Genomic DNA, 69,853 nt, shown 5'->3' on the forward strand with positions numbered 1-69,853 from the left:
ACTGCTGATCAGGCTCCTTTTCCCATTGTGTGCCTGGTGGAAAGGAAACCCTGGCAATCCTAGAAGTGTTTTGAGAACTGGAGGTGAGAGTGCAGCCACGGAGACTCAATGATGGGCGGGGGCTGCCTGGAGATGGAGAGGAGCCACGTTCTTGTGGGCATTCTTCAAGCGTTTCCCTGTCCCCTCCCCATTTAAAAGTTACTTTATAGTCTAGTTGAACTTTTATCTTTATCACAGGCATACGCAGAAATCCATCCACACAGTTTAAGAAACCACCCTTCCCTTCTCAATCACCAGAGGCACGACTTTTGGCTGATTCCTTGATATTTACCACCATGTATCCAAGGTTACCCTGTTACAGTTTGCTTCTGCGATGGACACCTGGCTTCAATCTGTCCCTCCATCCAACCCCCTTCCTGTGTCCCCATCCCTCCAAGGCAGGCTGGGGGGGAACTGCCTAAACGCAGATAGATCAGTGTCAATGTTTGCATTATTTGTTGTCATTCAGTTGCTCAGTCATATCTGACTCTTTGCAACCCCGTGGACTGCAGCATGCCAGGCTTCCCTGTCCTTCACCATTTTCCGGAGATTGCTCAAACTCATCCACTGAGTTAATGATGCCATCCAACCATCTCGTCCTCCATCGCACCTTCTCCTCCTGCCCTCAATCTTTCCCAGCATCACGGTCTTTTCCAATGAGTCTGCACTTCTCATCAGGTGGCCAAAGTGTCGGAGCTTCAGCTTCAGCATCTGTCCTTCCAGTGAATATTCAGGATTGATTTCCTTTAGGATTGACTGGTTTGATCTCCTTGCTGTCCAAGGGACTCTCAAGAGTCTTCTCCAGAACCACAGTTTGAAAGCACCAGTTCTTCAGTGCTCAGCCTTTATTGCAGTTCTGCAAATGCTGTCTGAACCAAGCCTCCTAGAGCCACAGGATACTTTGCCTTTACTGCTGTTTTCCCAGTATTTAATTATCACCTATTTCCTCTTGACCAGTTTTCTATGTATTTATCCTTCTTCTACCCCCAAACTCTCCCTCGATGCTTCAGATCTTCTCTCAGTAGAGCAAATGCACCCATTATTGCCCCAGCTTCACCTTCCTGAGGATGACTGGTCCTGTCTGTCTGGTGGGAGACCCAGAGTCCAGGATGCTAGGATCTGACTCAAGTGGTCACTGGACCACTCCAGTTGCTGTGCTGGGAACAGACTGAGGGGGTTGGGTGTGCAAGCAGGGAAGCCAGGAGGAGGCTATTTTAGTAAGTGGGGTATAGGACCAGGCTCCCTCCTCCTCTGTGGTTACAGTGCTGGTGGTGGGAAGTGGCTGGACTTTGAAAGATGCTGAAGGAGAAATCAGCAGAACTGCATGTGAGGCGGGAAGGAAGGAGAGGAGAGGAGTGTGCCTGACCCCACGAATGATCGATGCAACAGGATCACTGATTAACATCCTCAAGGCAGGGGCAAGTTCTAGTCCATCCACACTGTTATAACAGATGGCGCAGGCTGGGGGGTGGGGTGGGGAATGGGCATAGTTATCCCAGTTATGGATGCTAGAAGTCCAAGGTCAAGGTGCCAGCAGACTCCGTGTCTGGTGAGAGCCCCTTTCAGGTTCATGGAACGGGTCCTCTCACTGTGCTCTCACCTGGAGAAGAGGTGAGGGAGCCCTGTGGGGTCTCTTTTCTAGGAACCCATTCATGGAACCCCTGCCCTAATGACCTAATCACAGTCCCTGAAGGCCCCCTTCCTGACACCATCACATTGAGGGGTCCGAGCTTCAACACACGAATTTGTTCAGGCACAGACATTCAGGTCATAGCAAGGAAGATGCCAAGTTCAGGTGGGGCCACGTCCACGTGGCTGTCAGGTCAAGTGGGCGGTTAGGATCGTCCCCACTCCCAGGCTCGGAAACAGCCCCGTTGTTCGCCCAAGGGGTGTGGGTCTACTGCCACTCACTCCCACCAGGAGGTTCTGCTGATTTTCTTGAATTTCGTCGGTGACTCCTCCTTTGTCTTGTCTGCGGTCCCTTTCTGAAACTATTACACTTTTCTTACTAGACCGCTCGGAGGCCCGGGGATCTTGTCATTTTTCCTCTCCATCGCAGTCGTTCTGCTGCTTCTGGGAGATTCCCAGCCTCTCTTCCGTCAGGCTCCCGTCTTCAGCCCCCTGGGGATTCACGACCCCGAGGGTGCAGCGGCCCAGCCCTGGATCGGCCAGCCCCGGGCCGCGGGGCCCGGGGAGGAGGGCGGGAAGCACGCTGGCTCTAACCGTGTGTCTGCAGCCCCATAGAGTGCGTGTTTATTGGTTTGTTACTTAGGAGAAGTCTCACGTTTCGGTCAAGTGGACTTCGTGCCCAGCTCCGCCCCACAGGGAGTTAGCACACCTGCGGCACCTGATACCCAGCCCGCTTTGAGTCCGGGAGTGGGCGCCCACCCCCTGAGGGGAACGTTCGCGCCCGGAACCCTCGCCGCCGTGCCCCGTCGCACCGGGGGAATGCGCTTGGGTGCGGGACGCGCGGTGCGCAGGTACCGCGGTTCCTGTTCCGGTTTTGACCCGGCTAGGAGGAGGTGCGCGATCCCGGCCTGCGGAGGTAGAGCCCGCCCCCTCACCCCTCACCCTTCACCCCTCTCACCCCGCCCACCGCGTCCCGTCCCGTCCCACCGCTCCCCCTCCCACGCAAGGGCTGCGTCACGTGGGGACCCTGCCTGGCCTTCTCGGCTCTGAGGCGACGTCCAGGCCCCTAGGATGTGGGAGGGAGTCGACTTCAAGTTCAGCCAGGGTTGGAGGGGAATTTGCTCTGTTGTGACGGAAGTAGATCCATTTCCTTCCTCGTTGGCCGCTGGAATCCTCCTCGAAGCATCCCCATACAGTCTTTTACACTAAAGAGGAGGTGGTAGTGAGGGGTACTCTGAAGGATGATTAGGAGTTTACCGAAAAGGGGAAGGATGACAACGCAGAGGTGGGAAGAGGAATCACGTGTTGGGAAGTCTAGGTTTCCAGCCCGGGGAGCGGCGATGTTTGTCTGGAGGCCTAGGCAGGGACATTTGGGGGTAGGGGCCACCGGTGCTGAGCCCAGGAGCACACAGGTCCACAATGGGCTTCCGAGGGCCCCTGGCGGTTCTGATGTGAAACGTGACAGACCAGCAAGTCTAGCGACCTTTCCTCAGCCCCTGCTGGGGCTGGGCAGCATGCAGAAGATCCACTCTTCAAAGCAGACAAATTAAATCACGGGCTAGGGGTCATAAGCTTCTTCGCTCCAGCTGGCATCTTTAAAATGGTATTTTATGTCCAAATATGGATATTGGTTTAAGCATTTATTTTCTTCCTTTTTTTTTTTTTTAATACAGTGTGAATGTCTGTTACTTAAAAATGTAACTTTGAAAACAGCTCCCAAACCGCAGGTGGCGTGCTGAAACAAGTGTTCCACCCCAGAGGGAGAGTGTGGTCCCCTCTCCTGCCCCACACCTCCACCCAGGCCTCAAGACAGCAGGAAGGAGGATGAGGGGGGGAAGGTGGTGCTGACCCATCAGGTGCCATTTTACTCATTTCGAAACCAGCCGCCTTCATTTGAATGCAAGTATCATTCTTATCGAGTAATTTTTGTCACACGGCTCCATGGTGAGCAAGGTGCTGAGCATGGCTGGTCCACTAGCCTCCCCCCTCTGTGGGTTCTCACAGGAACTGAAGGCTCAGACAGGTGAGGAAAACTCAGAAGAACCAGTGAATGTTTCAGTCTGGGTCTGTTTTGACTAAAATCTGTGCTGTCAACCAGCACCCTGGTTAGGACACGACAGATGTTATCATCTTCCAGGTGTCGGGCTTGTGTCCTGAGAGGGCCATGCACCTCAGTGCTCTCACCCAAGAACCTGATGGTCAGAGCACCGGGTGGCCTCTGTTGCGTCTCTGCTGGGCTCCAGCTGCCTGGCAGAATCTGAACACAGGGTGGCCTTCCCAGGAGCAGGTGTCTGGCTCACCACAGTTCAGGTTTCCGTGCTGTTGGCTGGGATCCTTTCCTGTTGCACACCGTGACGGTGGTCTCGTGATGTCGTTGACTGAGACGGAATATTCCTGGCCATGTTGCACGGCAGCATCACTCCAGTCTGTACCACGGTGGGTGAGGGCAGCCGGTGGGTGAGGGCAGCCCATGGCCAAGCGCACCTGTGGTTAGGAGGCAGGGCTCTTCCTGAGGCAGCTGCTCTGTCTGGACCTGGACCTGCTCAGGACACAGTCCTCTGCCCTGACCTGGTGCTTTTTGCTGCTCCCCATGAGGTTGGACATGTCTGTGACCATGGACGGAAGAGCCTGGCTTGCTATAGTCCATGGGGTCGCAAGAGTCGGGCACGACTTAGCAACTAAACCACCACTATGACCTTGGAGGTTTTAGCTCTATTGAACGACTGGAAGATGAGTGGCTTCAGGAGCACATGAAGCTGTTCTGAAGGGGTGACCCCTGTCCCCACACATTTGGCCGGAGAATAAGTTAGTGCAGCCTCTCTGGAGGCCACTTGGGCCGTATTTACAGTAAAAGTCACTGTTGTTGTGAGGCTCAAGGGTGAGTAGGAGGGGTCCTTCTCAGCCTCTGCTTCACAAACACCCCTGGGTGAGCACAGCTAAACGTTCCCCCAGCTTTCTTCCCTGCAGGCTGATGTGACAGGCTCCCTGTCTCCCCAGCTCCAGCCACCTGCCCCACTGTGCCACAGAACACCCATCTCCGCACGGAGCCAGCTGATCTCGCCACCTCCGAGCCCTGGGACACTGGGGTCAGGTCACTGCTGCTGGATACTGCCTGGCGGTGCTCTGAGCGCCAGTGTAGCAGGTCTTCCAACTGACTTGATAACTGACTTCTTCATTCTCCATGTGAGACTTCTGTGAACTGCTAGCCTTAATTAAGAGAAGGCCGTTGTCTCATTTTTATTTGCTTCTGTCATTTTGAGAAATTAAAAGAGTTATTGACAATTACAAACACCCTGTAGATACACCATCCAGAACACAATTTTAATATTTTCCTGTTTCTTTTATGTATCAAAATGTTTGTGCTGGGGTTGAAATAGCTCCATTTTAAAATATAAGCATCATTTACTAAATTTTTATTTTCTTTGGCTCCAAAATCACTGCAGATGGTGACTGCAGCCATGAAATTAAAAGATGCTTGCTCCTTGGAAGAAAAGCTATGACCAACCTAGACAGTGTATTAAAAAGCAGAGACATTACTTTGCCATCAAAGGTGTGTATAGTCAAAGCTATGGTTTTTCCAGTAGTCACGTATAAATGTGAGAGTTGGACCATAAAGAAGGCTGAGCGCTGAAGAATTGATGCTTTTGAACTGTGGCATTGGAGAAGACTCTTGAGAGTCCCTTGGACAGCAAGGAGATCCAACCAGTCCATCCTAAGGGAAATCAGTCCTGAATATTCACGGGAAGGACTAAAGCTGAAGCTCCAATACTTTGGCCACCTGGTGCGAAGAGCCGAAGCCCCTGATGCTGGGAAAGATTGAAGGCAGGAGGAGAAGGGGGTGACAGAGGACAAGATGGCTGGATGGCATCACCAACTTGATGGACATGAGGTTGAGCAAGCTCCAGGAGATGGTGCAGGACAGAGAAGCCTGGAGTGTTGCAGTTCATGGGGTCACAAAGAGTTGGACACAACTGAGAGACTGACCAACAGGTAGACTTTTAAAATCTGATCACAAAAGTCATACATGCTCATTGCATAAAAACTGCAGAGAGTGGAGAAGCACGAAGAAGAAAACAAAAGCCACCTGCCACCTGGAGGCTCACCTTCCCGTCCCTGGGTGGGATGTCCCTCCCCTGGGCCTCACTGAGGGGGCTTGTGTGGTCAGGCTGTGGCCCAGCCCCACACACACGTGTGTGCCCTGCTCCCCTCAGATCTTCCGGATCACCCAGGTCAGCCCTAGTTTTTCAGTATCAGAAATAATGCTGCAGTGAAGACCCATGGTGAACCTTCACATACATCGCTGATTATTTCCTTAGGACGCATTTGAAAAACAGCCGTAGGAACAGAGGGCTTGCATTTCCTATTTTTGTGTTTCATCTTGAAGGGACTATTGAATGTCCACTGGGATTGCTGAGCCGAGGCCCCAGGCCTCACTAGGCTGGGGGCGCCGGCCAGTTAATGTGGTATCTCTTGGGGCAGCTCGCAGCATGGTCTTGACCTTCCTCGCCCAAGGCCTTTCTCACCACTCACGGTGTCGCAGAGTGGTCAGGGCCTGCGGGCAGCCGGGCCTGGGTCTGGGAGCGGCTTTTTCTGCTCCTCTTTGGCCCTGGGCAGGTGGCTTCACCTCTCTGTCTTCCTTGGAGACAGTGCTCTGGCTGCTGGCTCACTGCATCCGTTTCCGCCTGCCCCATGTGCAGTCAGAGGTCAGCTAGCCCTCCTGCCCTGGCTGGGGTGGGGGGGTGGGCAGGGAAAGTGGGGTTCAGCCCTCTTTTTTCCAGTTCAAGTCCTAGAAGCCCAGCTTTTCGCTGGGGTGGTGCAGCCCGATTCCCCAGAGGGAGCAGGCAGGCGGCTCGCCCCTCGGCCCCTTGTGGTGATAGAGGAAGGCCGCTCCAGTGGTCTCGCTGGCAGCAGTGTGACACTGCCTGTGCCGCCCTGTGGGGCCTGGTAGGTAGATGGGTGGGAGCAGCAACCACTCCTGGCCGCCCATCTGTCTGCTCCTCTGCACCTCAGAAAATGCTGCCGCTTCAGCAGGCATCCCTAAGCATCTCTCTTGCATTGTCACCACCAAAAGTCAGGCCTCGGGCCATAACCCAGAAACAGGCCGTACGTTTTCTGTTTACGGTTTCCCTTTGTTTTCGTTTCTCTGCCCTTAAAGCAAATAGAGAAGGATTTGCTAGAAGTGAGAAGGGGAAGCACTGAACCCCTGCTTTGCTTTTCAGTGGCTCACTTTCTCTCTGAATCTGTCACATCCCACATGTTCGTCACATTTCTTGTTTTCTCTGGTCCAGCCGAGCTGTTTTCTTAGAACTTGTCATGTTTCTTTATGGTAACAAAAATCCAGAGGTGTGAACGGCTATGAGTCCACCTCTGAACCCTGCATAGAGGGTAAGCCATAAGACACTCCGGCTTTTGGTCGCTGCCTCTGAAAGGGGCGTGGGCCACGTGCCCTGGAGGGGCTATGGTGATGGAGGCCTGGAGCCTTCCGGAGCAGCTGCTGGCTGGGCAGGCGTCTCCCCCGTTCCAGGCTTCTGCCTGCTGGGCCTGGAGGCTGGCAGACCTTGTGTCAGGAGCCCCTGCTGTGGGGAGCAGGTGGCCGGCAGGCTGCACAGGGAGGGGCTCAGGCCAGGCCTTTACTGCTGGGGGCTGTGTTTGTTTTGTTAGGTAATTATAAAGTGCTGTGTGTAATCTTGTTTTAAATGAAAAAACAGAGGGCAAAACTGTTTGGTACGTACACCAAACACAACACATTCTCTTTCTCCTGGAGCACGTTAGTGACAGAGACAGTGAGGCTTGTCAGGAACGGGATGCCTGAATCCAGGGCAGGGTGTGGGGGCTGGGGTGGGGGCACGCCACCGAGCCGTGGGTGAGGGGCCACCTGCTCATTTTAGCCTCTGACATTCAGAAGAGCCCTTTGGGGTCCCTGCACCTGTCCTCTGTCCCTCAAACACAGAGAGATGCTTCCCCCCACAGTGCAGCCAGGATCAGGCCATTTCCTTGTGCTCTCATGGACGAGGAGGACATGGGGTGTGGCATGGTGGCTGATGGGGAACGATGGCTGGGGGTGAAAGGCTGTGGCTGGCTCTGGGCTCTGATTTAGGAACAGGCCGACTTGGAATTTTCTCATGGGTGAGATAGGGTTACCAAAGGTTGCCCTATTTCTTGAACAAGGCAGTTGAAGATGAAAACACATCATGATATATAAAGTGTAGTATTGCTGTCAAATAACACTTGTTAAAAATCCTCTAAGAGAACTTCCCTCGTGGTCCTGTGGCTAAGACTCCGCTCCCAGTGTCGGAGGCCTGGGTTCAACCCCTGATCAGGGAATTAGATCCTACATGCTGCAACTAACACCCACTGCAGCCAATTAAATATTTTTTAAAATCCTTTGGGAACAACTCAGAAAGCTGGTCTACCCATCATCTCCTGGTCAGGGATGCTGCTCTGGCCAAGAGCACCGAGGTGGAAGAGGTGGGCCTTGAGACAGGGCAGGCAGTGGTCTGTGGACCTTGCAGGCTGCCCTATTGCTGGGAGGGAACCATCTTCAGTGGTACTGGGTGGCAGGTGGGTTCCTGACTGCTCCAGTTGTGGGGAGGTGTGGAGAGGGTGTGCCCAGGTCCCTGACCACCCAGGGTGGGTGGGGTCCTAGGGCAGGGCACAGAGTCGGGCTAGCCCTCCCCCAGGCTTTGTCCTCTGAAGCAGTCTAAAGAATTCCAGGTGCGTGTGGCGGGTCACAGCCCTCCTCCTGGCTGTGTTGGTCATTGTTTTGTTATCAGGTTGTGGGGGAGAAGGAGGGAGTTCTCTTCTAGCTTAAAGAACAGATGCACAGACTGTTGAGTGTGCTGCCTCTGAGGGTCTGCTCTGCTTTAGACAAGTTCCTGGGTGACCTCAGCGGGGTGAGTGTCCGGAGCAGAAGTGAGCCCTGTGTCTGTATCCGGCTCGCTGGAGCCTCCAGGCCCCTGCTGAGGGCGAGGGAGCACCGTTTGGGGGCTGGGGTGGGGGTTAAGGCACCAACCCCACACAGCTAGAAATCCAAGTAACCTCACAGTCAGCCCTCCTGTGCATCCTCAGTCTCCATGTTCATGTCGTGGAAGGACGTAAGTAGCTCTGTTTCTCCTTGACTTACCTAGTTTAGTTCATTGTTTTAGAATCTTGTATGTTTTTAAAATCCTTAACATAATGAGATTAAATTAAAAGCCATTTAAGTTCCAAAGGCATGCATCGAGAGGGCGTTAGTGTTTCCTGTCTTGGGATGACCCCCGACTGGAGGTGAGGCCGCCTCTCCTGGCCACCATGGGAGTCAGGCCAGGGCAGGCTGTGACCTCAGTGCCCTGTTTTCCCTCCCAGGTACCGCCAGCTGGCGTCTGCTGCCGCGATGCCATTGCCACACGTGGGGATGGCCCTCCGGCGCCTGGCCTGGGCCATGGCTTCCTGCCGGCTGGCCCCCTGGACATGTAGAGCGAGTGGCCTCCTGCACACGGCCCCGGCCGCATGCTCGGACTGCAGTGCCCTGGTCTTCAGCCGCGCCCCAGCCTTCGGGGACAGGCTCGCCCTCGTCGACCAGCACGGCCACCACACGTACAAGGACCTCTATTCACGCAGCCTCCGCCTGTCCCGGGAGATCTGCCAGCTCCGCGCTCGTGCTGATGGGGACCTCCGGGAGGAGCGGGTCTCTCTCCTGTGCTCCAACGATGTCTCCTTCGTGGTGGCGCAGTGGGCCGCGTGGATGAGCGGCGGCGTGGCCGTCCCCCTCTACAAGAAGCACCCCCGGGCCCAGCTGGAGTACTTCATCCAGGACTCGCGCAGCTCCGTGGTCCTTGCCAGCCCGGAGCACGTGGAGCTCCTAAGCCCAGTGGCCCAGAAGCTCGGAGTTCCGCTCCTGCCTCTCCCGCCCACAGTCTACCATGGGGTGGCCGAGGACCCAGAAGAGGGCCTGGTGCCGGAGCGGGACTGGAGAGACCGGGGCGCCATGATCATCTACACCAGTGGGACCACGGGGAGGCCCAAGGGCGTCCTGAGCACCCACGACAACATCAGGGCTGTGGTGAGTGACCGGGCCGCCACCTTGGAGGGGTGAGCTGGGTCCCTGCGGTCAGTCCCTGCAACAGCCATGCCCAGACAAGTGCCTTCCTGGTGGCCTTCTCTTCACAGGCCCGTGACAGCTCTCACCATCACCCCCACCCTGCTGGAAGCACCCAGAGATGTAGGGCCAGGGCCGTGGGACCACCAGCCCCACTGGCCATGTAGGGGCGCTGTGCCAAGGTGCCAGGGTTATGGGCCCCCCAGGCTCCTCCAGCACAAGATGGGCCACTGTACATGGGGGAAGGTTTTCAAAGAAACCAGCTGCGAGTGAGTACCAGGATGTTGCCCTCAGCACCTTGAAGCGTGGCTTCTTTGGGAAGCAAGAGAGCAGGAGGTGCGTGCCACGGCTCAGGTATTACTCTGCATACTTAGTTACTGTCTTTGTAAAGCTCCGCAGCTGCTTTATTCATCTGTAGTTTATACTCTTCTTGCTTCCAAAAAGTATGTGCGTGTACAGCAGGAGTGGGAAATAGAAGCTCAGATCCACCAGAGGGAGGCCAGAGATCTGGCTAATTCAGTCCATAAGTCAGCGTGAACCGAGTTGGGCTGGCTGCAGGCCAAGCGAGATTACAGACTGTCCCTGTCTCCCAGGAGAGGCCATCTCTGGGCCAGTATTTCTGGGGGGTGGCAGTCACCGCAGCATGCACAAGTATGGGCTCGGCAGTGACTCACGAGTTTTTGGTGGAACTAGGGAGAAAGAGGTGCTGGAATCAGCAGGGTCAGACTGGCAGCTGGATTCAAGCCTGGGCTTGAATCTACAGGAAGCACTTGTAGATTATCTGACCGCCTTGGGGGAGAGCTGCCCAGAGTCTGCAGAGGTCTTGGGACTCCAAATCTAAGGTCCTTTTAAACTGGCTGAAACCCCTGACTGCATGCAGCCCTGCTCTCCAACAGAAGGGTTGGTGGCTGGACAGACAGCCCCAGGTCAGACGCCAGGCCATTTCGTTATCAGCTCCCCGGGATGTGCCAAGGGCGGGCCAGCGGGTCTCCCTCTCCCCACCTTGGCTAGGGAGGCCAGCCCTCCTGCCCTGAGGCTGTGCTGTCGTCCTGCAGGTGACGGGGCTGGTCCACAAGTGGGCCTGGACAAAGGACGACGTGATCCTCCACGTCCTCCCGCTGCACCACGTCCATGGCGTGGTCAACAAGCTGCTGTGCCCACTCTGGGTAGGGGCCACCTGTGTGATGCTGCCCGAGTTCAGTGCTCAGTTGGTAAGTTGGGGATGAGCTCTCAGTGTTGCCGGCTGAGCCCCTATGGGCCCAGCACCTCCTGGGTGGGGTGCAGGCACCCAACGGGGAGTTTCCTGTTGCTGCTGGAGCCAGGGATCCCGAGTCAGAGCTTCAGGCAGCACAAGTTATTCTGTCAGTTCTGGAAGTCCAAGTCCAGAAGGGTCTCACAGAGCTGGGGTCCAGGTGTCTCGGGCCTGATTCTGTCTAGAGGCCCCAGCAGGGTCTGCTCCTGCTTCTCCCAGATCGTGGAGGCACCTGCATCACGCTAGCCTCTGCTTCTGTGTCCTCGTGGCCGCCGTCCCTTCTGTGGTCAGAGCTCCCACTGCCTCCCTCCCGTAAGAACCATGTAATTGCATCGGGCCCACCCAGCGTCTGGTCTGGTGGAGTACGTCCCCGTGGTGTCGTCTAGTGTGTCTCGCTGTCCCTTCTACTTCTAGAGATGTGATGCCAAACTGTTTCCCAGAGTGGCGGTAGTGTTCACGTTCTCACCAACAGTGCGTGAGGACTCCAGCTCCCCCCATTCTCACCAGCATTCGTTATCTCACTGTGGTTTAAGTTTGCATTTCCCTGATTACTGAGGATAGTGAGCATTTTTTCATGGTCTTATTGGCATCTGTGTTTCTTTGGTGAACTGTCTATTCAGATGTTTTGTCCATTTTAAAGTCAGGTTGTTTGACTTCTTAAGTTTGTTTATTCTGGATGCTGGTTCCTCATCACATAGATGGTTTTGCAGGTATTTTCTCCCATTTTGGCTTGTCTTCTCATTTTCTTAATGACATCTTTTGCAGCACACATGCTTTTAATTTTTTTGATGAAATCCATTTTATCCATTTTTTTCATTTCTTAGATCATGTTTTTGCTGCCATACCTAAGAAATCTTCGCCTAACCAAAAGTCATGAAGATTTTCTCCTACGTTTTTTCCTTGAAGTTTTATGGTTTTAGCTGATACGTTTAGGTCTCTGACTCACTTTGGGTTAATTCTTAGGTATGGTGAGAAATGGGTCTAGAATTCCTCTTTTTGGATGTGGATATTCAGTTGTCTCTGCACTGTTGGTCGGAAAGATTGTCCTGCTGGAGTGATCTGGTGCCCCTGTCACAGATCAGTTGGCCGTCATCGTATCGATTGTTTCTGGAATCTCGTCTGCTCCAATGGTCTGTGTATCTGACCTTAAACCAGCGTCGCATGCTGTTGAATGTAGCGCTCTGGAGTCAGTTTGGGGGCATTCTTCACTTTCTTCCCTCCTTTCCACATTTGTTTTGACTCCTCCGAGTCCTCTACCTTTCTCTGTAAATTGTAGGGTCAGCCTGTTGATTTCTGCAAATCAGAGTGTGCTGGGGTTTGGGGAGAACTGCTGTCTTAGCAACACTGGGTCTTCCCATCCGTGGACATGGATGCATCTCTACTGACCGAGCACACTGTCTCTCCTGACGTGTCATGCTGTGTCATCTCGTCCTACACATGGTGACACTCTTCTTTTTCCTCTTCTCTCCTGTATGTATTTCTGTTTGGATCATTTCCATTGACTTGTGCCTGACTTCTGTCTTTTCTCTGCTGCGTCTAGTCTGTTAGTGTTTGCAGTGAATTCCTAGTTTCGCATAATGTACTTTCCAGCTTATAATGGTTCTCTTGTATTCCTACTTCTCTGATGCAATCCTTGATCATCCCCCAATTCATTCCTCTTCTCCAAATTTCTTAACCTATTTAATAATTTCTACTCCTTGCCATAATTTCAACATGTGTATTCTGAGGGTCTGCTCATGTTGACTTTTCTTCTTTTCATACAGGCTTTATAAAGGGGTGAGGTTGTCTGTAAAAGAACGATACAGTTCTCTTCCTACAGAGGCACACCTTTCCTGTGGAGTAGCTCGGGTGAGGAGCTAGCTACTAGCGTCTGATTAGGAGCCGGGGTAGGGGCTGCCTGTGGGAGCGGCTGTCTGTGTAGGGTGTGCTGAACCCCTGTCCCACCCTGACCGGGTGCTGGCGCAGTGGCTCCATGGGAATGAGGGTGAGCACACACGAGCACTTTGCCAGTGTGAGCTGAAAAACTTGAAGCATCTCTATATTAAGACAAGAAACATCTGTCAAAGAGAGTAAAATACAAAATTGACGTGACTTCTTCGGATACAACAGTACCACCCTCTGCCCCCATCCTGCGTGGTCTGTGCTGCACTCCAGCCTGCATGGCCCCTTGCCCAGCTGCGTCCACGCTCGTCTGCATGGCTGGAAAAGTCTGAGGTGCCACCTCTTGCCTGATGGTGGATCTGAGGCCAATCCCTGAGCCAGGACCCATCCCCTGCCCACCCCCACCCCCCATCCTCTTCCACCTCAGACCAGATGCCAGGGTCCGCTGCACAGTGACTCCACAAGGGCCAGGAGCTTCTGTCACCCTGTGAAAGTGAGACCCTCTGGCACTTGAGAAAAGGGGGTCCTCTGTTAAGAGCACTATTCCTGGAACTGAAGGCCCACACACCTGTCTGTGCAGGTGTGTCTTCTAGTCTTTTTGCTGTCTGCGTCCTTTTCTCTTCTTAGGTTTGGGAGAAGTTCTTAAGTTCGGAAGCTCCCCGGATTAATGTATTTATGGCAGTGCCTACCATCTACAGCAAGTTGATGGATTATTATGACAAGCATTTTACCCAGCCTCATGTCCAGGATTTCGTGCGTGCAGTTTGTGAAGAAAAAATCAGGTCAGTGAATATAGTCCACCTTCCCATCTGGAAAGTCCTAAAGATCAATAAATGTAACTCACTTTTAGTGAGTCAGTTCTACTAAGTTTTAGGAAGCACTGTGTTCTTTGTACTTTAAAATGTGTCTCTACGTCTCTCTCAACACACCTGTATTCCCAGCACAGCTGCCTGGGTTCTGCATCCGTGTCTTTGTTCTGTCTCTGGGTCCCTCTGTCCGTCTATCTCTGTCTGCCCACCCGTCTTCCAGTGGAGCCTGAAGGATGAGGGTGAGAATGTCCTATCTGAGCCCACATCTGCAGGCTCTCAGCAGCCTCCCAACCCCCCCCACAGATACCCTTCCTAACAGACATGCTAGCTCTTCGGCCCCATCTGTGGCACGTTTGGTCTCCATGTTGCCACCAGTCTGCAGACCACGGCTCCTCTCCGTTTGTAGTTGCTCGGTTCACCTGGGAGTGCAGGTACGGAAGTGACTAGTTTGGCAGGTCTTTACAGGTCTGATGACACGTGCACCGAGAGCCCGGACAGCCGTGAACTTCACACCCTCTGTGTATCTGATTCCTGGTTCTTACAAGGAGCTCAGGAAGGGTTTCCTGGAGAGAGTTCCCGACTGCCCGAGATGAATATCTGATCTGGGCCTTCTGCTCCCATTTAACCGGTCTCTGCTCCTCTTCTGTAAGATGCTTGGTGGAACTGGTGCCCTCTGTGAGGGTGCCACCCTCCCACGAGGCACTGCTTTGGGGCCCCCAGGACAAGGATGGCATGCACTGTGCTGAAGCAGCTGTATGCTCCTGAGAGACTGAGATGCCTGTGGTTGTGCTGGGCAGGTTGATGGTCTCAGGCTCTGCTGCGCTGCCCCTGCCAGTGCTGGAGAAATGGAAGGGCATCACCGGCCACACTCTGCTGGAGAGGTACGGGATGACGGAGATTGGCATGGCCCTGTCCAACCCCCTGACTGCGGCTCGCCTGCCAGGTATGAGCAGCACCCGCCATCTGTGTCCTCCCTCTGCTCTGGGTCCTTGGGTGGACCAGTCTACAGGCGATGGTGCCCTGCTGGGTTAGGGGAGCCTTCCCAGGTGACCCTGGATTCCACGTGGCCCGGAAGCCATGTGCTTGGTAGAGCACCCCCAGGCTGAGTGCTGCGTCCTCCAGACCAGGTCACCTGTGGCCCAGAGCCTCCCATCCAGGTGCCCTGAGCCACACAAGGGCAATGGCAACAGAGGAGATGGTGGGTGTGGGGGGCAAGGGAGGAAGGGCCCCCACCTGTGCTTGGTGACCTGCGTGCCTCTGGATGGCCTGCTGCTCTGGGAGGCCTCCTGCCCTTTGGTCTTCCTGTCCCTCCTTCTCTAGGGCATTCCACACAAACAGCCTTCAGATCTCGGATCCCTGAGAGGGAACCTTAGGGCAGAGTCCGAAGCCTGAGACGTGAGCCTGTTCTGTTCTGGGCTCTTTTCCAGCCCTCGTGGCCTGTCTCCTCCAATTTGTCCAAAACACAGGAGTCTCAGAAATAAATCTAAGGTGATTCTGTGCCTGTACTTCTGTCTGTCCATTCACTTGTCTTACATGGACAGTAAAAGGCACCCTTCTTGGGGGGTGGTCTGTGAGTTCTCAGTATGTCCACCATCACTGTCAGGTAGACGACTCTGAGTCACCTCAAGAGCCTCCCCACTTTGTGGTCAGCACCTCCCCCCTGACCAGCGAGCAGGTCCCTGGTTGCACTCCCTGTAGCTGTGCATCTCCTGGACCGTCACACAGACTCAGCCTCTGGACCTGCCTTTGGGGTCTGTCTTCTCTCACATGGTAGGACGAGTCTGAGACACAGCCTGTGCCAAGCATCATCTATGGTGTTCATGGGCTGCCTTTTGCTAACCTGTCCACCACCGATGGATACTGGATTGTGTCCAGTCTTGGACAGTTACTAGTCAAGCTGTTGTGAAGGTTTGTGTGCAGGCTGCTGTGTGAACATGTCCTTACATCTTATGGGCAGATGCCTCAGAATGCAACTGCTAGGTCACAAGGTGGGTGTGAACTGTGCACAGAACAGTCCCGAAGCAGAGTTGATCTTACCCCCGACAGATGAGGACCCTGAGGCTTGAGCAGGTGTTCATGCTCTGTTGCCACCAAAGACAGCCGGGTCTGGGGTAAGAGAGGGGCCAAGAGGTGGGCAGGGACTCTCCGGTCAAGACCAAGAGCAAGCTCAGGCTGGGAGCTGGGACCAGGGCCAGGATAGGATTCAGCAGCACAGGGCCACTCGGGTGTCTGCAGGAAGGTGTGGGGCACGCTTGGGGTAGAGGCAAAGGCCAGGGACAGAGGGACCTGCGCCAGCACCCTCCTCGGGTGAGGCCCCGGGGGTGACCTGGACGCACTGACGGGAGGCTGCCAGCACTTACTGGGCCCGGCCAAACAGGCACCCCAGGACCCAGTGCAGCACGGCCTCCAGCCCCAGAAGCCAGGAGGGGACATAAGACAAAGTTACCCGGACACAGCTAACACCCATTTTAAAGAGAAGCAGAAGGATGGAGTGACCCTGACCACACCCAGCATGCTCCTTGGTGGACACGACCATGCAGTGTGGGACGGGCTACGTCACAAGGCAAAGAACAGGGCTACGCCTCCATGTTGTGGGAGGGGCTGCATCCCCGCTCTGTGGGAGGGGTGGTCACACCGTGTGGGAGGGGTCACGCCCCTCTCTGTGGGCGGGGCTGTGTCAGGCAGTGCGGGAGAGGTCACGTTCCATGTTGTGGGAGGGGCCGTGTCCAAACAGTGTGGGAGGAGTCACATCCCATAGGATGAGAGGGGTTGTATCACGCACTGTGGGCGGGGCCACGTCCGTGCAGCGTGGGAGGGCTTTGTCACACAGAATGGAAGGGGCTGCGTCACACACTGGGCAGGCCGGTCATGTTCACGGCATGTGGGAGGGGACACATCAACATCGTGTGGGACAGGTTTCTTTCTGGGCTGACAGAAAGTTCTGGAACTAGATAGGGGTGCTGCTTGCACAACGTGGTGAATGTGCTAAGTGCCACTAGTTCTATGCCTTATACTAAATAACTGCATCATATATAGATTTTGCTTCAGTTTTAAAACCTTTGGGAGCAAAAGAGGAGGAGGCCCCTAAAACCTTAAAAGACAGGCGGAAATGAACAAGACGTCACCATCTAGCAAACTGAGACCCGGTCACAGACTCTCCCAAGAGTGTGGATCCCAGAATACTGAGCAGCTCGTGGAGTTTGCCTACTGGGTTTCCTGGGGGTTTTTCAGTTCAGTTCAATCACTCAATCGTGTCCGACTATTTGCGACCCCATGGACTGCAGCACGCCAGGCCTCCCTGTCCATCACCAACTCCTGGAGTCCACCCAAACCCGTGTCCATTGAGTCAGTAATGCCATCCAACCTCATCCTCTATCGTCCCCTTCTCCTCCCGCCTTCAATCTTTCCCAGGATCAGGTCTTGGCATCAGGTGGCCAAAGTATTGGAGTTTCATCTTCAACATCAGTCCTTCCAATGAACACCCAGGACTGATCTCATTTAGGATGGACTGGTTGGATCTCCTTGCAGTCCAAGGGAGTCTCAAGAGTCTTCTCCAACACCACAGTTCAAAAGCATCAGTTCTCCTGCGCTCAGCTTTCTTTATAGTCCAACTCTCACATCCATACATGACCACTGGAAAAACCATAGCCTTGACTAGATGGACCTTTGTTGACAAAGTAATGTCTCTGCTTTTCAATATGCTGTCTAGGTTGGTCATAACTTTCCTTCCAAGGAGTAAGCATCTTTTAATTTCAGGGCTGCAATTACCATCTGCAATGATTTTGGAGCCCAGAAAAATAGTCTGACACTGTTTCCACTGATTCCCCATCTATTTGCCGTGACGTGGGTTTTTATCCTGTGACAAATGTTAAAATAAAGGGCCTGAAACCTTGAAGTGAAGGCTCAGACACCAGGCCTCTGGCCCTGGAGGCTCTGTCCTGCCTCAGTTGTTCATTACAGTGTCGCGGCCACCACCTGCCCTCACTTTTGCAAGTTCAAAAGTTGATTGTAACTATGTGGAGGAATGCACTGAGCAAACTACAGGGATCTAATAAGTGAGCCAGGATGCTAGCTGCATCACTCCTGCTGTGAGGATGCCCACTGCCCCCGCCCCACACCTGTTCCACTCTTGCCCTTCACCAGAGACAAATTACAGTCACCTAGGCCCTGACTACCCAGACAGGTGCTCAGTGAGGCAGACGTGCCCTGCATCCAGCTCTGGGTGCTGGGTGACCACCAAGGTGACCTGAAGACCTCCTGGGGCATTTGGAGCCCCAGCTGCTGCTCTGTGGTTCTACCTAAGGCTCTGCTCTTGGCTGCTGGTGCTTTGCCCCTCGGTGTGCACCTGACCCTAGGTGGGATCCTCCTGTCTGTGCACGAGACGGTCCGCGGGTCTCCCCCCACCCCACCCCAGTGTGCCCGCATGACGTCAGGCAGCTCCCAGCACCTCCGCATGCGGGCACTCTCCAGAATCCTACTGACCACCTCTGTTACTTGTGCCTTCCCGCCCCTTGCAGGCTCTGTGGGGACCCCACTGCCCAGCGTCGAGGTGCGCATTGTGTCAGAAAACCCACAGAAGGACGGCTCCCCCTACATTATCCATGCAGAGGGAAATGAGGAGGACACCAAGGTGAGTCTATTCGCACTGGTGGCACGTGGGCATTGCACGGCCATTACCACCCAGCAGGCCAGTGGCAGAGGCAAAGTCCCTGCTGCGCGGGGCAGCTCCTGGACCACAGCAGTGCTGATGGGCCTTGACTCCGGGCACTGCTGGTGTTTAGGGCGCTGCCCGCCATGCGGACAGTGCAGAGCAGAGTGAAGCCAGGTTTCTCCCCAGCTCCTTCCTCTGAGCCATGTTGAGGGGGGTCAGGAGGACCTCAGCTAGGACAGCCTGAGTTGATGGTGAGACTGGCCCCCCAGCCTAACAGTCACCCCTTTGGAAAAAATTCATTGGAAACGGAGATTCCTGCTTGGGAAGCCACTGTCTGCTGTCTGTGTTGTTCTAAGATCCAGAGGTGAAGGGAAGCAAGGACTGTGGTCTCGTTTCAGTGAGGACTGTCACAGCCACAGGCCTGCTGGTCACCAGTGATCAGGATCACAGAAGAGGTCGGGATTGGTGGGAAGTGGAATTTTTAAGAGATTGTTTTATGTACAGCAGCTCTTTATACTGTGGACTTCTGTTAAAGCTGAAAGTACCAGGGGTTCCTCATTTCAGCATTTTTTTTCTTCCTGCCCGTACTCTAGCGTCACTCCCCGTGCCCCCCACCCCACCCCTCACCTGTGCCTGGAGGGGCCCAGGCATCCCTGCCCTTGTGGACCTCAATCTCATCATGGGAGATGGCAGCATCCAGGAGATGGTTGTTGAATGTCTGAGATCGAGCACGTGGGGGGAACTTGGGTGGTTTTTACTGTGATTTTATGAAAAATGACATCAATGCCGTGGCCTGGGCATGGGTTGGAAAAAAATTTTCAGGCAAGAGGCAAAATGAGAGGAGAATGGAGTTTATTAGGATGGGAGACAGTGAGCTGAGACCTTTCGTGGGCTAGTAGCCAGTTTTTACAACCTCAAGACAAAGGTCCTGCTGGAAGAGTGGCATTAGGTGATTGGTTAGGGTGCTATAAGGTGGGTATTTTTAGCTAATGTGAGGTCAGGGAGCTGCTGGTTTAGATCCTGGGGGCTCATGGCAATGGTTGCTATGGGACTCGGTTGTTCTGGAGCTGACCTTGGTATAGGACTCCACAATCAAGAAGTATGTGTTCCTTTAATGCAAGAACCTCTCACCTGGGTTGCTTTTGCTGGGCTCGTGCCCTCTCGGCCTCTCCTCCCAGGCGTAGTGGGCCTCTAGACCAGCCTTGTTCACGTCCACAGTGTGTGGGCAGCTTTCAGGGTGGCCTAGAGCTCCCCAGCCCTGGTCATCACTCCCTGACCATGCTCTGCCTGGGCTCTAGTGTCAGCCCAGCTGGTTCAGGGCCGACAGCCACACTTACATCCCAGGATCCTTTTCTGGCTCTTGGCCTGTTCCCTGAGGTCCCCTCTGCCTCCTCATGGACTCCTGCCCACACCCAAGTCACCTGCCCCAGCGTCCAGCCCTCCCTGCAGTATCAGGACAGCTTCCCCCCGCACCCTTCTCCCCGCACCCTGCCTTGGACGCTCAGCCCACCCCCCATTTTTGGTGTTTTTCCAGGGACCCCGCACTGGAGGAGGTCTCCCCAGCAGAGGAACTGTGTGGGTAGCTGGGCCCATAGGCACCAGCAGCACAGACAGCATGGGGGCCCTTGCACCACCCTCCTCCAGGTGCCTGAACACCTTCCTGCAAGATATCTCGAGACCTGCTGGAGAGAAGGCGGGGTGGGGAGCAGGTCCCTTCTCAGTCACAGCCAAGCCTAATGACTTTGTCCCTGTGGGGCGAGCAGCCCGCCCCCTCCGCCAGCTCCTGCTCCAGCCTGTAGGGCCCTCCTGACTGAAACATGCTCAGAATAGGAGGCTCCAAAGCGGCAGCCCGGGCCCTGAGCACCTTGACAGTCAGAGAAGGAAGTGAGTGGCCCACAGAGGTGGGGGCTCCAGGGCCCTGGGGACAGCAGAGGTGAGGAAGCTTGGGACTTGGAACTCTAAGTGGCGTGCTCTGGAGCGTTTCCAGTTCAGTCGAAGGGCCCATGGGAATGCAGCTGTCTGGATGGCTCACCAACAGGTCTTTTGCCCCCTCTGCCACGCATCCCCCCCCATGCTTGTGCTCACGAGAGGGGTGGCAGCGCCCCCATTCCGAGGCTGGGTGGGACTTGGGGTACTTCTCACTGCCCTGCCCCTGTAGGGACCCTGTAGAGAGAATAAAGCGAGTCTCCACGCAGGGGCAAAACCTGCATGGAGCCTACGCCCAGCTTCCCACGCTTAGCGGGACAAAGTGGCCAGGGTGAGGCCCAGAGGCATGGCACCCGGGCTCAGGCCTTGCTGGGGGGAGCTGGACGCAGGTACTGTGCACTGCTGATGGCGGTAGAGGAGGACGCGGGCTCCCAGGTGCGCACCTGGTCTGAACACGTTGCTGAAAAGTACTGGTTATGTCCTGACCCGGGACTTGCAGCAAAACCCTCCAGCTCTCATCTGATGGCTGCCCGCACTCCACACAGTCCAGACAGGAGGGACTGTAATGTTCGGAAGTCAGGGGGCCTACTGGTGTTGTGGTTCAGGGGTTTTGTTAATACCTAATTGAAAATCACTTCAAACTTACAGGAAAGTTGCAAAAATACTTGAGTCAGGAAAGCCCGCTGGCCTGTGCCCAGTGCACCTGTCCTTCCCCACGCATGCGGGCTCACCCTCCTGACGGTGGGCCCAGGTGGGCGTCCACTCCTGCCGGTCCTTGGCTCACTGCCTGCAGACCCCACCACCCCACCTCTGTGCAGTGACACCACGTGGCGACTTCCTCCCCTGCAGGCTCATCAGGGGTCTTATTTTTTTCCATATGGAAATCCAGTTGTTCATATGCCATTTGCTGAGAAGACTACTCTTTCTTGTTTGTAAAGTATATACCTGTGGATCACAATAAACTGTGGAAAATTCTGAAAGAGATGGGAATACCAGACCACCTGCCTGCCTCTTGAGAAAACTATATGCAGGTCAGGAAGCAACAGTTAAAACTGGACATGGAACAACAGACTGGTTCCAAATAGGAAAAGGAGTACGTCAAGGCTGTGTATTGTCACCCTGCCTATTTAACTTATATGCAGAGTACATCCTGAGAAATGCTGGGCTGGAAGAAGCACAAGCTGGAATCAAGATTGCCAGGAGAAATATCAATCACCTCAGATATGCAGATGACACCACCCTTATGGCAGAAAGTAAAGAGAAACTAAAAAGCCTCTTGATGAAAGTGAAAGAGGAGAGTGAAAAAGTTGGCTTAGAGCTCAACATTCAGGAAGTGAAGATCATGGCATCTGGTCCCATCACTTCATAGGAAATAGATGGGGAAACACTGGAAACAGTGTTTATTTTGGGGGGGTCCAAAATCACTGCAGCCATGAAATTAAAAGACGCTTACTCCTTGGAAGAAAAGTTATGACCAACCTAGATAGAATATTTAAAAGCAGAGACGTTACTTTGCCAACAAAGGTCCATCTAGTCAAGGCTATCGTTTTTCCTGTGGTCATGTATGGATGTGAGAGTTGGACTGTGAAGAAAGCAGAGCACAGGAGAATTGATGCTTTTGAACTGTGGTGTTGGAGAAGACTCTTGAGAGTCCCTTGGACTGCAAGGAGATCCAACCAGTCCATCCTAAAGGAGATCAGTCCTGGGATTTGTTTGGAGGGAACGATGCTGAAGCTGAAACTCCAGTACTTTGGCCACCTCATGTGAAGAGTTGACTCATTGGAAAAGACCCTGATGCTGGGAGGGATTGGGGGCAGGAGGAGAAGGGGACGAGAGAGGATGAGATGGCTGGATGGCATCACTGACTCGATGGACGCGAGTCTGAATGAACTCCGGGAGTTGGTGATGGACAGGGAGGCCTGGCGTGCTGAGATTCATGGGGTCGCAAAGAGTCAGACACGGCTGAGCGACTGAACTGAACTTATATACCTATTTGAATATATGTGTTGTTGTTTAGTTGCTCAGTTCTGTCTGATTCTTTTGCACCCCAAGGGTAGCCTGCCAGGCTCCTCTGTCCATCTCCTCTGGGATTTCCCAGGCAAGAATACTAGAGTGGGCTGCCATTTCCTTCTCTAGCGGATCTTCAACACCCAGGGACCGAACCCACGACTCCTGCATTGCAGACGAATTCTTTACTGCTGAGACTCCAGATATATTTTCTTCCATTGATATGTGTATCTGTTCTTCTGCAGTACCACAGTCTTGACCACTGTGACTTTATAGTAAATCTCAAAATTGTAGTGTTAATTTAGCAACTTTATTCTTATTCGAAGTTTTTTTGGCTGTTCTAGTTCTTTTGCTTGCCCATACCATTTTAGAAATAGTTTGCCTATATCTACAAAAAATTCTTTTGGGAGCTTGGTGAAAATTGCATTCAACTATATATCAGTTTGGGGAGAGTTGGCATCTCTACTCTAAGGATTCTTTCAATCTGTAAATGTGGTACACTTCCCCATTTACTTAGTTCTGCTTTGGCAGGGGTTGTGTGAGTGAGATCTTCAGCATGCTGCTGCTGTACGTGTTCTGTTAGATTCATACCTGAATATTTCCTCCTTTCTCCATCCCTTACTCCTTTTTCTCTTTTTCAGTGATTGTAAGTGCAGAATTTTTTTGGGTTTTTGTTTCTAATTATTTATCCCTAGTATATAGAAATAGGATTGATTCAAGCTATTCACTTTGTATCTTGGTAAATTCACTTTTTAACTTTCAGTTCAGTTGCTCAGTTGTGTCTGACTCTTTGCGACCCCACGGACTGCATCACGCCAGGCCTCCCTGTCCATCACCAACTCCTGCAATTCACTCAAACTCATGTCCATTGAGTTGGTGATGAAATCCAACCATCTCATCCTCTGTCCTCCCCTTTTCCTCCCACCTTCAATCTTTCCTAGCATCAGGGTCTTTTTCAACTGAGTCAGTTCTTCGCATCAGGTGGCCAAAGTATTGGCGTTTCAGCTTCAGCATCAGTCCTTCCAATGAATATTCAGGACTGGTCTCCTTTAGGATGGACTGGTTGGATCTCCTTGCAGTCCAAGGGAGTCTCAAGAGTCTTCTCCAACACCACAGTTCAAAAGCATCAATTCTTTGGCACTCAGCTTTCTTTATGGTCTAACTCTCACATCCATACATGACCACTGGAAAAACCATAGCTTTGCCTAGACAGTCCTTTGTTGGCAAAGTAATGTCTCTACTTTTTAATATGCTGTCTTGGTTGGTCATAGCTTTTCTTCCAAGGAGCAAGCGTCTTTTAATTTCATGGCTACAGTCACCATCTGCAGTGATTTGGGAGCCCCCAAACAATGTCACTGTTTCCATTGTTTCCCCATCTATTTGCCACGAAGTGATGGAACCAGGTGCCATGATCTTAGTTTTCTGAATGCTGAGCTTTAAGACAACTTTTTCACTCTCTTCTTTCACTTTCATCAAGAGGCTCGTGGGTTCTTCTTCTCTTTCTGCCATAAGGGTGGTGTCATCTGCATATCTGAGGTTATTGATATTTCTCCCGGCAGTCTTGATTCCAGCTTGTGGTTCATCCAATCCAGTATTTCTCATGATGTAGTCTGCATATAGGTTAAATAAGCAGCGTGACAATATACAGCCTTTATGTACTCCTTTCCCGATTAGGAACCAGTCTGTTGCCCCATATCCAGTTCCAACTCTTGCCTCTTGACCTGCATACAGCTTTCTCAGGATACAGGTCAGGTGCTCTGGTATTCCCATCTCTTTAAGAATTTTCCACAATTTGTTGTGATCCACACAAGGCAAAGGCTTTGGCATAGTCAATAAAGCAGAAATAGATGTTTTTCTGGAAATCTCTTGCTTTTTTGATGATCCAACAGATGTTGGCAATTTAATCTCTGGTTCCTCTGCCTTTTCTAAATCCAGCTTGAACATCTGAAAGTTCATGGTTCATGTAGTGCTGAAGCCTGGCTTGGAGAATTTTGAGGACTACTTTCCTAGTTGTGAGATGAGTGCAATTTTGTGGTAGTTTTAGCATTCTTTGGCATTGCCTTTCTTTGGGATTGGAATGAAAATGGACCTTTTCCAGTCCTGTGGCCACTGCTGAGTTTTCCAAATTTGCTGGGATATTGAGTGCAGCACTTTCACAGCATCGTCTTTCAGGATTTGAAATAGCTCCACTGGAATTCTATCACCTCCACTAGCTTTGTTCATAGTGATGCTTTCTAAGGCCCACTTGACTTCACATTCCAGGATGTCTGGCTCTAGGTGAGTGATCACACCATTGTGATTATCTGGGTCACAAAGATCTTTTTTGTATAGTTCTATGTATTCTTACCACCTCTTCTTAATATCTTCTGCTTCTGTTAGGTCCATACCATTTCTGTCCTTTATTGAGCCCATCCCTGCGTGAAATATTCCCTTAGTATCTCTAATTTTCTTGAAGAGATCTCTAGTCTTTCCCATTCTATTGTTTTCCTCTATTTCTTTGATTGATAACTTAGGAAGGCTTTCTTATCTCTCCTTGCTAGTCTTTGGAACTCTGCATTCAATTGGGTATATCTTTTCTTTTCTCCTTTGCCTTTTGCTTCTCTTCTTTTCACAGCTATTTGTAAGGCCTCCTCAGATAGCCATTTTGCCTTTTTACATTTCTTTTTCTGGGGGATAGTCTTGGTCACTGCCTCCTGTACAATGTCATGAACCTCCGTCCATAGTTCATCAGGTACTCTGTCAGTCAGATCTAACCGCCTGAATCTATTTCTCACTTCCACTATATAATTGTAAGGGATTTGATTTAGGTCATACCTGAATGGTCTAGTGATTTTCCCTACTTTCTTCAATTTAAGTCTGAATTTGGCAATAAGGAGTTCATGATCTGAGCCACAGTCAGATTATATTCTTTGGCTGCAAAGAATACAATCAGTCTGATTTTGGTGTTGCGGATCTGGTGATGTCCATGTGAACTCTTCTCTGGTGTTGTTGGAAGAGGGTATTTGCTATGACCACTGCGTTCTCTTGGCAAAACTCTATTAACCTTTGCCCTCCTTCATTCTGTACTCCAAGGCCAAAAATGCTTGTTACTCCAGGTATTTCTTGACTTCCTACTTTTTAGCTTTAGGACTTTTTAAAAATTGTTTTTCCTTGAGATTTTCTACATACACAGTTGCAAATAGAACAATATATTTCTTCTTTTCCAATCTGTATCCCTCAATTCTTTTTCTTGACTTATTGCCCTGACTAGGATTTCCTGTATGATGTCAAATAGGAGTAGTGAGAGTGAATGTCCTTATCCTATTTCTGATCTTATAGGGAAGGTATTTGGTCTTTCACTGGTAAGCATGACAGTAGCTAGACTTTTTGTAGATCCCATTCCGTTTTTGATATGCTGAGAGTTTTTTCTCATGAATGGATATTTTCAAATGTCTTTTCTGTGTTAATTTCTTCTTCCTTATTTGGCCGCTAATATGATGGATTATGGCCTACCCTAGTGGTTCAGACAGTAAAGAATCTGCCTGCAATGCAGAAAACCCGAGTTCAATCCCTGGGTTGGGAAGATCCCCTCGAGAAGCGAATGGCAGCCCATGCCAGTATTCTTGCCTGGAGAATCCCTTGGACAGAGGAACCTGGCAGGCTGCAGTCCATGGGGTCGGACACAACTGAGCAACTAACTCACGTGGTGATTGCACTGAATGATTTTTCTTTTTTTAACATTTACTTATTTATTTGGCTGTGTTGGGTCTTAGTTGTGGCACTCGGAATCTTGGTTGCCTCATGCGACAGTCTCTCACTGTGCTGCGCGGGCTCTCTGGCTACAGCCCCATGAACTGTAGCCCGCACGTGGCACCTTAGTTCCCCAACCAGGGATCAAACCCTTGTCCCTTGCATTGCACAGTGGATTCTTAACCACTGGACTACCAGAGAAGTCCCTGCATGATTTTTCTAATATTGAACCAGCCTTGCATTTCCAGGACACACCCCACTTGGTTATGGTATATCATTCTTTCTATATAGTATTGGATTTCCTTTACTGACATTTGTTGAGGATTTTTGCATCTGTATTCATGAGGGATTTTAGTCTGTAGTTTTCTTGTACTTTTTTCTGTGTTGCATATGAAGGTAATGCTGACATCATAAAATTATTTGGGAGGTGTTCCCTCTTTTATTTTCTAGGGAGGATTGCATATAATTGGTGTTATGTATTTTATAGAATTTCTACCTATCCGTCAGGCCTAGTGGTTTCTATTTTTTATTTTTGGAAGGTTTTAACTATGAATTTAGTTTCTCTAATAGTTATAGACGATTCAGATCATCTCTTACATTTGGGGTGAGTTTTGGTAGATTGTGGTTTTTGAAAAATTGAATACTTTATGCATGAAGTTTTTCACAGTATTCCTTTATTGACCTTTTAATGTCTGCTTAGTATAAAGTGATATCCTTCTCACAACACATATTGATAATTTGTCTCTTCTATTTATTTTTTTCTTTGTTATTCTTGCTAGAATTTTATCCATTTTTAAAATGTTTTTTTTTAAAAATTCACTTCAGGATTCCTTGATTTTTCTCTATTTCTTTTCTCTTTGCAATTTTAATTGGTTTCAGTTTTTATCTATATTGTTTCTTCTGCTTGCTTTTGGCTTACTTTTCTCTTTTTCTGTTTTCTTAAGGTAAAACTTTAGGTTATCGATTTGAGACTCCTTTTTTTCTAATATATGCATTTAATGATACGAACTTCCCTCTAAACATTGCTTTAGCTTTGGTGGTCTAGTTGCTAAGTCGGGTTTCCTTCTCCAAGAGGTCTTCCCAACCCAGGGATCGAACCCATGACTGCTGCATTGCAGTTGAATACCACTGAGCCACCAGGGAAGCCTTACTTCTGAAATTTTGATACATTGTATTTTAATTTTCATTATATTCAAAATATTTTCTAATTTCCCTTAAAACTTTTTCTTTGACTGATGGATAAGTTAGAAGTATGTTGTTTATTTTCCAAGTTTAAAAATTTTTTCTTTTATTGATTTCTAATTTAATTCCCCTGCAGTCAGAAATGGAGAAGGAAATGGCAACCCACTCCAGTACTCTTGCCTGGAAAATCCCATGGACAGAGGAGCCTGGTAGGCTATAGTCCCTGGAGTCATGAAGAGTCGGACACGACTGAGTGACTTCACTTTCACTTTTCACTTTCATGCATTGGAGAAGGAAGTGGCAACCCATTCCAGTGTTCTTGCCTGGAGAATCCCAGGGACGGAGGGGCCTGGTGGGCTGCCGTCTATGGGGTCGCACAGAGTCGGACACGACTGAAGCGACTTAGTGGCACCCACAGCAGCAGTCAGAAAACATACTCGGTATTATTTCAGTTTTTATAAATTTGTTGAGATGTGTTTTATGACTCAGAATGTGGTCTTTCTTGGTGACTGTTCTGGTGCACTTGAACAGTGTGTATTGTGCTGATTTTGGTTGGGGTGTAAATGTCCCTTAGATGAAAATGGTTGATGATGGTGTTCAGGTCTCTCTCATATCTGTGCTGGTGAAGAGGAACTAAAGAGCCTCTTGATGAGGGTGACAGAGGGGAGTAGAAAGGCTGGCTTAAAACTCAACATTCAAAAACTGAGGTCGTGGCATCTGATCCCATCACTTCATGGCAAATATAAGGGGGAAAAGTGGAAGCAGTGACAGATTTTCTTTCCTTGGGCTCCAAAATCACTGCAGATGGTGATTGCAGCCATGAAATTCAAAGACGCTTGCTCCTTGGAAGGAAAGCTGTGACAAACCTAGACAGGGTATTATAAAGCAGAGACATCACTTTGCTGACAAAGGTCCATTTAGTCAAAGCTATGGTTTTTCCAGCAGTCACGTGTGGATGTGAGAGGTGGGCCATAAAGAAGGGTGAGCGCTGAAGAATTGATGCTTTCAAATTGTGGTGCTGGAGAAGACTCTTGAGAGTCCCTTGGACTGTAAGAAGATCAAACCAGTCAATCCTAAGGGAAATCAATCCTGAGGATTCACTGGAAGGACTAATGCTAAAGCTAAAGCTCCAATGCTTTGGCCACATGATGCGAAGAGTCGAATTATTGGAAAAGACCCTGATGCTGGGAAAGATTGAAGGCAAAAGGAGAAGGGGGCAGCAGAAGATGAGATGGTTAGATATTATCACTGACTTAATGGACATGAATTTGAGCAAACTCCCGGAGATAGTGGAGGACAGAGGAGCCTGGCCTTCTACAATCCATGGGGTCGCAAGAGTTGGACACAACTTGGTGACTGAACAACCGTGAAGCTGCTGGTAACATTCTGCTGTTAAATTTATTTTGTTTGTATTAATATAGACGCTTCCTGATCTATGGCTTGGTTTCTTCTGACTGATGTTTGCATGGCATATATTGTTCTATCCCTTTGCTCCTAACGTGCCATGCACCTAACTGTATTTGTTTTTTTTTTTTTTTAGAGGTTGGATTTTCTTTTTTTTTTTTTTTTTTAATTTTTTAATTTTTTTTTTTAAATTTTAAAATCTTTAATTCTTACATAAGTTTCCTATAGATAGCACATGTGTGTGTTAGTCGCTCAGTCATGTCCGACTCTTTGCGACCCCATAGACTGTAACCCGCCAGGCTCCTTTATCCATGGAATTCTCTAGGCAAGAATACTGGAGTGGGTTGCCATGCCCTCTTCCAGGGGATCTTCCCGACCCAGGGACTGAACCAGATTCTCCTGCATTGCTGGCAGACTCTTTACCTTCTGAGCCACCAGGGAAGCCGTGTAGATAGCACATAGTTGGATCGTGTATGTCTTTTAATCTAATTTGAAGTTTGTCTTCTAATTGTTATATTTAGACCACCATGTACATTTAATGTGACTGTTGATATGTTTGAATTTAAGCCTCTCATTTGTTATTTGCTTACTGTTCTGGCCCTCAGTTTCTCATTGCTTGGCTTTCCTCCAACTGCCCTGTTTGGGGTCAATTTTTTTAGTCTTCCATTTTAATTTTCCTGCTGAGTTTTTGAACATACATCTTACAGTTTTTAGTAATTGGTCTAAGGACTACAAAATACATGGTTCACTGCTGAGATCTACTTAGACTCAACACTGTGACACTTCCAGCAGGACACAGAACTCCTACTACTGCCAAAGAAAAGGTAATCATTGCTCGTGTGAAGTGCTGAGGCTGACAAGGACCCAAATGATGGGCATAGGGACCCCTCGTGGGATAGGCAGAAGGCAGAGAGACTGGGCTCAGCCCTGAAAAGAGCATCAGCAAGAGGGGGTGACAGCCAAGGAGCCGTGGGGGTCACTGGATGGAAGTTTACCAAGAGGAAACCTCATGGGTCAGGGGGATCCTGGCTAAACAGGATCCTAACAGGATTTGTACTGAAGGCCAGCTGGATGGGTGGTCAGCCATCACCAGCGAGGTGGCAGGGGATGAGGAACTGGACAGATAGGAGGGTAAGCAGATATCCGAGTGGAGGGGCCTCTCACTAAACTGACTTAGCTGAGTTCTTGCTAAAACTGGCTTTCTTAGGAAGTACACTTTAGCTCAGTTGGTAAAGAATCTGCCTGCAATGCAGGAGACTGCGATTTGATTCCTGGGTCGGGAAGATCTACTGGAAAAGGGTTAGGCTACCCACTCCAGTGTTCTTGGGCTTCCCTTGTGGTTCAGCTAGTAAAGAATCCACCTGCAATGCAGGAGACCTGGGTTTGATCCCTGGATTGGGAAGATCCCCTGGAGAAGGAAAGGCTACCCACTCCAGTATTCTGCCCTGGAGAATTCCATGGACTGTATGGGGTCGCAAAGAGTCGGACACGACTGAGCGGCTTTCACTTTCACACTCATGGGCCTAGGAGAGGTTTAAGAGGCTGACCGCTGTTGAATGGAGCAGAGGGTCTTTGTCATACGCTTGGGTCGCTGTGCCTTCTCCCTTTTAGGTTCTTGTTGTCATCCATAATGGTGCCATGTATGGCAAGCTTCCTTAGTGGTACAATTTTTGCTTTCAGTGGTCAAAAATTCACAAGGAAAAGAGTCAGTTTTATTCACCCAAATATTTACCAATTCTGTTGCTTTTCCTTTACTTCTGATCTTCCAGGTTCATTCTGACTGAGGAATTTTGTAGTAACTTTTTTTAGGTCAGATCTGCTGATGAAAGATTCTTTTATTTCTTTATTCATCTAAGACTTTACTTTATCTTCATTCTTGAAAGTTAGTTTCACTGGATTTGGAATTCTGAGTTGTCAATTATTTCAATGCCCGAAACATGTTATTCTGGTCTTTTTTTTTTTTTTTTTTTTTTTCTGGTCTCCACTGTTTCCGCAGAGAAGTAATTAGTTGTTTGAATGCCTCAAAGTTATGCCCTGATGTCAAGAGTTTTGTCTTTCTTTTTAGTTTTCAGTGACTGGATTATGATATGTCTTGGCTTGTATTTCTTTGGGCTTATTTGGGGCTCATGGAGCTTCTTGAGTCTTGAATCTTGAGCCTCTTGAATACATTTCTGTATTTCACCAAACTTAAGGGATTTTAAGCCAAATTTTATCAAATATCTTTGTGTCCCTAGCTTTTCCTCTTCTGGGAATCCGATATCATGACTGTTAGCCATTGTGATACTGGTCTTGGCTTCTCATTACTGGTTTATTTTTTCCAGTAGTTTTTTCTCCTGTTCAGGTTGAGTAATATCTATTGCTGTTTCTTCAGGTTCTACGATTCTTTCAGTTTTGCTACTGAGCCCATTCAGTGTTAGTGTTAGTCACTTCAGTTCAGTTGCTCAGTCGTGTCCAACTCTTTGCGACCCCATGAATCGCAGCACCCAGGCCTCCCTGTCCATCACCAACTCCCAGAGTTCACTCAAACTCATGTCCATCGAGTCGGTGATGCCATCTATCCAGCCATCTCATCCTCTGTCATCCCCTCCTCCTCCTGCCCCCAATCCCTCCCAGCATCAGGGTCTTTTCCAATGAGTCAACTCTTCATATGAGGTGGCCAAAGTACTGGAGTTTCAGCTTCAGCATCAGTCCTTCCAATGGACACCCAGGACTGATCTCCTTTAGGATGGACTGGTTGGATCTCCTTGCAATCCACGGGAGTCTCAAGAGTCTTCTCCAACACCACAGTTCAAAAGCATCAATTCTTCAGTGCTCAGCTTTTTTCACAGTCCAACTCTCACATCCATACATGACCATTGGAAAAACCATAGCCTTGACTAGATGGACATTTGTTGGCAAAGTAATATCTCTGCTTTTGAATATGCTATCTAGGTTGGTCATAACTTTCCTTCCAAGGAGTAAGCATCTTTTAATTTCGTGGCTACAATCACCATCTGCAGTGATTTTGGAGCCCAAAAACAAAGTCTGATGCTGTTTCCGCTGTTTCCACTGTTTCCCCATCTATTTCCTATGAAGTGATGGGACCAGATGCCATGATCTTCGCTTCCTGAATGTTGAGCTCTAAGCCAACTTTTTCACTCCCCTCTTTCACTTTCATCAAGAGGCTTTTTAGTTCCTCTTCACTTTCTGCCATAAGGGTGGTGTCATCTGCATATCTGAGGTGATTGATATTTCTCCTGGCAATCTTGATTCCAGCTTGTGCTTCTTCCAGCCCAGCGTTTCTCATGATGTACTCTGCATATAAGTTAAATAAACAGGGTGATAATATACAGCCTTGATGTACTCCTTTTCCTACTTGGAACCAGGCTGTTGTTCCATGTCCAGTTCTAACTGTTGCTTCCTGACCTGCATATAGATTTCTCAAGAGGCAGGTCAGGTGGTCTGATATTCCCATCTCCTTCAGAATTTTCCACAGTTTATTGTGATCCACATAGTCAAAGGCTTTGGCATAGTCAATAAAGCAGAAATAGATGTTTTTCTGGAACTCTTGTGCTTTTTCTATGATCCAACAGATGTTGGCAATTTGATCTCTGGTTCCTCTGCCTTTTCTAAAACCAGCTTGAACATCTGAAAGTTCATGGTTCATGTAGTGCTGAAGCCTGGCTTGGAGAATTTTGAGCATTACTTTGCTAGCGTGTGAGATGAGTGCAATTTTGTGGTAGTTTGAGCATTCTTTGTCATTGCCTTTCTTTGGGATTGGAATGAAAACGGACCTTTTCCAGTCCTGTGGCCACTGCTGAGTTTTCCAAATTTGCTGGCATATTGAGTGCAGCACTTTCACAGCATCATCTTTCAGGATTTGAAATAGCTCCACTGGAATTCTATCACCTCCACTAGCTTTGTTTGTAGTAATGCTTTCTAAGGCCCACTTGACTTCACATTCCAGGATGTCTGGCTCTAGGTGAGTGATCACACCATCGTGATTATCTGGGTCATGAAGCTCTTTTTTGTACAGTTCTTCTGTGTATTATTGCCACCTCTTCTTATATCTTCTGCTTCTGTTAGGTCCATACCATTTCTGTCCTTTATCGAGCCAATCTTTGCATGAAATGTTCCCTTAGTATCTCTAATTTTCTTGAAGAGATCTCTAGTCTTTCCCATTCTGTTGTTTTCCTCTATTTCTTTGCATTGATCACTGAGGAAGGCTTTCTTATTTCTCCTTGCTATTCTTTGGAACTCTGCATTCAGATGCTTATATCTTTCCTTTTCTCCTTTGCTTTTTGCTTCTCTTCTTTTCACAGCTATTTGTAAGGCCTCCTCAGACAGCCATTTTGTTTTTTTGCATTTCTTTTCCATGGGGATGGTCTTGATCCCTGTATCCTGTACAGTGTCATGAACCTCTGTCCATAGTTCATCAGGCACTCTGTCTATCAGATCTAGTCCCTTAAATCTGTTTCTCACTTCCACTGTATAATCATAAAGGATTTTATTTAGGTCATACCTGAATGGTCTAATGATTTTCCTCACTTTCTTCAATTTGAGTCTGAATTTGGTAATAAGGAGTTCATGATCTGAGCCACAGTCAGCTCCTGGTCTTGTTTTTGTTGACTGTATAGAGCTTCTCCATCTTTGGCTGCAAAGAATATAATCAATCTGATTTCAGTGTTGACCATCTGGTGATGTCCATGTGTAGAGTCTTCTCTTGTGTTGTTGGAAGAGGGTGTTTGTTATGACCAGTGCGTTCTCTTGGCAAAACTCTATTAGCCTTTGTCCTGCTTCATTCCATACTCCAAGACCAAATTTGCCTGTTACTCCAGGTGTTTCTTTACTTCCTACTTTTGCATTCCAGTCCCCTATAATGAAAAGGACATCTTTTGGGGTGTTAGTTCTAAAAGGTCTTGTAGGTCTTCACAGAACCATTCAACTTCAGCTTCTTCAACGTTACTGGTTGGGGCATAGGTTTGATTACCGTGATATTGAATGGTTTGCCTTGGAAACGAACAGAGATCATTCTGTCGTTTTTGAGACTGCATCCAAGTACTGCATTTCGGACTCTTTTGTTGACCATAATGGCTACTCCATTTCTTCTACGGGATTTCTGCCCACAGTAGTAGATATAATGGTCATCTGAGTTAAATTCACCCATTCCAGTCCATTTTAGTTCGCTGATTCCTAGAATGTTGACGTTCACTGTTGCCATCTCCTGTTTGACCACTTCCAATTTGCCTTGATTCATGGACCTGACATTCCAGGTTCCTGTGCAATGTTGCTCTATACAGCATCGGACGTTGCTTCTATCACCAGTCACATCCACAGCTGGGTATTGTTTTTGCTTTTGCTCCATCCCTTCATTCTTTCTGGAGTTATTTCTCCACTGACCTCCAGTAGCATATTGGGCACCTACCGACATGGGGAGTTCCTCTTTCAGTGTCCTGTCATTTTGCTTTTTCATACTGTTCATGGGGTTCTCAAGGCAAGAATACTAAAGTGGTTTGCCATTCCCTTCTGCAGTGGACCACATTCTGTCAGACCTCTCCACCATGACTCTCCTGTCTTGGGTGGCCCCATACAGCATGGCTTAGTTTCATTGAGTTAGACAAGGCTGTGGTCTGTGTGATCAGATTGGCTAGTTTTCTGTGAGTGTGGTTTCAGTGTGTCTGCCCTGTGATGCCCTGTCGCAACACCTACCATCTTACTTGGGTTTCTCTTACCTTGGATGTGGGGTATCTCTTCATGGCTGCTCCAGCAAAGCGCAGCTGCTGCTCCTTACCTTGGACGAAGGGTACCTCCTCACGGGCGCTCCTCCTGACCTTGGACGTGGAATAGCTCCTCTCAGCCCTCCCGCCTCTCCTTGGATGTGGAGTTGCTCCTCTCAGCCGCCTCCCCTGACCTCGGGCGTGTGGTAGCTCCTCTCGGCCGCCATTAGTCACTTAGTTGTGTCCAACTCTTTGTGACCCCATGACTGTAGCCCACCAGGCTTCTCTGTCCATGGGATTTCCCAGGCAAGAATACTAGAGTGGGTTGCCATTTCCTTCTCCAAGGGATCTTCCCAACCCAGGGATTGAACCCCGGTCTCCGACACTGCAGGCAGCTTCTTTGCATCTGAGCCACCAGGGAGCCCATTCAGCCCATTTCCTTGTTTCTGTTGTTGTAGTTTTAGTTCTAAAATTTCCATTTGGTTCTGCCCTGTGTCTTTTATTTCTCTGCTGAAACTTTGTATTCCCACGTATTTGCAGTGTTTGCCCTTACCTGTTGGAGCATGTTGATAACTTGTACTTTAGCGTCTTTCTTAGGCACACCCAGCACCTCTGCCATCTGGTGCTGTCCCATACTGATGCCCTTTTCTCATAAGAGTTGGTACTTTCTTGGCATTTCACATGCTGAGTTAACTTTGTATTGTGTCCTAGACACTCTGAGTGTTGTGTCATGAGACTCTGGATCTTGTTCACGTCCAATGGAGAGGTCGGTATTTTTCTGTTACTATTTTTAGTTGGTCTAAGTCTGAAACCTGCCATCTCTGAGGTCAGTTTCCATGTCAGTTTCATTTTCACGGCCTCTGCTTTACTGTGCATACCTGCCCTGCAGACATGGCACCCCATGGTCAGGCCGACGTTAGCAGTGCAGCAGATGAAAGATGGCAGTGGGAAAAATGGTGAAATTCAAGTAAAGTCTGTGGTGTAACTGAAAAAACAAACACCTCCTCTGAGCAGACGGGATGGCAGAAGCCCTGCTGGCCCGGAGCATGCAGCCCAGTCCCCCTGGGTGACATCACTCCTGTGTGAGAGCCAGGCGGTGGGGAGGGTCCCCTCGCTGTCCACCCGCTGTGTCGGTCCCAGGGGCATTCAGCTTTCCATCCAGGCCTCAGACAACTCAGACGATTTTACAGCACATTTCCAAGGGTGTCTTTTCTTTAGAATAGGGGGATGTTCTCCCCACCAAAAAGTTCATCCCAGGTGGGAGCTGATGAGCTGAGCAGGGTTTTCTGGGGGCACTTGGTCTCATGGGTCATAGTTACATTGCTGTCAGCTGAGCCATGAGCGCAGAGCCAGCGAGGCTCTACTGAACGTGGTTCCACCTTTTCTCTGTCCTTTTCCGGCATTACAGACCCCGACTCCATGTCTTAGAACACTCAGCCCCTTTCCACCCTCACCCTGCCCACAGCGGGGAGACTCTAGGGTCCCTGCTTATGACCGCCTGGCTCTCCCAGGCACCCAGCTTCTCCCCCTGTAACCCCTATGGGCCCCCTTCCCACCCTGCACAGCTGCCAACCCCAGGCTCTTCCCAGGAGCCATGGCAGATGTGGGCAGCTGCCCACTTCTCCCATGTCTGAGGTCGGTCTCAGAGACACCCTGAAGACAGTTTCATAGGAGTGTGGCCCTCAGAAGTGGACAGACAGGCCAATCATGCTGGGCTGTGAGCTCTGGGACAGGGTGGGCACAGAGGCCTCGGGCAGCGTTTCTGAGGGGGGCATGAAAGCTAGTTGGTGCTTCCCATCAAAGCATCTAATCTCAGGAGAGCGTGTGGGCCTCGGGAGGAGCTGGGGTGGTAGAGACCAGCCTGAAGGGGTGAACTCTGACGCCTACCTTTCTCTCTCACCACAGGTGACCCCAGGGTTCGAGGAGAAGGAGGGTGAACTCCTGGTCAGGGGGCCCTCCGTGTTCCGAGAATACTGGGACAAGCCGGAGGAAACGAAAGCCGCCTTCACCTCAGACGGCTGGTTCAAAACAGGTAGGCGGGTGGGTCCAGAGGGGACGAAGGGGAGTCAGTACCGCTGCAGCAGGACACCCCCAGAATCCTCCCTGGAGAGGGGAAGAGGGCACTTTGCATCTCCTGTCTTTAAAGCTGCACCCCTGACACTGTACCCTAGTCCCCCGCAGCCTCTGGAAAGAAGATCCTGAGACTGTGGGCCTCAGGGGCCAGCTTCCCCCAGCCCTGCAGCCAGACTCTGGCCCTGTCCCTTGCCCGGCCGCCCTGCACGTGGTGATCTGTCTGTCCCTCAAGGTCAGGATTCCCCTCCCGAGGGACCGCTGCTCTCCACATCAGAGACCCTCCCTGCCTTCCCATCCCCACTCCCCCTGCTTCGTAACCCCTTCCCCACCCCCACAGAAGGAGTTTGCTTGCGGTTTGGTTTGGTCCCCTGAAGTCTGCTCCCTGTCACCTGCCTGCACAGCGTGTGTAGCCAGAGCCTGGGGCCCTGTGCAAGGGCAGGCAGGGGTCGCCCGACGTCCGCGCACCCAGAGACTGCTCTGAGGTGCCTCACCCCAGCCGCCATCCTCCATGCCCGTCTCCTTGGTCCCAGTGGTCCCGTTGAGTATGAGGCCGATTCAGCAGATACTGGGAGTGTTTGAGTTTGTAGCTGCATGGGATTCACTGGTGTGTGCTCACACAGGACACTCCCAGCAGTTCCTGACAGCCAGGAGAGGCGTTCCGGGCATTTGTCCTTTGCTTGTTGCCTGTCTGAATTTCTAAAACTTGCATGCTGAGCACGCATTATGTCACAATTATCTTAATAATCTTAAAGCAATATTTTCCGAAAAGAAAGGCCTGCTCCTCTGTCATCGTGAGACAGCCTCCTAATTAGAAACACATCTCTTGGCAGCTCCTCTGTGGGCAGCAGAGCTGAGGAGAGAGTGATACACAGCCGTGAGGGCACACGGGTACGTCTAGGGGTGGGAGAGGCGGTGGGCGTGCCCTTGGCCTGGTGACCCCCTGGGAACCACTCCTGGCTGAGGCACACACGTGAGTCTTCATGGGCTCAGGCAGTGTGGGTTCTCAGGGTAGAATTCACTCTCCAGTCTGCCACCATCATGGGCCTCAGGTCACCGGGTGACAGAGCAGGGCCATGTGCATACCCCCCAGCAGTCCTGGGGTGCTGCGGGCCCATCAGGTGGGGCTCAAGGGGGAGGGGGCAGATGAGAGTTCCCCGGAGCAGAGCAGAGGCCTGCTCCAGGGGCCCTGGCTGGTGCCGGCAGAGGGCTCAGTGGTTGGGCCCCAGGGCCGGGACAGCTGTTCATGCATTCCAGCTTCTCTTTGTAAACGTTGAATTCATACAGGCCAGCCTGGTGGCAACAAGATTACTGCTGCCCTTGAAAGGCAGGGTTTAAGAAATACAACTTTAGGCTCATCCTGCTTTTGTGTGTCCCTCCTGGAGCCCTCTGAGCATCCTGACTTGGAAATCTGACTTCTTTGTGGCCATCTTCCTTTATTTTTAAACTCAGCTAAAGCTGCAGTCTTTTTCTTTAAAAGCACGAGAACCAAAGCCCTGTAGACTTTGCCAATAGCAGGGCTCGCGTACGCCGGGCCGGCAGCGTGCAGTGAGGGGCAGTCAGCATAACACGTCTCAGTCCCTGGTCGTGATGAATATTTCAGTTGAAAGGAATAGCATGCATTAATTATCGTAAAGAGATGTCTTTAGGAGAAAATGATTTTGAAATTCAGTTTAATTTCATTGTAATGCGCAGCAAACAGGAAGGGAGTCTGTGTGTTTAATTGGCTCTCGGGGGTGAGGCCTGGAAGCCGCGTGCCTTTGTCACAGGCCATTAGTGATACAGGCTGCATAATGTGCGCGGCAATCAGCTCACAGCTGCCGCTCCTGCGGGGCAAGTGAGCGGGATATTAAGTAGAAATCAGGATGAATTAAACTTAACCCTTTCCCCGACCAGCCCTCCTGCCACACACATTCTGGCCCAGGCTGCAGGGGGCTGCGTCCGGGACTTCTCAGAGGATGAGGGGAGAGAGGCCGCCCTCCCCAGCCTGCACAGAGCCCAGTTTCTATTGCCTGGAGCTCCCTGCCAGCCCCTGGGGTCCTGGCTGCTGCTCAGGCAGGAAATCAGAGCCCTCCCTCCTGGAGCGCCCCCAGTGATGACCCTAAATGCGTCCCACCTTCCACACGTGCGTGCACACGGGCTCAGTGCTGGCCCCGGGTTGGGAAATGGTGATGCCAGAACTCCCTCCTCAGGGCTTTACACTGACCCCGCTGTCGAAAACGAGGATGTGGGACAGACGAATGTAAGGACACAGGATGAAGCTAAAGAGAGAGATGAGGACACAGACAGCCTGGAACAGATGATGACTGAGACAGAGCCGAGGACACGGGACAGATGTGGGGATGCAGCACGCATGTGGGAACGCAGAACTGACCCAAGCCAGCGCTGCGATCGTCCTGCCCTCTGGACGCAGTAGAGCAACTGGCCACTGAACAAGGAAACAGAAACGTCACCTCTGCCTTATTCTAGAGAAGGTGTCCTGGGGCTTCTCTGGTGGCCCAGGAGTAAAGAATCTGCCTGCCAGCAGAGACACGGGTCCATCCCTGACTCGGGAGGATCCCACGTGCCATGGAGGTGCTGAGCCATGCACCACAACCACTGAGCCCGTGTGCCCGCCCTAGAGCCCAGGCTCTGCAGGAAGAGAGGCCACCACAGTGAGAGGTCTGCTCGCTCGCCACAGCTAGAGAAAAGCCTGCCCACTAGCCAAGACCCAGCACAGCCAAAGTTAAACATATGAAAAAAGAGACAAAGTCTCTACCCTTTAAAGGTCTCCTCACACAGTGTGCTGTTAGTGACATAGGAGATGGAACATCCCTGATGATAAATCCACACATTTGTAGGAGAAGCTCAGGTAGCTGGGGAAGGGTGCATAAGAAGCCCACCAGAATGTAACAGGGTACCTTGGCACTGAATTGATGATCTCTTTTTCTTCTGTTAACGAGCACACAATGATATTACCAGAGAAAAACCTTAAAGGGTATTTATCTAAAAAAGAAGAAGATTCACCAGCAGAAAACAGAAAGGAGCCATTCCGTGGCCCTGCGCATACTTGGCTGAGCGTGGAGTCCGCTGAGAGGTTGGGGAGCCCAGGACATGAGGGCTGACCCAGGCCGAGAGCATGGCCCGCTGCGCCCAGAGCCCAGGAGGAAAATAAGGCCATAGGCAGGTGGAGGGGAAGTGCGGCTGGCCATAAAAATGCAGAAACTGTTTCACTTCCCAGTAGTGAAAGGCAAGTATGGAGACAGACTCCATCCGCCAAACTGGCAGAGACTCTTCTGGAGCTGATGCTCAGTGCTACGAGGTGGGTGCTTGGCTCCCACGGGCAGGATGTGTGTCAGGAGGGCTCCTGGGAATCCATTCACAGATAGAGGTGTAGGCTCCGATGTTTATAGATCCCTCATTTGCTGCTGGGTTCATGGACCCCTTGGGTGCGTCCAACCCGCAGAGGATCGCGAGCCTTCCACATCCACAGCCCAAGTGACCCTGGCCTCAGGGAGCCCTGCTGGCATGTGCCACACACACGTGTCCGCGGGCATGCGCGGCTGTCACAGATGGGTTTGCGCACCATGTGCAGGACACTAACTGCTGTCTCTGCATGATTCCCTCTAGTCCTTTGTTTCTCTCGGCAGAATTTCCTGGGTGAGCTCCACCGCCACACGTGAAGGTGAGATGCTCTCAGTTGTCTGAGACAAAGGCCCCCTGCCTGGCGCTCACCCTGTGCCAGGCTCTCCTGCCCTGTGCTCACCTGCCCAGTGCTCACCCACTGCACACTGAGCTCTGACACATTTTTTCCATGACCTGTGCATCCACTGTGACCAACAGCAGTCAGGAATCAGGCAGCGTATTGAAAAGAGGGGGTTTCTTGTTAGGGTGTGACAGCACGTGTAGCTGGAGGATGTCGAACCCTTCACATCTGCTGACTGTGAATGACTAGCACATGCCCGCCCCCCGGCGGGGCCCTCCAGACCCCCAGGACGTGCGGTGTGGGCAGGCTGCTGACCTACTGGCCCCGCCACCCCGCGGGGCACAGCCTGTGCGGCGGACTGTGGTGCAGCCTGGCGGCCATCCCTTTATGTGGGCTTTACTTTGTGTCTTGCATGAAACCCTTTGTTCCCCAGTGGTTGCCGTGATCTGCTTCTCTGTGTTCTTCTGGCACACCCCACTTTGCTTCTCCTGGCACGGCTCCTGTGCGGACAGTGGGTCTCATCCGGTTTCGCTCCTGCTGGGCCTCTGTGCTGCCCTTTGGCCTCCGTGTCTGCCCAGGCCGGCCTAGGCCTCTGGGCAGAAGGTCCTTGTTTTCATCAAGGTCCCATACGGGCAGCTGGGAGACTCCAGCCATCTGTCAGATTTGGGGAGGAGCCCTCATACCCCAGCTTTGTCCACGCTGGCAGCTGGAGGCCGCCCAGGGACTGCCAGATACTCATGGACACACTGTTCGGGGCTTCCTGAGTTGGGGTGCTGGTCTGTCCAGCCCCCACAAGAGATCCCCCAGTGCTCCCCCTCCGCCACAGCAGCATGCAGCTCCCACCCACCTCCTCCTTCCTCCAGGATCACGTCTGTCCCTGCACCCCTGTGTCATCCTCCTCAACTTGGACCATGTTCCCAGGAGCCTCTGAAGCGGGCAGCAGCAGGTGCGCTCCGGAGAGCTGTGTCCACCAGCATACTCGTCTGGCTGGGCCGGGCCAGGCCAGAGCTTCTGGGGGCGCTGCTGGCTGCAGCCATGTTGCTCCTGGTGCATCGTGACCTTTCCTCTCTCTCGAGTCCCTTTGCCCTGGGAGCCCTTTGGTCGACAAGCCCCCTGTCTCCAGGGCTCTGACTGTCCTTGTCTCACTAGCGCGCTGGATGGCTGAGTTCTCTCCGATGTCCAGCGGGGGTCGGGGGCTGAGAGCAGGAGGCAGGCTGGGGCTGGGCTCCGTGCTGCCGTCCACCCACTCTGTCCCCAGAGCGCAGGCAGCGGCCGTGCACTGAGGGCCAGTGCCCCTGAGCCCTGCTCTCAGCCGCCCTCCACGCCTACCCCAGGGCACCTGCAGCCCGGCTGTAAATGGCCCGCAGAGTCTCTCTCCCTGCCTCCCAGCTGCCTGTCTTCTCCCCAGCATGCCCTCTCCCGTCCCCTCTGCATAGCTTTGGTGCCTTAAAAAAGCCAGTTGCTGTTGACTTTATTCCAAGAGGGAGCGATCTGAGCTGTGTGTTGAGGCCCTGCTCAAGGGAGGTGTCGTGTGTCCACTTTCCTTCTGTTCTCCTTGGCCTCCTGCTGGGCCGCACCGAGGGGCACAGACCCTCCGGCACCTTCTGCCTCCATCCTCATGTTCTGCATCCATCTGTCTCAAATCTCTGTCTTCTTCCCTCTTATGAGGGTGTTGTGACCAATTTGAGGCCACTGGGTAATCGAGGACCTCCATGACTTGTATCCTTACTTCCTGCCTGACGGTGACCCCAGGGAGTAGCAGGGCCTCCTTCACTCAGCACACAGACCCGGGACCTCCCCCAGTCTGGCGTCCCTGTGTCCTTCCACCAGCCCTGCCATCTTGGGGCTGGCTTTGCTCAAAGACCCTAGTCTCACTGCTCTTCATGTGGCTGGAGGAGGTCAGTAAGTGGACCACTGGTGTGCAGGGTCGAGGGGGTGGCAGGCAGCTGGTGAGGCCATGGTAGTGATGTCTGAGCGGAGTGGCGGACAGGTAGAGAAGCAGATACTGCAGGTGGGCAGTGGGCAGTGGGTGTGAGCGCCCCCGGGCGAGGGGCATGGCTGGGGGTCTGCTGGAGGATGTGGGTGCGGCCGTTGGGAGCTCTCGCACTGGGTTTAGTTGATATCAGAGCAAGGAGGGTGCAGGTGTTGTGGCTAGGAGCCCTGAGGCCACCTTAGCCTTGGTGTGGGCATTGGGGGTGTCCCTGGCAGGACCAAGTGTGGGACGCGGAGCCCAGGGCAGGGCAGTGACCCTTACATCCCAGGTCTCTGGCAGGTAGAGGCCAGTGGGAGCCAGGTATGGAAGCCGCAGGAGGGACCACCCTGGGCTGGGGTTGATACTCAGGGATGGAGAAGCTGTCCAGTGTGGAGGGGACACGGCCAGAGCCAGAGCCGCATAGCCAGGGCCCTGGTGGGCCTCGGGGGACGGGGCACCCTGCGTCCTGTCCCTGCAACCTGCCTGTCACTCCTGTCACACGTGTCTTTCCCCGCCATCCATCACCCATCCGGGGACCGTGGTGGCTCCCAGGGCCTCCCCTTCATCCTGCTTCATGTTGGGCAGGAGGGCCCCCAACTCAGGAGCCCAGCTCCCGCAGCGGCCAGCCGGGCACAGCCATCCATCTTGTTTAATAGGCTGGAGCGCCCCGCACGGCTGGGCTTCGGGAGAGCGAGCTGATGGATGGGCCTCCTGCGTTGGACGGCAGTGTATCATGAAATATTGATTTATTCCAGCTAATCACCCGCGTGAAGTGTGTGAGAGCAGACAGTGGTGCCTCAGTGCGGCTCTCAGGGCACAGGCAGGCATTCCCATGTGCCCAGTCTCACACATGCATGCACACTTGTGTGACCACATTCACCCTCAGCCCTGCTCCCCCTGTGCCCATGATGCCCCAGCGGGCATGTGTCCCGCGCCCTTGCTGGGGTGGGAAGCACCCACACTGAGCGTGGCAGGGGGGTCCCTTCCTCCTGCCAGATCCCCCACGTGACACCACGTGTGGCCCACGCCCTGTTGGGAAGGGTCTACCCTGATGCCCATGCCAGGCCCTTCTGTGGCTGGAACCCAGGGAGGCCCCGTGGGTTGTATCTCCTGCCTCTGTGGTCCTGGGAAGCTGTGGGCTATTTCACGATGGTCCTTGTGGGATGTGGCCACAGAGGCGTCTGTGTGGGCATCACACAAGGCCCCCAGCTGTCCACATGGCACTGGCCGGCTTGTTCCAGAGAGATGTAGACACCCCGAGTCACAGGGCCACACCCAACCAGCTGACCCAGGCCTCTCCCCAGGTGACACAGCAGTGTTCAAGGACGGCAGCTACTGGATCCGTGGCCGCACCTCTGTGGATATCATCAAGAGCGGCGGCTACAAGGTCAGCGCCCTGGAGGTGGAGCGGCTCCTGTTGGCCCACCCCAGCATCACCGGTGAGCGGCCCTGTGGCCCTGCCCTTCAGCTGGCGCAGCTGCCCTCGGCTTCCCGGGCCGTCTTGGGACCGGTCCACATGTGGCTTCCTGTGTGTGTCGGGGCACACCTTCAGGTCCTCTGCTCCCCTCCCCCCTCCCTGTCTCGGGTCCAGGCTGGCCAGTGCAGGCCGTGACCCCGTGGTCAGGAGTGGTGGTGTCCCGGGCTGTCCTGACACCCCAGGGTGCCCTGTGCTCCCGTTTCTGGCCACTCAGGCTTCTCTGGGTCCTTCCCGCAGCCTTCGGTGCTCGTCCTCTTGTGTCCTGAGATCCCTCCCTCTGCTTCCTCCACAGACGTGGCTGTGATTGGAGTTCCAGACATGACATGGGGCCAGCGGGTTACCGCAGTGGTGACCCTTCAAGAGGGCCACTCGCTGTCCCACCGGGAGCTCAAGGAGTGGGCCAGGTGAGGGCTGAGCTATGTGGTCCTTATGGGAGCTGCTCCGTGCCCTGCCATACACACAGACACTCACGGTGTGAAGGACCCCAAGACAGCTGTGTAGTGATGGCTAGGGGGCACCGTGGTCCTTACAGGAGCTGCCCCCACATACATAGACATAAGGTGTGAAGCTAGTCCTTAAGGAGCTGCTTCCTCCCCAACAAAGACACATGTGAGGCGTGAAGGACCCCAAGAAGGCTGAGTTGTGATGGCAGGAGCAGATGTAGGACCCTGACCCCTGACTCAGGTCTGAGCTTCCAAGGCAGGTTCTGAGGCAGACGGGGGACCCGTATGCGCCTGTGTCCTCTCCTGGGTGTAGGAGGGACCTCGTCAGGGAAGGTCCATTCGCAGAGCCCAGCTCAGAGGACGCTGGGGCAGGCTGAGCAGGCTGGGGGCACCGCTGAGCTCGGGGCATCGCAGGGGCCTGTGGGTGCTCGCTGCCGGCTGAGCTCAGAAAGAAGCTGTTAGTTCTGTCCCCAGGTTCTTTATCTTAGATGTAGGAGGCTCCTCCCTCTTCCCTCCCCACCCGCCCCTTCTGCTGCCTCCTCGACACCGAAGATACTTGTGGCTCTCCCAGCGGGATCTTGGGAGCAGTCGGAGTCCTTGTTTATCGGGCAGCACAGCTGGACCATTAGATTCCCCTGGATTTGCAGAATCACAGCTGGAACATTATAGTTTCACAAAGGCGTGAGCAGGATTCTAGTTGGCTTTGCTGCTTTGGTTAAACAGTTACTTTGTTAAAAGGCAGAGCTCACCATCCTGTGTTGAGAGCAAGTCTCCCGGCATTAAAGCTGCCCCTTGTCTCCCCAGACTCCCGGCATCCCTCCACGGGGTCTGCTGCCTGCCGAGAGCTTGGGGTCCTGGGAGATGCTCCCCGCAGGGTGGGCCTGGGGCAGCTGGGACCCTGGGCTTTGTGTCCTCACACGAGGCAGCCATGGATAGTGACCCCGCAACTGCCCACCCCGTGGAGGGAGGGCAAAGGTCCTCCTCTCAGAGGGCAGGGCCGGCTCCAGGTTTGTCTACACCCCTGGTGGGGGAGTATGGGGGAGGGGCCTCACTCCAGTCCTTCTTGACACTGACTCAGTGAAGCTGCTGTTTCTATGTCATGTCTGTTGCCATATAAGGGTCTTTTTTAAAGGTTATTTTAGAATAATGTTTTCCCTTCCACTGCTGTTTTTTCATTCCTGAAGATTCTTGCCTCACAGTCTGTCTGCCCCCAGTAAAGGTCCATCCTGCCCCTTCCCCCAGACTGCTGTGCTCCTAGCAGAGTTGGGGGAAGCTGGCAGCCATCCCCTCCCAGCTCAGGCACTGTGACACTAGGGGTGCGCGTGGCTTGGGGCTGGGCAGCAGCGCCACATTACCGGGTCTGGACATGGCCTGCTCATCACACTGTCCAGTCACAGAAGCCCATGTGGGGCTTACACCCTCTGGGCGGGGGCGGGGGGTTAGTTCAGGAATCCTGTGCCCAGATGGAGCTCTGCGGGATCAGGTATTGAGCAGGGACGGTGCTCCCACGGGGCTGAACAGTGGGGATTTCCCCGCAGGGAAGCTCTGGAACAAACAGCTCAGCTCTGCGGGGTTCCCACTCAGGCAGCACTTTGCCCAGACTGCTTCCTCCCACACCACTTGCTGAGCTGATGCTCTCCAGAGGAGAATGGGTCTGTTCTCAGAAATGGCGAGCTCACAGGCTTTTAGACTGCTCCTCTCCATGCCTGCGACTTATGTTCCCGTTTTGGTGACTATGGGTTGGAGTTCAGGCTATGCGTCCTGCCTCTGTTGCCCCCCTGCCCCAGGCAGCACCTGTGCTTCTGCTGATCTCTTACAAAGGGGCCCGAGTGCGGCCAGGGCACAGGGAGCTCTGCTCAGGATAGCCGTGGTGCCTGTAGCCTCGGCGTGGGGTTCAGAGCTGACCGGGGCTGTTCGCAGGAGGATGCCTCATCAACTGGGCCCCTCCCACTCTGTGGGTGTCAGCTCTGGTGTGGGCGGGGCAGTGCTGGCCGGTGTGCATGCATGGTCAGGACACCCAAGGGTGTGCAAGGTGCCAACCACCCCCCTCCAGTAACCTCCCACTGGAGAGAGGTGCCAACCATCCCCACGGCCCCTGCACTCAGGCCCCTTGTCTCTGCAGAGGCGTCCTGGCCCCGTACGCTGTGCCCTCGGAGCTGCTGCTGGTGGAGGAGATTCCGCGGAACCAGATGGGGAAGGTCAACAAGCGAGACCTCGTCCGGCAGCTTTACCCACGTGAGAAGGACACCCCCGAGGCCGGGAACCAGTGAGCCAGCCTCCCACGCGGCCAGAATGAAACCACCGTAAACCCCGCAGTGGCATTGTGGCTGCAGCCACACCCCACAGTCCATGTGCTCTGCACCCCTAACCCCCAGGTCCCTGTATGTCCAGGTGTCTCGGGGAAGCTGGTCTCCCTGGAAACTCATTAAAGGCCTCTCAGAGAAGCCAGTGCCTGTCTGGCAGTCCTGCCTGGGTCTGTGTGGCCCCTGCCCTCGCATGGGGAGGGCGTGGTCTGCACGTGTGTGCACACTGCGGGGCAGGGTGGACGGCGGCCCTGGGAGGGCATTTCCTGCAAGAGTGGGTGGCTGTGGAGTGTCCAGCACCTGTGGCCCTGGCCGAGGCTCACTAGGCCTTCAGGGCCAGGGCCGTGGCTCAGGCGACCAGAGGGCAGGGAGTGCCTGACTCTTGGCCCCAGAGTGGCCACCTAGACCAGGTTGGGCTGGGGGCTAGTATCTGGGGCTCTGGGGCCACTTGTTCCGAGTCGTGGCTGCAGCCTGGATCCCACCATCCTCAGGGTCCAGAGTGCTCAGTCGCCAGAGGTTGGCCACGAATGGCCCCACTACTGCACCCCGACCCTTGACCCTTCCTTCCCCTGTACTGTTCCTCTGCAACACCCTCAGCCCACTCCGGTCTTTGTCTGGATGTCTGTCTCCTTCCCAGACACCCACTGGCCCCTGCTGCCTGGCCCCAGGCCCCCGTGCCCTCCCGAGCCAAAGGCAGAGGTGCCCCGGGAGGCCCAAGGGTCATGGGGAGGCTGAGCGGGAACGAGGACCGAACCGGGGCCCAGATGGGGAGCATGTGGGGCCAGGGCCCCTGCCCCACCCCGAGTGTGCGGCCCGAGACTGCCCGAGGCCAGCCCCGGGCACATCCACCTCAGCACCCTCCTGCGAGAGGCCTGGCCATGCACAGCCACCGCCTATGCAGCAGGCTGGCCTCCCCGGCTGGGCGCCGGCCGGTGGCCAGTCCTCTTGGGCGGCACTGGACCTCTGGCTCCTGCTGTTCTCATGTCGCTGGCTCTTCACCTGATCCCACTGGCTGACTCTGGCTGAGGGGACTGCGGGGTAGGAGCCAGTTGCTCTTTAGTGCTTACTTCTTTTTTGTCCAGGAAAAGCATCGGCAGGTTAGACAAGGCATGGTGTCCACTCAGGAGAGTGTGAATCAGGAGTCAGTTTCGGCTGCCTAGTGATGTCACCCCTATAATTAGGTTCTTGTAAGGTTATAGGGGGAGAGAGCTGCCTTCACCATGCCAAACCTGCCGCAGACACCTGGAGATGGGGTCCCCACGCACTGGCCAGGGGTCTCACTTAGGGCTCTGAAGGAGGATGAGGCTGGCCCGAGACCCCCAGGGCCAGTGGTCTCCTCGGTCGGCCTGGGCTGTCTTTGGTGATGGATTTGGGCTCTTCAGGGGTTACGGGTTTCAGAGATGTTACTTCCATTTAATGACCTGAACCTGCTATAAAGCCGTTTACTTCATCCAGGTTTCAGACCTACTGGCACGAAGTCCCTCTCCAGTCTTGCTGGTGCGTCTGGTTGGCTCTCCTTTTTGTTGGCTCACCCTCCTCCCGGTTTCTTCTGTTTCTTTAGCGTCTCTTTTCCTGGTGGCTGACTGGACCTGCCCTCACTGTCTTCACCTGGCCGTTCTCCTAGCCCCTACCTGGGCGCCTCCCTCCCCACCCAGCTCCAAACTCTGGGTCACTTCTGCTTTGATTTTTTTTCCTTAATTTTTTAAAATTGGCTTTGTTTTTGGCTGCACCGGGTCTTCATTGCTGCGTGCAGGCTTTCTTTACTTTCGGCGAGCCAGGGCAACTCTCTAGTTGTGGTGCGTGGGCTTCTCGTGGCGGCAGCTTCTCTCATTGTAACGCACGGGCTTGAAAGCACAGACTCAGTAGTTGGGGCTACAGCCCGTGGAATCCTCCTTTAACCAGGGATCGAGCCGATTTTTAATCACTGGACCACCAGGGAAGTCTGCTGCTTTGATTTACTCTCTTAGCCCATGAGTGATGAAAGCACATCCTGTGTCCACTGTTTCCCCACTGGTCTCTGCAGTGACCCCGAGAATGTGGGCCACGGGGCTCCAGTGCTTTGGCGTTCCTGGTACCTCCTGTGCCCCCTTAACAGCAGCAATGTCTGTCCCTTCAGGAGGCTGCTCTTCTGACTTGTTTCAGCAATAGGTGCTTAGCCCCTGGTCATACCCCATTATTACATATCATTCAATTCAGTCGCTCAGTCATGTGACTGACTCTGCGACCCCATGGACTGCAGCACGCCAGGCGCCTACTCCCGGAGCTTGCTCAAACTCATGTCCGTCAAGTCGGTGATGCCATCCAACCATCTCACCCTCTGTCGTCCCCTTTTCTTCCTGCCTTCAATCTTTCCCAGCATCAGGGTCTTTTCCAACGAGTCAGTTTTTTGCATCAGGTGGCCAAAGTATTGGAGCTTCAGTTTCAGCATCAGTCCTTTCAATGAATATTCAGGACTAATTTCCTTTAGGATTGACTGGTTTGATCTCCACAGTCCAAGGGACTCATAAGAGTCTTCTTCAACACCACATTTCAAATTACATATGGAGTCTCTCTTTATCTCTGTTTGAGTTTCCCTGTTAAGTCACAAAAACTGTCTGAGTTCAGTACTGCTGTCCAGCTTCCGGGGTTGGTGTTTGTTCTATCCCTGGCTCCTTCGCACCCCGCCCCCATGTAGCTGTACTGTCTTGTGAGCAGCGCATCTAGGTCTGATGTTTTTACTCCAGTGTCTTCTTTAGTGAACAAGTGCAGTGCATTTATTGTTACTGTTGATGTCTTTGGATTTATCTCCACAATCCCTAGTTGTGTTCTCTGCCACCACCTTAGGGATGTGGGGTTGCTGTTTTGCCTTCTCTTTCACTGTAGTAATAAACTTCTCTACTTTTCTCTTTGTTTGTTTGGAAATTATAAACTAAAGTTCTGTTTTTTGAGTACCCTTAAGACATTTAAATCGGAGAAGGCAATGGCACCCCACTCTAGTACTCTTGCCTGGAAAATCCCATGGACAGAGGAGCCTGGTGGGCTGCAGTCCATGGGGTCGCTAAGAGTCGGACACGACTGAGCAACTTCACTTTCACTTTTCACTTTTATGCATTGGAGAAGGAAATGGCAACCCACTCCAGTGTTCTTGCCTGGAGAATCCCAGGGATGGCAGAGCCTGGTGGGCTGCCGTCTATGGGGTCACACAGAGTCAGTCACAACTGAAGCAACTTAGCAGCAAGATGTTTAAATACTTGCTAATATTAAAAAGCAGAGACATTACTTTGCCAACAAAGGTCTGATAGTCAAAGCTATGGTTTTTCCAGTAGTCATGTACGGATGAGAGAGTTGGACTATAAAGAAAGCTGAGCACCAAAGAATTGATGCTTTTGAACTGTGGTGTTGGAGAAGACTACTGAGAGTCCCTTGGACAGCAAGGAGATCCAACCAGTCCATCCTAAAGGAAATCAGTCCTGAATATTCATTGGAAGGACTGATGCTGAAACTAAAGCTCCAATACTTTGGCCATATGATGCGAAGAACTGACTCATCTGAAAAGACCCTGATGCTGGGAAAGATTGAAGGCAGGAGGAGAAGGGGATGACAGAGGGGAGATGGTTGGATGGTGTCACCAACTCTATGGACATGAGTTTGAACAAGTTTGGAGAGTTGGTGATGGACAGGGAAGCCTGGCGTGCTGCAATCCATGGGGTTGCAGTCAGACACAACTGAGCAAGTGAACTGATAAAGTCTGAGTTCTTCACAGTTATGCAGCACAGGGCTTCCCCGTGGCCAGGATGATGTCTGCCAGTACCTGCCCCACTGCCATCTCAATAGGTTTCTATAACAGTTCAGTTTTGTTTTTGATACAGAAATTAATAGGCTTCAGGGCTTCCCTGGTTGTCCAGTGGTGAAGAGTCCACCTGCCAATGCAGGGGCATGGATTTGAACCCTGGATCACTGGACTGAGAAGATCGCACAGGCCTAGAGGCAACTAAGCCTGTGTGCCACAACTACTGAGCTTGAGCTCTGGATCCTGAGAGCTGCAACTACTGAGGCTGCACACCTTGAGAAGCCACAGCAATGAAAAGTCTGCACACCACAGCTGGAGAGTAGCCCCGCCCCCTGTGACTAGAGAAAAGTCAATGCAGCAGCGAAGACCAGCGCAGACAAAAGTAAATAAAAAATTTTAAATTACGATACTTTTCCATAGTCATTAAATTTACTGAAATTTTATCCACTCTTGGCTCAATGGGATTTCATTTTAACCCGAAACTCTCTGCAGTTGTTTCAATAACATGGCTGAGGGTGTATACAAGTCTCTACTTTTCCTCACTTGAATGACGGACGGGCTGTCTGCTCCTCTGGTGCCAAAAAGGTTTTCCTTGTCCTGGACACCAGTAAGTGTCTGCCTCACTCACGCCTAGGATGGAGCCCTGAGGGCCTGGGTGGGGGCACGTCCAGAGGACTGGCAAGAGGGGAGCCACAGGGCACGACAGTCTGGGAAGTTCCGGTCCCCAGAACGTGTGGGGAAAGGGGCGGAGGTGGGGCTGGGATACCTGCCAGCTGCGCACAGGCTCCCAGCTTTCAGGAGCGAGCAGGACTTCAGGACCAAGGAGAGTGGCCGGAATGTACGACTCTTCTCCATTAGAGGCTAGAAGGCTGCTAGCTGGGCGCTGCTCTGTAGGGCCCGGACCTGCAGCTCCAACCAGTGCAGGTCTGTCCCTGGACAAACTGCCAGGCTCCTGTGTCTGGTGGAGAAAGGCCGACAGGAAGGGCTAAGGTCCCCAAGTCCACCCAGCCTGCATCTTCCTCCTCAGGCGGGTCCCAGGAGAGGGACGAGAAGGGCCCCAGACCCGCCCCCGGGGGTGCCGCGCCTGCTGAGTGGGGGGGACATGAGCTCCCGCCCTTGGGGAGTGGGCAGGGCGGTGTGCTTCCCTGCCTTCAGTTTGGGCAGGGCGGAGTCCTCTTACAGTGGCTGATTTAATCTGAATGGCAGTTAATGTGGTTTATGTGGCAGTTTGGGATCCTTTGCTCCCAAGTTTGTCACTAGTCCTCTCTGTATTGATTGAGAAAAAGTGTCGCTGGTGCCCAGTTGGGCAGGCTGGGGATGGGGGGAGAGAGTCTGCCTGGGCAGACGGGAACCCCACGTTCCTTCTGGAGGTCCCTCCCGGTGCACCGCATGTCCCCCTCCCATGCCAGCACCCCTCCATTCCTCCTGGCCCTCACCAGCTCTGACTGGGGAGGTACCAAGGAGCAGCTGCACTGGCGGCATCTCTGGAACGCCTGGGAAGAGCCGAGAGGCAGATGAAAGGACTGGTACCCTACAGCCCAGGGAGCCTGTGGTGCCCGTGGCACCCGGGAACAGGCCCTGACCTCCCCTCCCCTCTCCCAAGGCCAGAAGGACCAGCCACTGAGCGGCCTCATTTGCCAGAGCCCATCACTGGATCATAGAGAAAGCGAGGGTATTCCAGAAAAACATCTGCTTCATTGACTACACAAAAATCTTTGTGTGGATCACAACAAACTGTAGGAAATTCTTAAAGAGATGGGAATACCAGACCGCCTTACCTGCCTCCTGCAAAACCTGTATGCAGGTCAAGAAACAACAGTTAGAACCAGACATGGAACAATAGACTAGTTCAAAATTGGGAAAGGGGTATGACAAGACTATATATTGTCACCCTGCTTATTTAACTTATGTGCAGAATACATCCTGCAAAATGCTGGGCTGGATGAGTCACAACCTAGAATCAAGATTGCCAGGAGAAATACCAACAACCTCAGATTTGTAGATGATACCACTCTTGTGGCAGAAATCGAAGAGGAACTAAAGAGCCTCTTGATGAGGGTGCAAGAAGAGACGCTTCTGCTATGGCCCCAGGAGCTCCACATTGGAACCAAGAGCCCCAGGCAGCACCACGGGTTTCTCCTGACGTTTTCTTCATGCTCCACCAGGAGCACAAAAAGAAAGTGAAAAAGCTGGCTTAAAACCCAACATTCAAAAAACTAAGGTCATGGCGTCTGATCCTGTTATTTTGTGGCAAATAGAAGGGGGAAAGTGGATGCAGTGACAGATTTTCTTTTCTTGGGCTCCAAAATCACTGGGGACAGTGACTGCAGCCACGAAATCAAAAAGTGCTTGCTCGTTGGAAGAAAAACTGTGACAAACCTAGACCACATATTAAAAAGCAGAGACATCACTTGGCCAACAAATGTCCATATAGTCAATGGTTTTCCCATATGGTTTTACCAGTAATCATGTATGGATGTGACAGTGGACTGCAAAGAAGGCTGAGCACTGAAGAACTGATGCTGTCAAAGGGTGGTGCTGGAGAAGACTCTTGAGAGTCCCTGGACTGCAAGGAGAGAAAACCAGTCAATCCTAAAGGAAATCAACCCTGAATATTCATTGTAAGGACTAATGCTGAAGCTCCAATACTTTGGTCACCTGATGCTCATTGGAAATGACCCTGATGCTAGGAAGGATTGAATGCAAAAGAAGGGGGCGACAGAGGATGAGATGGTTAGATGGCATCACCAACTCAATGGACATGAATCTGAGCAAACTCCGGGAGATAGTGGAGGACAGGGAAGCCTGGCATGCTGCAGTCCATGGGACCCCACAGATTTGGACAGGACTTAAATTTGGAAAACTTAGCAGTGGCCACAGGACTGGAAAAGGTCAGTTTTCATTCCAATCCCAAAGAAAGGCAATGCCAAAGAATGCTCAAACTACCACACAATTGCACTCATCTCACATGCTAGTAAAGTAATGCTCAAAATTCTCCAAGCCAGGCTTCAGCAATACATGAACCATGAACTTCCTGATGTTCAAGCTGATTTTAGAAAAGGCAGAGGAACCAGAGATCAAATTGCCAACATCCGCTGGTTCATGAAAAAAGCAAGAGAGTTCCAGAAAAACATCTATTTCTGCTTCATTGACTATGCCAAAGCCTTTACCTGTGTGGATCACAATAAACTGTGGAAAATTCTGAGAGAGATGGGAATACCAGACCACCTGCCTGCCTCTTGAGAAATCTGTATGCAGGTCAGGAAACAACAGTTAGAACTGGACATGGAACAACAGACTGGTTCCAAATAGGAAAAGGAATACGTCAAGGCTGTATATTGTCACCCTGCTTATTTAACTTCTATGCAGGGTACATCATGAGAAACGCTGGACTGGAAGAAACACAAGCTGGAATCAAGATTTCCGGGAGAAATATCAATCACCTCAGATATGCAGATGACACCACCCTTATGGCAGAAAGTGAAGAGGAACTAAAAAGCCTCTTGATGAAAGTGAAAGAGGAGAGTGAAAAAGTTGGCTTAAGGCTCAACATTCAGAAAACGAAGATCATGGCATCTGGTCCCATCACTTCATAGGAAATAGATGGGGAAACAGTGGAAACAGTGTCAGACTTTATTTTGGGGGGCTCCCAAATCACTGCAGATGGTGACAGTAGCCATGAAATTAAAAGACACTTACTCCTTGGAAGAAAATTTATGACCAACCTAGATAGCATATTGAAAAGCAGAGACATTACTTTGCCGACTAAGGTCCGTCTAGTCAAGGCTATGGTTTTTCCAGTAGTCATGTATGGATGTGAGAGTTGGACTGTGAAGAAGGCTGAGCGCCAAAGAATTGATGCTTTTGTTCTGTGGTGTTGGAGAAGACTCGAGAGTCCCTTGGACTGCAAGGAGATCCAACCAGTCCATTCTGATCAGCCCTGGGATTTCTTTGGAAGGAATGATGATAAAGCTGAAACTCCAGTAATTTGGCCACCTCATGCGAAGAGTTGACTCATTGGAAAAGACTCTGATGCTGGTAGGGATTGGGGGCAGGAGGAGAAGGGGACAACAGAGGATGAGATGGCTGGATGGCATCACTGACTCTATGGACGTGAGTCTGAGTGAACTCTGGGAGTTGGTGATGGACAGGGAGGCCTGGTGTGCTGCGATTCATGGGGTCGCAAAGAGTCGGACACGACTGAGCAACTGAACTGAACTGAACTAGGGAGTAAACAACAACATCCCCCCGGTTTCTTCCAGACGAGGACCCTCTCCAGCCCAGGCTGGCCCCAGGTGCACATGACATGCACAGGACGTGGCTTGTGAGGGCTGTGACATGACGTGCATGCAGGACACAGGCTCACTGAGGCCTCTGAGTGAGCAGGACAGAGGAGTGCACTCCTGCCCTGGAGTCTGAGGGTGCAGGGGTGCCCTGGCCCTGCCCACTTGGTCAAGGTTTTTACTGGAGTGGGTTTTTCCATGAGAGCCACCCTCTGGGGGTGCCAGTTATGTTTATCAATTGCTTTCAAGCTTGACCATTTGAGCCCAGAGACCTCTGTTCTCTGGCCTGTCCTGCACTGCGTCAGTGTGGCCAGGCCTGCTGCCCTGGACCTTGCAGGTCCTTGCTGTGGCCTGAGGCTCAGGCTGGCCTCAGGAGCTTGGGATTCTGGCGGGGCAGCCTGGCTCGGTCATTGAAGATGCCACTTGGCAGAGGCCTTGCCCCCCAGACTCAAGGCCGGCCCCTTCAGGGAGGACCAGACAACCGCCTCCACCTTACCTGGAGCCACACTGCCCTCTGCTGGTGTTTCTGGGCATAGCAGGGATAGATAGAGGAGGGATCCCTGCTCTCCTCCTGCTCTAGTACCTGCTGGGACCCTTCATCCCTTGTGTCAGGGCTGCTGGGCAGGAAGGACCCTGGTCCCAGAAGCTGGGGGGTGGGGGGTTGGGGCGGGGGTAATTTGAAACTCAGAGACAGCCCTGGAGATGGCTGGGACAGAGCCTGCCGCCCCAGGGCCTCTAGCCCGGCTCCCATTTTCTCAGGGCTGTAGGGCCAGTGGGAGCTGCCAGTACCCCCAGCTCCTGCTCTGTCTTCTGTCTCTGTCCATTTGTTTGTCCAAAGTCTTCTATGGACCCAAGACTTTAGAAACAGTTTGAGAATGACCATTCAGTGTGTGTTTGGGAACGGTGACTAGGCTCCAGAATAGGCAAGGCCCCCGCAAACATGCCTGCGGACACTCATACCTGTGTGGTCCTGGGAGGCCATGCCTGGCTGTGGTGTGGCCGCCAGGGGGCGCGCACAGTCTGGACGGGGTAGTGACACCCTGCGTTCCCCACGCTCCAGCCCACCCCGCTGTCATCTCTGACCCTGGGCCCCATTTAAGGGACAGGAAGCCCTCTGCAGGGCCCCACTGCTGTATCCTGGCCATGGCAGCAGTTCAGGACCCTCCCAGATCTGCCCCACTGTTTGCCTGGCTCCACTGAAGACCGCCCCCCGCCTCCCGCAACACTCTTGCTGCCTCACCACATTGGGATCTGTTGGTGCCTAACTTCCTAGGGAGGGCAGCCTGTGACAGCTGATGCCCCAGAGCCTGGAAGGGGCCTGGCATGGGAAACTGCACAGTGGGAGGGTTGGGGTGGGGAGACAGGGAGGGAGGAAGAGCGGAGGGAGTGTCTGCCTCCACCCAGCCTCCAGACCAGGCTTGAACTTGAAAGGGGCGAGGACCTTGCAGCCTGTTGCCTGGGCTCCTTCCCAGACCCCCAGGATTGGCTGTGTCACCTTGGCCTCTGGGTCGTTGCCTGGTAAAATGGGGCCCCAGAGGGGCCAGCCACTGTGGGGTGAGATCAGCGCCTGGCCCCCCCGGAGCAACACTGCCCTTGATGGTTGTTACCAACAGCTGCCCCTGGGCACCTCCACCTGGATGACCACAGGCACTCCGTTCATGTCCACAAGGAACCTGTCCTCACCCAGGTCAGTGCCTGGTGTCCAGGTTGCCTCCTTTCTGTCCAATTCTCCTGAACCCCCAGGCATTCTCCCTCCCCTCATGTGTCCCCATTCTGGACACAGAGACTGAACCCTGAGTGGGTGGGTGGGCACCGCTCTGTGCAGCCCCAGGAGCTAGTCACCTGGCCATCTGTCCCCTTGCCACACGACCCTAGTTGATCCTCTCCTGCAGGATGGGCATGTGCACCATGGAGCCCTGGGCAGACTGGGCCAAGGGTGGGGGCATGAAGTTATCCCAGGGAGCCCAGCAAACAAATGCCCACTGAACACCAGCCGTGTGGCCCAGTTACACACCCGAGTACATTGCCAGAAAGTTACTGTAAACTTAACAGCTGAAACAACTCTATAACCTCACTGTTTTATTCTTTTACACGTAATAATAATCCTTGTTGCACTATCATTACATTATTATTGATATAACTACATAATTTTTTAAAGTTATAGGAGCTTCACTTCCCTGCTGAAAGCCTCATTGCCTCTCTTTTATCAAGAGAAAGCTGCAAATCCCTAAACAGGTGGATGAACCTCCCAAGGTTTGACCCCCCCACCTCCCACACCCCCTCCCCCAAGGCTCCCCCTAGTGGAGCCTCTGCCCTCCTCCCAGTTCACAGGTGCCCAGGCCCCACCAGAATCAGGGGAGACCACCCGGGGAAGGGGGTCCAGACCCTTTGGGGCTGGGTGAGGACACCCACGCCTCAGGCCCCCCCCCCCGGCATTGACAAAGGACCCCAGAGAGGGTCTGCTGGTGGTGAAGGGTTAAACCCTGGGGTTGGCAGCCTGGGGGCTGCAGAGTTGAGAAGGAGAGGGGATGCCCAGAGGGTCAGTAGCCTTGAGTCCACTGGGAAAAAGGCCAACTAGCCCTGGCACCCTGGGGTGGACCAGTGGTGGATAGGCCCTCGAGGCTCAGATACAAGCGGTCAGTGGAGAGAACTTCCTGTGCAAGGGCCAAAGTTGGACTGGGCCCCAGGCTTCTGCATCTCTTGGGCCTCCCCCCAACCCCGGACCAGGTCCAGCTCATCCTCCCCCTGGAGCCCCCATCCCCAGAGGTTGTTGAGGAGACAGATGGCGCAGAGCAGGGATGGACTAGTGAGAGGAGAGGGTGCCTGAGGGTAATCAGGGGATTTGGGCACTCAGCGCCCCCCTTAACCCCTTCTACCTCACCTATGGGGGCAGAAACTCAAAAACATTCAGAGGGCTTCTCCTCCATCCGGGTTTGGGGTCCCTGACCCTGAGGCAGGATGGTGGCCTCCAGGAACTGTTCACCATCAGGGCCTCGGAGCCTGCAGATGGAAGGGACTCCCGCCCTCCACCCCCACCTTGGAGCCCTGAGTGCCAGGGATACAGTCACTGCCGGAGCCCCCGCCCCACCCCGGCAGCCTGGCCTCCTTCCAAGCAGGCTACAGGCACAGATGGTGCTGCACCTGCTCAATCTAGAGAGGAGGGCAGAGGCCCCATGCCTGCTTCTGCCGCGGAGACCAGCTCCCACACAGGACACTCCTCACTCCCCTGCTCGAGGTCCGCAGGGCACCCCCTACCTCCCCTACCCCCTGCCCTCCCTGGTTCTGAGCGACACACCAGGAGGTAGGGGCTGGGAGGGGAGAGACAGCCTGCCCCTTCCACCGAGCCGTTTCCAACCGACGAGGAAGGAAAGGAGGCAGCAGGCAGGGCTGGGCTCTCTTTCCTGTATGCTATCCCTAGGGGGCAGCAAGGGTCAACCCGCCCTGAGGAGCTCCACCCACAGCAGGAACACTAAATGAACACGGCAAAAGTGATCGGGCCCTCAAGGCGCCAAGCGCCTTGCCTTGGGACTGGAGCCTGACGGCAGTCTTGGTAAAGACATGGCCAGTGCAAAGGCCCTGAGGCAGGAGCACGAAGGTGCTCAGTGTGAGGGAGAATGTTCGCAGCCTTTCTGACAGGCATCCTCTCCACCGCCTGACCCGGAGCCCAGCTTTCGGCTCCGCCCTGGACACGTGCTGTCACTCAGCCGCAGGCCCCGCCCCGCCCCGCCCCCGCACACGTGCTGTCACTCCCTCGCCAGTACACTTGTGCTGTCACTCAGCCGGGTCCTGTCCCAGCAGAAGGCGCCGCTCCCGCTGCCCGACACTGCCCGCCGCCTGCTACCGGCCCATGGACGCCGCGCTCCTCCTCGCCCTCGGGCTGCTGGCCCAGGTAAGGCCGGGCGCCGCGCGGGGGTCCCTGGCCCCTGTGCTAAGCGCCGCGTCTCAGAGTGGGGCAGCCCGGCCTCCGGCCTCCGGCCTCCGGGACCGCTGGCTCTGGGCTCCCGTGGGCGGCTGTGAGCTGAGGGGCCCGGGGTAGGCTCTGGGTGGGGCAGCTCAGTCCAGGGCTCTGTGCCCCTGGGGGAGAGTAGTGTAACCGCCCCCAGTGGACAGGACGGGGAGCCAAGTTCAGGGACTGCCAGGAGAGAGGACCCAGAAGGCCACCCTCAGGCTGGAGGTGCTGGCCTCAGCCCTAGAGTCTGGGGGTATTCAGTCTTATGGGGTGCATGGGGAGAGGGGGCAGCAGGAGCACCCCTGGCTGGGAAAGCCTGGAGGCCAGGTTCCGGCCATGTCGACCCCCCATGAGTTGGCAGCTGACCCGCCTAGCTGGATGGGGCATCTCTGCCCTCCAGAAACCATTCTCCCTGGGGAGCCCCATGCCCAGTAGAGACAGGTCCCAGCACACATAGCCTCTGCCTCCACACTTCCTGCCAGCCCCCCAATCCCCACACCCTGAGGTCTCTGCAGCCTGGGAGCCAGCAGGTGGGGGGAAGCACAGAGCCCCCACTCTGCACATGGGCACCCTTAGATTCGACCACATCCTCAAACCCCTTAGCTAATGGGCAGGCACTGGGCTGGGCCCAGGAGTGCAGTGTGTGAGCCAGTGCCACTGGTGAGGCCAGAGGGGATGGCCTCGGGCCTCTTAGACTGGACAGGTGATAATCACAGGGGTGATGAGCCACGCTTAGGACCCGTTGCTTGTTGTTACACTTCCACACCCACCGGGGCTTCCCCTCTCATCCCCACAGACCCTCCCACAGTTCCGGTGTGCCAGCTTGGGTTTCAGCCCCTGGCAGCTAAGTGCCTGTCATCTGGACCCTCCAGTGGCTGGCCCCTCAGGCCTCCAGCCCCACAGCTCCAGCCACCTCCACGCCTGCCTTTGGGCCCTTTCACTGACACCTCCACCCCCTGTAGACCATGCTCCCCACTCCCCACTGCTGTGTCTAGCTAGCTCAGAGAGGCCATGCTCACCCTCTGCCCAGCACAGCCCAGCTGCCCACGACCTGCGCCCCTCAACCCCCTGCTAGGAGCTCATTGGGTGCAATGGGCTCTCTGCTCCTCCCAAGCCAGGCCTAGATGCCCCACACACTCCAGAAGGCTCTACTCACTCCAGAAACAGCGTTCCAGCCCCTGGTTCCCAGGGACCCACTCCTTTGAGACTGAGGGTATCATCCTCAGACCAGGTCCCAGGGGAGGGGAGGAGAGCTCAGATTCCTCTCCCCTCCCGCAGGGCTAGAATGCACCCCCTCCCAGACAGCTGGGACTGCAAGGATTCTGGGGGGGGGGGAGGAGTGGGGGGGACCAGTCAGCGAGCCTGGCCGCTCACATTCCTGCACTCAGCCCAGCTCAGATCAGCACCCAAACGAGGGGAGCGTCCCCTGGACCAGCCCTCCCCAACCCAGTTCAGCTTTCAGACTTTAGTCCCTTCCTATCCAGCCACAGGGGTCCTGTGGCCACTTCCTGGACACACCTTCCTTCCCCTCCAAGAGGCCCTGAGCAGGGCTGTCTGGGGTGGGCCCCTGGGGTAGGGGCTGTTGACCAGACTCTGTATACCCATTGCCAGCTTGGTGGGCTTGACGGAGGCTCACCTTCCCCCTGCCTGTGTCCCCTGAAATCTCAGCCAGGGGGCTTCGCATGTGTCTTTTCAGAGCCGGCCTCTGTCAGTCCCTCCTCTGTGCCCATAGTGTCCCCAGTAACTGGGTCCATACTGGGACCCCACCCCGGGACCCTGCCCCGCCTGGGGGTAGGGAGCAGATAGTTTGGAGCTGACCCACACACTGCTGGAAGGGGCCCCCAGCTCCAGTGACCTTGCACTTGTGTGTGGGGACACCCCTCCAACATCACTTCCAAGCCTGGGTTCCTCAAATTCTAGGGACCAGGGGGAGGCCTGGAGCCTTGGGTCATGTGGGTGCGGTTTGCCTGGGCCAGTGAGAGGCTGAGGTACACTGTGGGCAAAACGTTCCCAGTCTGGTTTCCCCCGCAAGCTTCCCAGGCCTGAGCCCCTTCCCCCAACCTCCTCGGCTGGAATCCAGGCCACCCCGTTCCTGGACGGCCTGGCAGTCATCAGGCATGCCAGGAATGGAGCCAGCTGTCCGCCTGGCCCAGAGGCCCTGTGGTTCTCCCTTGAGCCCCCCTCCAGCTGCTGCAGGCCTCAGCGGAGGGACAGGATGGTGAGGCAGAGGACAGCTGTTCCCCCCACCCCCACTGGGGCAAGCACCATGCTCCCTGCTGTCCCGCCCACGGTGCTAGGACGGCACCTCAGCTTCCCTCCCTGCAGCCCTGCTTACTGTCACGCTGATGTGGGGCTGATCCCCTGGCCTGCTCTGGAGGAGACCGTGTGTCTGCTATAGGGGCTGCCCTGTACCAGGACTTTCCTGTTGCCAGGGGGTCTTCAGAGTTTGCAGAGCCCCCGGGAGCAAGGCTGAGGTTTCCTCCCAGAGGCCACGTGACTCAGCAGAGCCCCAGAACCCCTTCCACTGTCCGCGGCGGCCTCTGATTGCACCGGGCAGGGAGATTGAAAACACCCTTCTGTCAGCCAAGACACATGGGGGTCCCCTGCTCACCACTCACAGGGGCCTCTGGAGGCCACAGGGCCAGGAGCTGAAGCAGGCTCTCCCTGCTGTCCCACTGGCTGCCCTGGCCACCAGTGTCTCTACCCAGCACGGAAGAGTGTCCAACTCTTTTCCCCAGGCCCCTGGGAGACAGCCTGCCTCGTAATTCTTTGTTCTGAACCCGAGGGTTGGTGAAGACAGCAAAGAGCTCTATGGGCTGCCTCCAGGTCCCCGGGCAGGATGGACCCCAGCGGAGGTCAAGGGCAGCTGACTGCCCCTCTGGGGCTCTGGCACTGTTTTACTTCTGTACAGTCGATGGCAGGGATGGATCCACCAGGGACCCCAACGCCACCCCACACGCAGACCCTCTGAGAGGTGGGGTGGAGCCCGGTCCCAGTCTCCCAGTCCTACCTCTCAGCCCCGTGCCTGCCTGGATTCCCAACTCAGTAGGTCTGGGGTGAACTGGTGAAATCTGTCCATAATGTTTACCATCCTGGTTGGTTCTGATGACAAGTCAAGCTGAAGTAGCCCAGCCACATGGTGGCGGCCAGGTGGAGAAGGCACCCCACAGGTCCCAGGGGATGAGTGGTCCTGAGCCAGAAAGGCCCCACAAGGAAGTTTCGGCCTCGGGGCCTGGCCCTTGGTAGCCTGCAGCTGGACAGTGTCACCTACTCCAGACCTTGCCTGGTCTGGGGTGAGCAAGACCGTTCTGCCCTTGTTGCTGGTTTGTGGGGTGCTCACCACACGGCTGGGCTCCATGAACTCTAAATGCGGTGGGAGCTCTTTTACTCAGGAGCCTTGGGGTTGGGGCCCAACAGCAGGGCAGGGGCCTGGCATCTCTAGGGGTTCCAGGTGTTGTCTTCAGCTCTTGGTTAAGGGTGGGGCTGAGGGTAAGCTTTGGGGAGCTGCTGGACCCCTACTGGGGGAAGGGGGTCCCTGACACCCATTGCTTCTTAGTGGCACGGGGGCTTTGGTGAGCTTCTTCCGATCAATGTCCACAGTTCTGTCCACGTGGCTTCGTCCCGGCCCCGATGTTTTGTGATTCCTAGGCAGCTCCTAGGCCTTCACTGACCACCAGTGTCTCTGGAAAGGGGATGCTGGGAGAACAAAGGACAAACTGAGACACATTCCCAGAGTGGGAAATGGGCTGCAGCGCAGCCCAGGCCCCCACCCCTTGCAGCCTCTCATCTCGGGGAGGGGCCCCTGCCAAGGCTCCATGGCTTCTGCTGACCTTGTCACCTTGGGCTTGGGAGAGTCTGGTGGCCAGGACTCCCAGAGCCCACCCAGGCCACTTGCCCTGTGCCAAGTTGGTGGGCATCACGGGGTGTCGCCAAGGCCAGGGGTGGGCAGGGGTCAGCCAGAGGCCCTATGGGGAGCTGCAGGGGGCTAAGGGCCAGTGCAGGTGTGGACAGGGCAAAGTGTGTCCCTCAGGGTCCCTCCAAGAGCCTGAGGTCAAGAAGTACCTGCAGACTGTCCCCCACACCTGCCCAGCCCAGCCCTCCACCACGCTGAGGTCAAGGCAGGGCCTCTGTGTCACTGGGCAGCTCAGAAACACTGCTCTTGACAGAGGTTCCAGCATTGGTGGTCCTGGGGCTCCCAGCTCTGCTGCTCCCTGAGGGCCATCAAGAGGGGCAGGCAGGATGGGGTGGGGGGGCAAAGGAGTTGCTGCCTTGAGATGCCCTGGGAACAGACACCGTCCCCCGAGCCTGTGACAAAGGCCAGCAGGTCCTCGCCTGGCAGGAGTGCCACACTGGCTTGTGCTTGGTGAGAGGCCAGCAGCCGGGGAGCTTGGAAGCTTCGCAGCCATCTGTCAGGCCGCGGGGAGCTTGGGGGCCTGGTGAAACGCCTGGTCCTCTCCCCTAACCGAGTTTGCTACTTTCTGGACCGCAGGCTCCTGGCACTTCAGGTGAGAGGGCAGGATGGGCACTCAGAAGTGTGGAGGTGGCCTGGGGCCCCTGGGGAGGCTGGCCTTAGTCCGGGTGTCGCTGTGGTTCTGTAAGCAAAGTGTGTGAGGACCCAGCTGGGCAGAACAGGGAGGCTGTGCTGGGAGCAGGGCACGGGCCAGAGGTTGCCCAGAACAGCAGCCTCCTGGCTGAGGGGCTTCTCCTCCCTCTCAGCCCCCACCCCGAGACCCCGCACTCACCAGTCACCTCACCCTCCTTTCCTGAAGCCACCAGCCCAGTTGGGGGGCTCGTAACAATGGCACATTGCTCACATTCTTCTATAGCCACGCCAAGCTGGTTCCCAGCAGTGCCCCCATCCCACCCCATCTCAGGCCCTGACAGCCCTCATCCAAGTCCAGCCAGGCTCCGTGTCCCCCAAGACTGCACCAGCCTCAGCCCCACTCACCACTCGGGGAGTGTGGAGGACCCCTAATATCTCTATGCTCAGCCGGCCACAGTGCCTGAGCCCAGGCTCAGACCAGCCACTGCCTGATCAAAGAGCGGACACAGAAACCGCATGCTTCAACCAGGCCTCAGGAAGCTCTGGGCGTTAGCTGGGGCTGCTGTCAGCTCTACCTCAACCCCCAACTGGCCTCCTTCTCTGGGCCTCAGCTTCCTTGTCTGAGTGTGGCAGAGGAGTGAGCTCACGGTGGGTCTGGGAGCATTTTGGCGGGTGCTCTGTCTCCCACCAGGCTCCTTAGTGGTTCAGTTCTGAGTACAGAGCTCAGCAGGTGGCAACCAGGCAGGGCCTGGGAGGTGGTGATGTGCCCACTCCTGCCTGTTGGGTAGACTTGGGGGAGTATGGTAGCCTTACACAGCAGCCCCACACGCTGTCCTGCCTCCCCTGGCCTGATTCCTGGAGGAAGAGGCCTGTGCAGGGGGGACCCTGCACCCTCCCCAGTCTGGCAGAGGAGGCCTGTGGTGTGCACAGCTACCCTGGGTGTGGGACGGATGCCCTCGACCCCTCCTCTTAGGACAGAAGCGTTGGCCTGGTCAATCTCGATTAACCCTCAAGAACTCAAACCGTGGTGAGGCCTGGGATGGCCGTGTGTCACCCCCACTGTCCCCGGCCAGGACAACCACAGTCACCTCTGGCAGATCAGCCTTGTGGGGGGAGGCTGATCTCTTCCTGCCCCTCCACCCCGTTATCTGCACTATTTACCCACAAAGTAGGGGGAGGTGTGGGAGGGGTACCCAGCTTGGCCCAGCTGTCTTTTCTGGACAACCCACCTCCCCCACGCGCTGCCTCCCCAGGATCCTGGGAGCCAGGCCACCTTCTGTCCTCCTGAGTTCCCCATGCCACCCAAGTCCTGGCGCCATAGCCTCCCCTGGACACACGAGGGAGGACCTGAAGTCCAGGGTCGGGATGTCCAGCCCTGGCGAGGGAGCACTGGGCACTGCTGTGCTGGTGACCGCCGTTCTCCTTCTTTGCAGAGCTTGTGCCCCTCAGCGGGGGTCCCCAGGCTGAGGCGGCCCCGCACCCTGTACCCCTGGCGCCGGGCACCCACGCTAGGTCGCGTTCGGAGAGCCTGGGTCATCCCTCCCATCAGCGTGTCCGAGAACCACAAGCGCCTCCCTTTCCCCCTGGTGCAGGTGAGGGGCCAAGTGGAGGGGGGCGCTGAGGGCATATGCTTTAGGAAGGGAAAACCCTGGGGCCACAGGCCGAGCGACTTCGTCCCAGCTGGGGGAGGGGCAGAGAACTAGGGGAGAGACCCCCTCCCGTGGGGGCACCTCCCCAGCCCGTTTCCTGGCCCGCAGATCAAGTCGGACAAGCAGCAGCTGGGTAGCGTCATCTACAGTATCCAGGGGCCCGGTGTGGACGAGGAGCCGCGAGGCGTCTTCTCCATAGACAAGTTCACGGGGAAAGTGTCCCTGAACGCGATGCTGGACCGGGAGAAGACCGACCGCTTCAGGGTGGGCCCCGCCCCGCCCCGCCCCGCCCATTCCCGCCGGGGCCCCGCCCATTCCCGCCGGGGCCCCGCCCACACCTCCACCTGCAAGACTAGCGTCCTTAGTTGGGGGGCGCGGGCAGGTGTTCAGGGTCGCTCGCCGATTGGACAGATGCGTGTGAGCAGGCTGCGTCCTGCCCGGGAGGACTGGGCAGCCGGCAGCAGGGTGGGCGTCAGCTTTCCCAGGTGTGGAGGGTTCTCCCCCCAGCCTGCTATGTGTGGCAGGGACGGGACGCCGTTGGGGAATCCCACGGAATTGGCCACCCACAACGCAGATGCCCCATAGTGACCGTCAGGGTCGGGTGGGTGGCATGGGACCTGCCCCTTGGAGGTGTTGGGATTGTGGAGCCTGAGAGGAAGGGCGCGGGGAAGGGAGTCAGGACTGGGTGAGCCAGGCGTGGAAGAGGGGAACCTGGAACTCACCCGAGCCTCCTGTAAACAGAAGCTCAGCCCCCCACCCTGGCCTAGGGAGGGAGCTTCAGACTTTGTTTTCATGTGCCCTGAGTCGTCGCCAGACTTTGCGAGGCTGGTTCCCTTGCGCTGAGTCAGAGAGCGCATTTCCCTGGAAGTTGTATCAAGTCCATCCTCCAAAGGGACAGGAGGTGGCTTAATTTAAAATTTCACGTGTGGAGAGGAAACTTCAAAAGCAGCCAAAACCATTTACAGAAAAAGGGCCCCGAGACCAGGAGCACTTAGGAAGCGTTCCAGCCACACTTAACATAAGTGTGGCAGGCTTGGTGGCCGGCCGGCCTGCTGGGAGGACGCAGGCGCCCCCTGGTGGGGAAATCCCGCCTGCCCCGCATTGCTGGGCCGCGGGCCGCTTCTCACCTGTTTGCTGCAGGAAGCAAAATCGGCTCTCACTGTCCCTGTCGCCCTCGTGGGCCTACTGGAAATTGGGGGCCACAGTGCCAGCCCTTGCTGTCTGCTTCACTAGCTCAGGGCCTTTGCTCTGGACCTGGGGGGGTCCACCCTGGAGGAGCCCACGGACCTGGAGATCGTGGTTGTGGACCAGAACGACAACCGGCCTGTCTTCAGGCAAGAAGTGTTCACTGGCCGGGTGCTGGAGGGTGCTGTCCCAGGTAAGCCGGGAGGGGTCCCGGTGGGGGAGGGGGCTTTGCCATGGGCACTGGTGGGTCAGAAGTCCAGGATTTCCCGTCAGTGAGAACTTGAGAGGTCCTTCAGAGAGTCTCCAGGATGGAGGGAATTTCCACGGGTCAACTCAAGTCACTTTCTGTTGCAATATAAATTTCAATGCCCCAGTCTTCCAAAATGCGAGATGGCAGGTCCCGGATGGCAAACCTCTGGTGGTTTCTGTTGCACTCCCCTCCCGCTTCTGCCTCCTGCCCTTCCTCTCCCGCCAACCCCTCCTTCCTCTTCCCCACTTCTCCTTCTAAATAGAAGTGAATTCACATAACGTAAAAGTACACATTTTGAAGCGAACATTCAGTGGTGTTTACCACAGTCACAGTCTTCTGAAACCAGCACCTCTGTTCCTTCCAAAACAGTCTCAGGCTCCAGAGGAGAACCCCTGCTCATTATCGTCACTGCCTTTACTGCTTATTAATTCTACACTTTGATTGCAGAACCCTCCACCCTCTATCCCTCATGAGTCCTCACAGGATGGACTCACTGGCCTGATTCTGTTCCAAGGAAGACAGACATTGCAGACAGCAGTCTACCCCTGCCCCTCCCACCCTGGTCCCAGGGGCTCCAGTCTGATCCCCAGCCAGTCGTGCTGCAGAGGTGGGAAGGCTCAGGGTCACCACCGAGGCATGCCCTTCCTTTGCCACATGCGTGTGTGTGTGTTTAATCTGACTGTGCCTGGTCTTAGTTGCAGCATACAGGGTCTTCAGTTTCCACACTGAACTCTTACTTGTGGCACATGGGATCTAGTTCCCCAACTAGGGATTGAACCCGGGGCCCCTGCTTTGTGAGCCGAGAGTCTTAGCCACTGGACCACCAGAGAAGTCCCCATGTGTGTCTATTTCATCACATTTTGTGCTTTTCAAGACTTAAAATGACAATAATTTTTTTTTGTACTTCTAATTTCTCCTTCTGACATGGTTTCAGAGTTTGGGGAAAGTTGCCCCTAATCCCTCTACAGGCCTCAGAGAGGTGCACTGTGTATCGTGTTTGCCTCAACCACTATTTAATTGTTTCCCATCCTTTCTGTCTGGACCTGGTTACAGACATGAGGCCTTCAGAGCACACACTTCCTGACTTAGTGTCGCCATCATCAGGAGGGCGACACTGACACAGTAACATCTCGCCTACAGCCTCAGTGGGTGCATGGGGAAGGGCTCAGCCCCCTGCGTGGGCACCAGTGGCTGCGGCGACCTCGGCCCCTCTTCCTGCTTCCACAGGGCACTCCTCCTGCTGTACCAGGGGAGCCCCTGTGTGTTCACCTCCCTGGGGGCCACTCCCTGGGGGATGGTGTCCCACCGTCTGGCATGCTCACACAGGGGTGATCTTGAAGATTCCCCCTTGTTCTGGTTGTGGGGCAAGACTGACACCCCCACCTGCTCATCCACCCTTGTTGGGGACAGTTCCTGGGTCACTAGTCTTCACAACGCTGCCTTTTGTTTTGCAAACTTTTATTGTAGCAAAATGCATGTAAGAAAATTTACCCTCATAACCATTTCTAAGTGGCTTTAAGTCCATTCACATCGCTGTGCAACTACTACCACCATAGAATTTTCTCATTTTCCCAAACCAAAACTCTGTGTCCATTAAATACTAGCTCTCCATTTCCCCCTCTTCAGCCCCTGGCACCTACTGGCTACTTGTTCGTGCATGACTTGACTGTGTATGGGTGAAATCACACAGCATGTGTCCGTCCGTGTCTGGCCTATTTCACTGAGTGTCACGTCCTCAAGGTTCGCCAGTGTGGTGCCCAGGTCAGCATTACCTTCCTTTTCAAGCCTGAATAATACTCGCTGGCTGCTTGTACTACATTTTGCTGATCTGCTTATTCTTCAGTGGACACTTGGGTTGCTTTCACTTTTTAGCTCTTGTGAGTAGTGCCGTACTGGACATGGGTGTGCAAATATGTCTTTGAGACCCTGCTTTCAATTCCTTTGGGTACATACCCAGGTGGGATTTCTAGATCATGCAGCAGTTCTATTTTTAACTTTTTGAGGATCTTCCATAGTGTTCTCCGTCATGGCGGCACCATTTTTCATTCCCACGAGCAGTGTAGGAGGGTCCCAGTTTCTGCACATCCTCACCAGCACCTGCTGTTTTCTGTTTTGTTGTGTTGTTAGCAGCCATGCTGTGAGGCTGCTAACAAAGCAGGGGCCCCAAGTTCAACCCCTGGTTGTGTGGCTGGTGTGAGGGGGTATCTCATGTGGTTCTCATTTGCTTTTCCCCAGTGATTAGTCATGTTGAACATTTGTTAATGTGTTTATTGACCATTTGTACATCTTCCTTGGAGAAAGGACTGTTCAGTCTTTTGCCCATTTTTGAATAGGGTTGTTTGTTTTTAGTGTGGTTGAGTTTTACGGGTTCTCTACATATCCTGGATATCAGATCCCTTATCCCTTATCAGATAGATGATTTGAAAATGTTCTGTAGATCTCACAGGTTGTCTTCTCGCTCTGTCGATGTGTCTTTTGATGCGTTTCTGATGCATCATGAAGTCCAGTTCATCTGTTTTTGTTGCTGTTGACTGTGCCTTCATTATCGTAAACAAGAAATCATTGCCAAATCCAGCGCTGTAAAGCTTTTGCCCTGTGTTTTCTTCTAGGAGTTTTGTAGTTTGTGTTGTACATTTAGACTTGATCCACTTTGAGTTGTTTTTCATATGTGGTGGTAAGTAATTCCAGGTCCAGCTCCATCCTTCTGCAGGGGGATACTCAGCTTTCACAGCACCATTTGCTGGGAGACAGCCTGCTCCCTGTTGAGCAGTCCTGGCGTCCTGTGTAGCCTCACCTGCCCAGGGGGGTGAGGCTTATTCTTGGGGTCTCAGTTCTGTTCCACTGGTCTGTGTGTCTGTCTTGAGGGCAGATGTGCACGGATTACTGTACCTGTGGAGAAAGTTTTGAAATCAGGAAGTATGTCCTCTTAACTTTGTTCTTTTTTCAAGATTGTTTTGGCTGCTCAGGGTCCCTTGAGTTAGACAGGAACTTTAGAATGATTTTTTTTTTAATGTCAAGGAAACATCCTTGGGATTTTGAGAGGGCTTGCATTGAATCTGTAGGTCACTCTGGATGGTACTGACAACTTGGCAGCAAGTCTTCCAGCCCATGATCATGGGCTGTGTGTCCATTTATTTATGTTTTCTCCAACTTCTCTCACCGACGTTTTGTAGTTTTCATTGTGAAAAGTCTCTCGCCTCATTGGTCACAACACTGACATCCTGAGGCATGTATAGTCACTGTGAACCTTGTCTCTGAATGGGGCTGTGTGGCTGGACCCCCTCAGGAGACACATAGGTCCTGTTCCCGGAGATGCCCGACTTTGGCCACTAGTGAGGAGGGTGTCCGCCAGGCGTCTCTGCTATGATTGTTGTACTTTTCTCTTCATGGAGATCCTTTGAGATGGCTCAGGTGGCCCCTCACGCTGAAGCAGCAGCTTTGGTGTCCCTGAGGCTCCTGCCTGCCAGGTATTAACTGTCCTGATGGTTGGGAAGTGACGGGGTCCTAGTTCCATCTTTTCCTCTTTGTCATCACTTGGCTTTCTATTATGTGATAGAACTTTCAGTCCTCCCTTTATGAATGTATGTGTTTATGTGTCACCCACCAAGGTGCTTGGCCTCCTTAATCAATAGAAGTTATTCAAAGGCCAGGCAAGAAATTCAGACAAGGTTTACTGAGGCTCCTGCAGCTGCAGGAGGCGGGCAAATACGAAAAACAGGTTTCCTTGCTCACTCCCCAAGTGGGGCCAAGCTTGTTCCTTATATGGGGTGAGGGGAGGGGTATCCAGGGTTCAGGGGCCAGGCGGGAGGTTGTGGCTTAAATGGTTTGCCCACCCCTTAATGGGTGTTGAGTGCAGGGGGCATGTACAGTACCCTGCTTTTGCTTCCAACCCCTTTTTTGCTTTTCAGAAGTGGTAGTGGGGGGTTTTTTGGTCTTTTAAAAATCTTGTCCATAATTTGACCCACTGCACATGCACACAGGCATGCAGCTACT

General features: G+C 53.6%; 2 protein-coding genes across 2 annotated transcripts in view; both read left to right on the forward strand.

Moving 5' to 3' along the window:
* The first annotated feature begins 2,542 nt into the window (after positions 1–2,542).
* ACSF3 (acyl-CoA synthetase family member 3) lies at positions 2,543–46,324 on the forward strand. Its single transcript, XM_068992723.1, has 10 exons — positions 2,543–2,584; positions 9,013–9,709; positions 10,801–10,956; positions 13,506–13,660; positions 14,485–14,630; positions 18,205–18,317; positions 36,188–36,314; positions 43,314–43,448; positions 43,779–43,890; positions 46,052–46,324. Exons 2-10 carry the CDS (start codon positions 9,041–9,043, stop codon positions 46,197–46,199), a joined length of 1,761 nt encoding a protein of 586 aa, XP_068848824.1. The 5' UTR covers positions 2,543–2,584; positions 9,013–9,040; the 3' UTR covers positions 46,200–46,324.
* Positions 46,325–58,131: 11,807 nt separating this feature from the next.
* The window catches only part of CDH15 (cadherin 15), an 18,505-nt gene continuing 6,783 nt past the window's right edge, over positions 58,132–69,853 (forward strand). The window contains exons 1-4 of the mRNA XM_068992911.1: positions 58,132–58,173; positions 64,210–64,368; positions 64,534–64,689; positions 65,659–65,803. Of these exons, the coding sequence (XP_068849012.1) occupies positions 58,132–58,173; positions 64,210–64,368; positions 64,534–64,689; positions 65,659–65,803 (502 nt within the window). The remainder of the gene's footprint in view (positions 58,174–64,209; positions 64,369–64,533; positions 64,690–65,658; positions 65,804–69,853) is intronic.

The sequence above is a fragment of the Capricornis sumatraensis genome, chromosome 20 (genome assembly GCF_032405125.1).
Source record: "Capricornis sumatraensis isolate serow.1 chromosome 20, serow.2, whole genome shotgun sequence".
NCBI classification, from domain to species: domain Eukaryota; kingdom Metazoa; phylum Chordata; class Mammalia; order Artiodactyla; family Bovidae; genus Capricornis; species Capricornis sumatraensis.

Excerpts from the sequence above, each read along its gene's own strand:
- ACSF3 (XM_068992723.1), top strand. The coding sequence starts at position 9,041 with ATGCCATTGCCACACGTGGGGATGGCCCTCCGGCGCCTGGCCTGGGCC. Across the intron at positions 9,710-10,800 it reads ACGACAACATCAGGGCTGTG|GTGACGGGGCTGGTCCACAA; the intron begins GTGAGTGACCGG and ends GTCGTCCTGCAG. Across the intron at positions 43,891-46,051 it reads GAGCTCAAGGAGTGGGCCAG|AGGCGTCCTGGCCCCGTACG; the intron begins GTGAGGGCTGAG and ends TTGTCTCTGCAG.